The 71,588-nt window shown below is 47.7% G+C and overlaps 3 protein-coding genes, 1 long non-coding RNA gene and 1 pseudogene across 4 annotated transcripts; 3 read left to right on the top strand and 2 right to left on the bottom strand.

Moving 5' to 3' along the window:
* The first annotated feature begins 7,324 nt into the window (after positions 1-7,324).
* On the top strand, positions 7,325-8,996 carry LOC127304193 (aspartyl protease family protein 2-like; annotated as a pseudogene).
* An 11,499-nt stretch (positions 8,997-20,495) lies between these two features.
* On the top strand, positions 20,496-21,821 carry LOC127298281 (aspartic proteinase nepenthesin-2-like). Its single transcript, XM_071820646.1, has 2 exons — positions 20,496-21,214; positions 21,554-21,821. Exons 1-2 carry the CDS (start codon positions 20,496-20,498, stop codon positions 21,819-21,821), a joined length of 987 nt encoding a protein of 328 aa, XP_071676747.1.
* A 264-nt stretch (positions 21,822-22,085) lies between these two features.
* LOC127298280 (uncharacterized) lies at positions 22,086-25,339 on the bottom strand. Its single transcript, XM_051328177.2, has 4 exons — positions 24,907-25,339; positions 24,490-24,734; positions 23,356-23,587; positions 22,086-22,899 (listed from the first exon to the last, which is right to left on the bottom strand). Exons 3-4 carry the CDS (start codon positions 23,575-23,577, stop codon positions 22,333-22,335), a joined length of 789 nt encoding a protein of 262 aa, XP_051184137.1. The 5' UTR covers positions 23,578-23,587; positions 24,490-24,734; positions 24,907-25,339; the 3' UTR covers positions 22,086-22,332.
* A 15,492-nt stretch (positions 25,340-40,831) lies between these two features.
* Positions 40,832-42,144, bottom strand: LOC127304192 (uncharacterized). Its single transcript, XR_011745679.1, has 2 exons — positions 41,560-42,144; positions 40,832-41,239 (listed from the first exon to the last, which is right to left on the bottom strand). It is a non-coding gene; the product is annotated as an uncharacterized lncRNA (long non-coding RNA).
* Positions 42,145-43,480: 1,336 nt separating this feature from the next.
* On the top strand, positions 43,481-46,973 carry LOC127302273 (protein FAR1-RELATED SEQUENCE 5). Its single transcript, XM_051332678.2, has 4 exons — positions 43,481-43,960; positions 44,167-44,300; positions 44,526-46,249; positions 46,318-46,973. The coding sequence occupies exons 1-4, from the start codon at positions 43,882-43,884 to the stop codon at positions 46,772-46,774; spliced, it is 2,394 nt and encodes a 797-aa protein (XP_051188638.1). The 5' UTR covers positions 43,481-43,881; the 3' UTR covers positions 46,775-46,973.
* Positions 46,974-71,588: the final 24,615 nt, after the last annotated feature.

Genomic DNA, 71,588 nt, shown 5'->3' with positions numbered 1-71,588 from the left:
GTCTTACAACCATAGATCACATGATCCAATATTACACAAATATATTGTTCAACATCACAAATAGTAGCGGAAGCGAAGTAGTAGTGGACGATCTATTCCACAGGCAACGCTTGACGTTAGAAGACGATCCTAGTTATCGTAGACGTCCTGTTGTCCGTCATCCTGATACTGGTGCTCTCCTTCATAGTCTGGCATTTGAATAGCCAGGGCAAAGCCATGAGTACTTTTAAAGTACTCGCAAACTAACTCTAGGATAAATACTCATTAAGTGTAAGAGGGTGCTAAGCTCTAGGTTTATTTGCATAAAGCCAAGTTTTAGTTTCATAAATCTTTGGTAAAAGCCTAATTCATGTGCTAGACTAACTCAAGTGGGAACATTAGTGTCATTCCCACAACTCATTATGGATCACCATAATGTCACCTTTCAAACCACCATTCATTTCTTGAATCAAAACATTCTAATGATAACGGAGATAGTATGGCCTTTCCAATCGTCCGTAACCGTGGACACGGCTATTCGAATAGGTTTAACACTCTGCAGAGGTTGTACTCTTGTGCCACAACTTTTGATTACATCCGTCGAGGGTAACCTCGAATCATCGTAACACAGTACGCGGATCATCAATCGAAACCTTTCACTTATATATGCTAGTATGAGCACCTCTCCCCATGAGCTTGGCCTCCCGGTGGAAACCGCAGTTAACCCGGGAACTGCACAGGGCTTGGGCCGTACATTCACCTCATTTCAACATCAATCCACAAGTAACGGAGGCAGCCGCAGCGTAACCCCTATGATGTTTGTTCAGAGGGAACCCATACTAAAATACACAAGCTTCTAGTTAAGCCCTACCCATAATCAGGTATTGTGGGGGTACTTGTATAATTGGAAGGGTATCGCATTCAAACTCAATCATCTATTTTATCAAAAATCACCATCTCCTCAAGGTCATATTCACCTTCAAAATCTTTCACTTTAGTTCATTTCACAAATGTTCCCATCTAGAGTAGTCAATTTTAGTTCTTAGCAATAGCAACTAGTCATGAGGGGGTGCTATCTAGCTTTATTTGCTTAGGCTAACTTTGATGCTCTTGTTCTATTCCGGACAAGGGAATCATAAATCAAAAAGTACTTTAAAAATAAATAAGCAAAAGCAAGAGTAAGTAAAAACATGGGATAGATAATACTTAAAAGTAAAGTGTGAAGATGCCTTTGCTCTTGTAGAGCTAAGCACTTGTTTTCAGCAAGGGTTAGCTTGCCTTGAGCTGGGTAGTTATCGAAGTTCTCTTCTTCTTCCTGAGAGTAGCCCTCCTCCTCTTGGTATTCCTCGTTACTAGCGTCTATATACGAATACGAGGTATAAATACTAAACCAAGCTCACATACTAAACTAGAAACACTCAAAGAGTTCACACACTAGTCCTAGTATCAATCAAACATGGCATGGTGGATTATTGGATTTGTCTTTATTAGAAAGAAAAAAATAATTTCCTCTCATTATTCTCATTTCCTAAATTTGATATGTAGGTCTTTAAAGAATTTCAATTCTTTGCATTACCTAATATTAAGATTTAATCTCTCCATATAATAATAAGGTATGAAATATAGGTTGACCCCAAAGTCAACATTTCATATCTATTATAGGTGAGTTCAATTTAATTGAAGTGCTATACTTCACATAGTTTTAAAACTTAACATTTAAATGAATTAAAATCTCTAAGTAATAATTCTCAAGGGTTCATTAGCCTAAGTCATTCCCCCTGGTTATTAGTACTTAGGATCAAAATTTAAATGAGAGGTAACTCTCATATTAGGGTTGAGTTTGGATTCCACTTTAAAATGCTCTAGAAATGACTACATAGCCATTTTATTTGATCTAGTCCATGATCATACAAACAACGGGGCTATGTTATTGCATAATCAATTAGAGGACATCATTTGTGATTTATTAGAATTGGAATTACTTCAAAAACTATTCTGGTTGAATTTTAAATAAAGTTTGAAAGTGCAAAAGTCCCTGTCTTGTCTTTTTTGTCAAATTAAATCTACAAAGAAAATGGAGATGGGGCCAGTGGCATTGGATAGGTAAATTCATGGGCTTTCCAAAGGTATAAAGTTTGCTAGATTTGGTTTGGTAGAATTCAAATTATTCAAATTTTACTAAACATTCAGCAGAGCAATTTGAATAAAGAATAAACGGGATTTGAATTTGTGGGCTTAGGCGGGAAGTGTTATTGGGCCGAAACGAATTTAAACAGCGCTTCGCAGCCCAACACGCGTCTGGCGCGCTCGGGCCGCGCTGACAGGGTGGGGGCCACCTGTCGGCGCCTCTTCAAACGCCGAAGCGGTATTTCCTATCTCGACCGTAGGATTAGAAAGAGGATCGACGGCGGTTGAGCGTCGTCGTCACCGACGGGATTCCGACGAGGTCACGGCGGCAGTAGGGGGGTCGGAGAGCCTACCAGGCCGATGCAGGACTCAGGCAGTATGCGCGGTGAAGGTGTAGTAGATGGGGAAGAGCTTGGGAGCAGCGGCGGCGCTTGGGGTGGCGCCAATCGTCGACGGTGAGCTGCGTCCCCCGGCGGCTCCGATCTTGAAATTGCTTCTCCTCCGGCGGCAATCGATCAAGCTAAGGTGGTGAGGAAGATCAGGGGCGAGAGGGGAGTCGATTGGTGTGAGGAGAGCTTGCTGGGAGGGCCTCTATTTATAGTGGCGAGGGGTGCCGCGGGGTGCTGCAAGGGCGCGGCCATGGCGTGGCGTTTCCAGCGAGCGAAAGGGCAAGCGAAGGACGGCTACGGCTAGCCGGTGTACTGGAGATGCTCAACCTGTATCGAGACAGAGAAAAGAGTGATGGGAGAGCTCGAGCGCTGGCAATGTCTATTACTGGGCGCGCGGCATCATTTTGGTTTAGGGCAACGGCGACGGTGCAGGGCAGGCACGGGCGTTCGTCTAGCGTGTAGAGGGTGCAGAGGCGATGCTCGACGCGGTGATAGGGATGCAGGGCGAGGACGGTAGCGGTCGAGTGCGTGGCGTCCTTGCGCGTCCTGGGGCGTGATCACCACGCCGGCTGGCACGTCCTGGCACGTTTTGGACGCGGGCGTTCTGGGCAGTGCCGTGCAATGGCGATCGAGTGAGGGGTACAGGCTTGGTCCTTATGCATCAGAGATGCTCGCAGACATGGAGAAACGACGAGGGAGAGGCCAGGGAGAGGAGTGCCAAAGGTGGCCGGCATGGCATTGTTTGGCATGTTTTAGGGTTTCTCCTCGACTTTAATCGACCATGCAAGTACTGGGCTAGAGGCAGGGGTGTAGGGGAGGCTGATGATCACAAACCAAAAGTGGTTTAGGCTCAAATCTGCTGGACAATAGCATGTAACACAAATCCCAGATGCTGCCTGCCACCTGTTCGACAGAATGCCCGCATGAAAGTTTCTTTTGAAATTTGAAAATCTCTTTGGTGATTCTCATTTATATAATTATTGTGATGTATTGGTGGTGGTGGCACTCAATTTGGAAGTGATTTGCAACTTTGCAAATTTGAGGTGATCTTCTTCTCTCTCTCGGGTTCCCTCTTTGCCCTCTTATTCTGGTCAACCTAGTCAACTTTAGGGAGGGTGGTCAACATCAAAGTTACTCACCTTGACATGGTCTTGGATGACCTGGCTTTAGGTGACCTTGCTTAGTTCAAGATTTGAGAAATACAGAAGGGTAAAGTGGTGAAGAAAATAATTTTGGGTTAAGTGACCATTATCACATGTGTGATGAAATCTTGATTTCTTTTGATTTGATTCTTGATCCAAGGATGCAAAAGGGTTAGTTTATCACATTGAAGCATTTTAGAAGCAAGGGGGCAAGCAAACTTGGCCTTGGTTGAAGATTTGCTAAAATGCATATTGTGTATGTGAGTGAGAAATGAGTTTTTCTCATTTTCTCTATTTCCCCTCAAATTAGGGTTTGGTGATCTTGCTTAGGGTTCACATAACAATATTTAATCATACTAACACTCATCATGGCAATTGCACAAAAGAAAATCACTCAAATGCATATATCTATATGTGGCACTATATGCATAGAAAAAGTTTTTGTTAATTGCAAATTTTGGGTTTGGGGAATTTCTCTTTCTTGTTTATTATTGTTGAAACTTGGGATGTTACAGGGGGAGCCCAGCTTATATAGGCGCTGGCATTTACATAGAAGTCCCTATAGTCTAGTGGCCGGCTTGGCCGGCTCCGGCTTCCGCTCCTTCCCGAGGCGTTGACGTCATGGAGCCGTTGAGGCCTCATGGCCTTTCCCATCCGCCTGCCGGAGTCAGCGGTATGGTGAGGAGGTGTCCCTGTCGCCATCATGCCCTGTAGCCGGTACGGACCGACGTACGCCATGATGGCCTGTCCGCCGCGCAGCACTGTAGCTCCACAGTGCCCCGCGCTTTACGGGAGATGAGGTCAGCGTGGACCTTTGAACCCGGACCACCTACCCAGTTCCTTCTCGTGCACGACTCGCCAGCCTCGAGTCGGTCTAGGGTATAAACCCCAGTCGGATATGGCTTGTAGAAGCCGGCCCAGCTACAGCGTTGAAGGCCGCAGCCAGGCCGACTAGGACTTAGGGCCAGCCGGCTCCTGGGTCAGCCGGCCACGGCTCCAGCCGGCTGCTCCTCAGCCGGCCTTTGCCGCCAGCCGGCCAACCCAAGCCGGCTGCTCCGCGTCCATTGCCATACCCGGGGTCTTCCCCCCGACAGGGGTACACATGGACTTTGACGAGCCACCCTCCGCTTCTGGCGACGTGGCTCCTGAGTTGTTCCTAGAGGGTCCGTCTAGTGGGGAGGTGGAGATGGAGACGGAGTCTACACACGAGTTGGACTCTAGGGCTGAGTTGGAGGTGATGGAGGGTGGGGGTGCGCCGAAGCCCTTGAAGATTCGTGGAGAAGCTAGAGTCCCCGATGCGAGGAAGGAGCCGAAGACGCATGATGACAAGATCCTTATCATTCCTTCGAGCGATGAGTAAGTGTACTACTTCAGAAATTTCGAACATGTATTTTTCATCTTGGTCATAATAATCAATTTGGCATTTGTACTAATGTGTGATTTATTTGCAGCAACTGGACATGGGAGGTCAAGCCCGCCCGCCAGCCTAACACCTTGCTTGGGGCTCTGATTAAGAAGTTCTGGCCGGGCAGATACACTCCCCTTAGCATGGTCCCCGCTGGCGAGACGAGGCTAGCCACTACTTGGGCGGACTATGAGGATGCCCCTGCCGTAGGCTTCGCGACAGCTGCTGAGGCTGTGACCACCAAGTTCTGGGTAAGGCATATATTTCTCGAGCACCGTTCATAGTTGATGACCCTAATGTGCTAACTTATGATTTTCACAACTGATTTATGCATGATTGAAGTGCTTCTATCGTGTGGACCCGGAGCATGAGACGCAGGCGCGTCTCACTTTGCGTGGCGCTTGCGAGAGGTTGACACCGCAGCAGTGGTACAACCAAAAGGTCACCTGCGCTAGTGCCTTCTGGGCTAACAAGGGTAAGAGGGTCAAGAAGGAGTACTATGTTGGTAACCAGCCTACGGAGGAATGGGCAATGACCATTGAGGAGTACATGTCGGTGAGTAAAATGTCAATGAGATTCTACATTGCTGCTAAGTTTTCATTGGATTATCTTGAGTTGAGTATTGCGTTTTCAGGTTTGTCCCGAGTGGGCCGAGCAGCATAGGGAGGCATGGGAGGAGCAGATTAGGGCGAGGTGGCTCAGGTTGGACGAGGAGTTTGCAGCCGTGTCGAGGCGTAACATGGAGAACCGAGGCACCGGTGGCACACACTGCGCGGGAGGCCGCGACTAGACCCGCTTCAAGGGGAAAAAGGTATGTATATACATGGAACGATCTTCTTTCATTTCCCGTCATGTCTCATTTGTGATACGCATAACTTTTCTTTTTGCGATGCAGGTGGTCGAGGCACCACCTGGGGTGGTGCTTCATGATGCCCAGATATATGACATGATGCGGCAGAAGCAGAAGCCCAATCCCACATTGCCTCAGCCACAGTACTACGGCAATGCCAAGGCCGCCAAGGAGGACTACTGCGACATGGTGTTGTCTCGTCACCCGGAGGTGGATGACCCCTTAAGCATTCCGATCGACGAGGAGTCGTTGGTCCTGTCGGGGCATGGGCGTCAGCATGGCCGTTTCCCCTTTCTGAATAAGGCGGTCAAGCCTACCCCAGCCACGAGCTACACGCGTCTCAAGCATACCCTCACCGCCGACAGCCCCCAGCCTCGTCCACGGCCTGCTCGTCCACCCGCCTACGATGTAAGTTTTCCTCATTTTCATCCTCTTTCCGGTTTTCCTTCCTACATGGCTAAGTGTTGACGAGATTCATTGTTTCTGAAATTGTAGCCTGAGTTCGAGGCGGCCTTCGAAGCCTGCAATGAAGCGTATCAGCAGGCCGCTGCCCAGTGGAATAGGCAGAATACGGCCTACATGGCGTATATAGGAGTAAGTCTGAATCTTTCTTCTCGCAAGTAGATGACAAGTCTCAGTTTGATGCTTTATTTCTGCAAAGCCTAACTTGTAACCTATCTTGCAGGAAATGATGATTTGTATGTCTACTGGTACACCGCCACCGGCTCGAGTTACCGTGGCGGGGGACATGCCTATCATGCCATCGAGGGCAGCTTTCGCTGCGACTTACTACGGATCCACACCGGAGGTAAGTTCTTTGCCAAACCGGTAGTTACCACTTCCCTTTGCATCGCAAGTTGCTAACATGTAGGGAACACGTAGGGAACGGGATGCTCCGGGAACCAGGCCTCGCCGGGTGGGCGCGAGGTCACACCGGTTCATGAAGCTGGTCGGTCTGCTGGTGCCTCTCCTTCGACTACTCCTGGGACTACTCCCGGTGCCTCTCCGTCGACTTCTCCTGGGCGTAGCACCGGTCCTTCTCCAGGTGGTTCTTCTGCAGCTTCTACCGGAGCGCAACCCCGGGCTGCTCGTTTCGCCAACGATAAGGGCGGACACACCCCGCCCGGGTCCTTCCTCCGCTAGTCAGCTTAGAACTAGGGTTTGCTTGCTACTACTATGCATTTGGATGACATGGCACTCTCCTCTTGTATGCTATTATGTGCACCATGTATGCTACTATGTGGATTTCATGCTATTTATGTGAATTATGGTGAATTTGGATGAATTTCGATGAATTTGGATGAATTTGGATGAATTTCGATGTATGAACTGCTGTACTGTCATAACTGAGCTGGTAAACAGTGGATTGTGAAAAGCTGGCGAAAAAAATAGCGCAAGCCTACGCCGAGGGCAATGCCGTCGGCATAGAGGCATGGAGCGACCATATGGTCACGTCTATGCCGACGGCATTGCCGTCGGCATAGAGGCCTGCTGCGACCCTCGGCGTAGCCCTTCTCCACATTGCCCAGCCGCGCGCCACGTAGCCTGCATGGCCCATGCATATGCCGAGGGTGGTGCCGTCGGCGTAGAGGGGCAGCTGGCGTCGCCACGAAGCGCCACGTCGCGCACGGACGAGCAGGCCGCCTGCCCTATGCCGAGGGCAGTGCCGTCGGCGTATACTGGCGCCCCGTTAATGGCGACGGCGCCACGGCACGAGACGCCGAGGGCAGCGATGCCGAGGGTACAAGCGCGCCGTCGGCATAGGCGGCGTACGCCGACGGCAGGGACTACGCCGACGGCGCCATGCCGTGTGCCGAGGGACCTAGAAGCCGAGGGGCTACGCCGAGGGCTGCCGTCGGCGTAGCCTACGCCGAGGGCCAGGCGCGGCTACGCCGAGGGCAGCTGGCCGTCGGCAGCGAGCTCCATTCCTGTAGTGGCATCAGAGCCGCCTCCGAGCAGCGACGATGCTATCGGGTTATTCCACCACCTCTTCCAACTCGACCTCCCGGCCAAGGCTGCAGTCGGGCCAAGCCGAGTACCTGATGAACCTCGCCATCGGGACGCCGCCGGTTCCGTTCGTCGCCCTTGCGGACACCGGCAGCGACCTCATCTGGACGCAGTGCCAGCCATGCAAGCTCTGCTTCCCGCAGGACACGCCCATCTACAACACCTCCGCCTCGACCAGCTTCTCCCCGGAGCCTTGCTCCAGCGCCATGTGCTAGAGCCTGCAGAGCGACAACAATTGCACCCTCAACTCGCAGTGCATGTACTACTACGATTACGCCGACGACGCCTACTCCGCGGGCGTCTTGGGGAGGGAGACCCTCACGTTGGGCACTACTGCGTCGGCCATCTCTATCAGCGACGTCGCGTTCGGTTGCGGCAGCGACAATGGCGGCGACTCGTTCAACTCCACGGGGACGGTCGGGCTCAGCCGCGGGCCGCTGTCGCTTGTGGCGCAACTAGGGTTCGGGAAGTTCTCATACTGCCTCACCGACTTCTTCCTGCCCAGCCTGAGCAGTCCAGTCCTGTTTGGCTCCCTCGCCGAGCTGGAACCTAGAGGAGGCGACACCATGCAGACGACACCACTGGTGCAGAACATGGCGTACCCGTCATGGTACTATATCTCCCTCGAGGGCATATCTCTCGGCGACACTCACCTGCCGATTCCAGAGCAGGCTTTCCAGCTGCGCAACGACGGCACTGGAGGGATGGTCGTGGACTCAGGCACCACCTTCACTATCCTGGAGGGAAGCGCTTTCATGGTGGTCTTGGATCATGTGGCCGAGGTGCTCGGTCACCCGGCAGTGAACTCTTCCAGCTTTGAAATCCCTTGCTTCCCGGCTCCAAGCGGCCAGCGGCAGCTTCCACCCATGCCGGACATGGTGATGCACTTCGCCGGGGGCGCGGATATGAGGCTACACAGAGATAACTACATGTCATTTGACGAAGAGGGGTCGTCGTTCTGTCTAAACATGCTCGGTGATGATGCGACATTGTCGGGTTCAGTCCTCGGTAATTTCCAGCAGCAGAATATACAAATGCTGTTTGATATCACCGTTGGGCAATTATCATTTGCGCCAGCTGATTGCAGCATACTCTAAAGCTCGTAATACTGTACTTGATGTTTTGCAATTTGAGACAGTGGTAAGACTAGTTAAGCAAAAAGGAAAAGCAATTCCTAAGTGAATGCATGAGTACTAGGAAATCTCGATTAACATACCAACTTTTAGCATTTCATTTTGGACTCAAGGTCAAGTAAGAAGTGGGTTGTTCACTTGTTCTGATGCCAACCACAATTTTCTGAAACTCTGATTTTCTTGTTTGTGTGTCACATCTTTTTTTTTCGCGGGCACGCGAATGGCGTGCCATATCTTTATAGAATAGAGCAACAAAAATACAAGAAGCCAAAGGGGATGCGAACATCTATCCTCGGCCAACCCACGCACACCACCAAAACCTAAAGACCTACTCTCGCAACATGACTCGCCACTCCTCTCCCCTCGCTGCCCACCAAAGGCTAAACTCCTCTAGAATTCTATTTATGATCTGCTCCGTGGACCACTGCCTCTCTAAGTTCCTGAAGACATGGGCGTTCCTTTGCTTTCAAAGCGTCCCTATCAACAAGACCAATGTGTCAAAGCCTCTCCTAGCCTCCCTCCGCAGCCTCTTCCTCGCCTCCGTCCACCACCTCTCCAAATTTGTGTTCTCCTGCGGTTCCTGTAGCTACGACCCCAGCTTTCTCAAGCAGTCAAACCAGACCATCTTGGCATACAGACACTGCGAAAGAATATGGTCAACATTATCCTCTTCCTGAAGGCAAGTGCCGCAGGGGTCTAGGTGATCCTGCAGGCCATGCTGAGCCCTCCTATCCGAAGTCCAGAGCCTACGTCTTATCGCCAGCCAGCCGAAGATTTTGCACTTTAGGGGTGCAAAGGATCTCCATATCGGCTTAGTCATACTCCATGTGATCCTTCCCTGGGCAGAGCATGTTGTAGGTCACACTGGTAGTATACATACTAGACGCCGACCCTTTCCAAGTGATCTAATCCGGCCTATTGCCGTCGCGAGGCACTCTCTCAAATTCTTCCCAAAGCAGGGTGCATTGCATCCACCCGTCGACGGACAGCTCTGCAGATACATCCGAAAGCCAAGAATCCTTATTCAAGGCATCACTAACCTTTCTTCTGTTCTTCCTTCTCGTTGGGACCAAAGCCGCAACCTCTGGCGCAATCTCATCCGTATTTCTTCGATTGATCCATCTGTCTCTCCAAAAGAGAATACTCTCCTACTCGAAACTGCGCCAAGCTCTGGAACACTTCATTGGCTTCAGGGTCGTTGATAGCAGGCAACCCTTGCCATGGCCTTGAAGGATCCGTACGACGCAGCCAACACCACCTCACTCTAAGAGCCAAACCTTGCAACCTCAGGTCCTTTACTCTCCAAGCCCTCCAAACTGAGTCGGCTTGCATATAGTGTCCCACGCCACCAGGCATTGTTCTCCATTGACCTCCTTTCTTGCCCAAAAAAAGGCTCTCATCCACTTGACCAACTCCTCAAGCACCCAAGTTGGCGCCTCTGCGACCATCAATTGATGTATAGGCCACACACTTATCACTGATTTTATGAGTATAAGCCTCCCTGATTTCTGAATCATTCCCCCCCCCCCCCCGCCAAGCCGGAACACAGTATATGACCTGGTCAATCAGCGGTTGCCACTCCGCTTTTGTCAAAGGCCTCAGCGCTAGTTGCATGCTAAGGTATTTGATGGGAAACCCCACTACCTCGCAGACCAACATCTCCGCAACTCTCTCGGCATCTCCCTCATGCTCTCTAATCAGCGTGGCTGAGGTCTTTCTATAGTTTACGCACAGCCCAGAGGCCTCACCAAACACTTGTAGAATGGCCTTTACCGCTTCCAATTCTATGGCCAGCGGCTTAAAGAAAATAACCAGATCATCAGCGTAAACCGAGATTCTCTGGAGCTCCGTGATCCCCGCTAGCCTGGAGAAGAGTTGTCCCTCCACGACCTTCTTAATTGCCGCAGTCAGCACCTCCACAGCCGCGATGTGGGATCACCTTGTCTAAGGCCTCTCACATGCACAATTCTTCCTCCAGGCACTCCATTAACCAGCACTCTAGTGTTCGACGTGTTAAGCAACAAGGAAACCCACTTTAGGAACCGCTCTCCAAAACGCATGCGCCGTAGTACCTCAAACAGAAAGCTCTAAGAGATCGAGTTGAAAGCCCTTGTGAGATCCAATTTGAGGAGCACTCCCGACTGCCTCTATTGGTTAATCTTCCTTGCCACTTGTCTTACCAGGATGAAGTTGTCATGTAGGGACCGTCCTCTTACAAACGCCGATTGGTTGGTGCTTACAACATCACCCAACCTTCTCCGGAGCCTGTTGGCCATAGTTTTGGAGAATATTTTGGCAAAACTATGCACCAAGCTAATGGGGCGATAGTCCTTGACCTCCGTGGCATCCGGCTTCTTAGGGATCAATGTGATCAGGGCTCGGTTTAGTCGGGAAAAACCACGACCGTCTCCCACACTAAGTTTAACCAGCCCAGCAAGAATGTCCCTCTTGATAATCGGCCACACTCTCTGATAAAAAGCTCCTGTAAAACCATCCGGCCTCGGCGCCCAGACCGGATGCAGGTCCTTGACCCCCCATATCCCCTCTTCAGTAAACATGGCATCCAAGTCCCGCAACTCAGCTGTGGGGATTTCAAGCTCTTCCAGATCAATAGAGTGCTCTCTGGGCTGCACCCGCCCCAACAGCTGGGAGTATGCCTCTGTGAAAGCCTCCACTTTCATCTCCTAGTCCGTCACGAGCACCTCTCCGATTTTGACGGAGGCAATGTGATTTTTCGCCCTTCTTCCATTAGCAACTACATGGAAAAGCGCCATGTTGGCATCTCCCTCTCTCAACCAGCGAATCCTCGATCTTTGTCTTGCCATAGTTCACTCAAGAGAAGCAAGCCCGAGCACGGATTGCTTGACCATTCTCCTTAGCCAAATCTCCGTGGGGGTCAACATGCGTCTCTCTTGGGCCACATCTAGGTGTAGGATCAGGGTGTTGGCAATCTCAATATTCAGCTTAATATTCCCTACTCTTTTTTGCCCCCAGGACTGCATGTGTTCGGCAACATTCCTGAAGAGCGCATCCAGCCTCCGGAAGGGATCTACAATAGCGGGGTTACATACCCAAGCATCCTTAACTGCCTCATCAAACCTCTCCAACTTAAGCCAAAATCTCTCAAACTTAAACCTTCTCCTAGGCCGAAACGCCGCATTAAGGGCAAGGTGGAGCGGCGCATGATCCGAGACTGACGATGATAGACCTTGCAGAACCGAGTCAAAGTGCTGCAAGTCCCAATCCACCGAGACCACCACCCTATCTATGCGTGTAAGGGTAGCTCTCTACTTCTCATTACTCCATGTATAGGTCCTCCCATGCATAAAAAGGTCATTTAGCTCATACTCATGCACGAAAGCCCTGAATCGCTGCATCATGTTTCTGTCCAGATTTTCATTATTCTTCTCCGAAGCATTGAGGATCATGTTGAAATCTCCAGCCACCACCCACGGCCCATGGCAAAGGGACCTTCTCTCCGTCAGCTCCTCTAGAAACATGATTTTACCCTCGGCCACTTGGGGCTCATAAACAGTGGTAAGCCACCATTTAGACTCATCTCTAGCCGTGACCTCGCCGGTTATAGCACAAGTATCATAACTCACATGATTGATTTGGACCACCGAGGTGTCCCAAGCCATCACCACATCTCCTCTCGTCTCATCCGCCAGCAAGAACACAAATCCATCAAAGGACGGTCTCAAACACTGTGAGATATAAAACTCATCAACCTCCGCAACCTTAGTCTCCAAAATACACACAATACGCACATGCAAACTATCAAGGAAATCCCGAATATCACTCCTTTTAGCTGGATCATTCGTACCACGAACGTTCCAGAACAACATCTCTAAATTACAATCCATAAAAACTACAAAAACAAACTCCACTCCATCAGCTGCCAAGTGCGCCGCTACCACTACTCTGCAGCCCTCCTGCTGGTCAAAACTCTAGGGCACCATCTTTCCAAAGATGGACGCCATGACCCTCACGTGTCGATCACCAAGCGGCGAGTCGAAGATCTCGTTGAAGCTGGCAAGGTGCTCCTCATCCACGGACAGCTCCTCAGGGCAAATACCCAGCGCCTTGAGTAACACCGTCTCTGTCGCCGAGGCCTTAGACACATTCTTTCCCCTCTCTTGCACCGCCATCGATGCACTCCTAGTCAGACGCCTGGGTGTAAACGTCTGCGCCTCATCACGCAGTCTGGACGAGCTCTCCACTTCTTGGAGCAGTGGTGGCACCAACTTCTTGAGGATGGAGGAGCAGAACATCTTGATGCGACATAACACGAGCCTCTCCTGCTGCAGCTCCAACTCTGTTGTGGTGTCCTCTCTACCTTCCTCCGGCGCAACCTCCTCCAGGACTAGCCCCTCTCGGGCTCGACGCGGAACCAGCTGCATGTCGCTGTTTGGCCCCGTGTAGGACGTGCATGGGGAGCCCATGGGATCACTCTCCAAACTCTCCAACCGGTCACGACTTGACCTCACACTCGAACCACCATCTTCTCCCATGAACAGACCATGCTCAGAAACTGACACCTGGATGAAACCTCCCTCCGAACTCCCAGCGTATGATACACTCGAGGATGTGGCGGAGTGGGATACCAGTGGCATGTGCTAGTGAGATAACAATGGCGTACTGCCAGACGTCATCGATCCGTCCTCCAAAACCACCACTCCCGCACAGGAATCAACTACTTCTGTGGTCCTCACCTTGGACCCACCAGCTCCTCCAAAGGTGGCAGCCAACGCCTCCTCAGCACGGCCTGGACAGACCACAGGTTCCATGCCCACACGGGTCCCACCGAGAGCAGCAACGGAAACCTCCTTTGGTGGCCCGACACAATCCACCTCGGGATCCGCCGCAGCAGTTGGCAGCGAGTCTAGAGCGTCCTGCCAAAGGACTGCATGCGCCGCATGACCCATCTCCATCGATGGACCCACCGCAGGTATATCCTCCGCATCTTCCTCAACCACTTTAACCCCTCCTTCAAGATCCAACAGCCGCATGCGCTGCAGCATCTGCCCCTTGACCTGCACTTTCCTTCTGGACTCCGACAAAGTGGACAGGGGTGACTGCTGGCCCACCGACCACCGCAGGGCTTGACTCGACCTCGTTTGCTGTTTGAACCATCCAAGGCTCAGGAGACTCCAAGGGAGGTAGGCCCCACGAAGCCCCCTCCGCCATTGGCAAGCTGCCACCTGCCCCACTTCGCCTCTGGGAGGAAAAGCCTCCTGGCCCTCCATGAAGATCCGGAGCCCCACGTGTCCATACAAGCGTTCTTCTCCGGTGACGGCCGGCCTCTCCGTCATCGTCTCCGCCCAGCGTCCCTGGCCTCGGCGCCGGCTCCTCGGGCACCACCTCCTCCACTTCCATGACATGGATCAGCACGCGATATTGCAGTGTTTTGATCTCCGAAACTCCTGTCACGGTCGACGATGGTGAGGCCACTGCCTGGATTACCTATGCCTCGGGGGCTCCCTCACCGGCGGCAATGGCCTCTCATCCTCCCTCAACGGCTCAGGACCGCAAGTGTGCGCGCCACCGGGATGGCATCCAAATCCGAGGTCCAAGCCGAGAGCTTGAAGAGGGAAAGATCCGCCCTAGATCTCGTCTCCGGCGCCACCTCTTCCACTGCACATGCATTTCCGAGCAAATCTTCCACGACCTCCACATCCCAGGCATGTGGCGGAATTTCTTCCAGCACCAAGAAGACCTTGGACCGCAGCGGCACTTGCTTCGCCTGCGCCTGGAGGTTCCATGGTCGGAGCACGAGCGGCGCACCCGCAACGAGCACCGACGGCAAGGCTGTGATGTAGCGTCTCAGCTCCGCAGACTCGAGCACGGTCAAGAAATCCTCAGGCGCGTGAGTGTGTACCGAGAACGCTGTCGCCGGAATCCCCCGCCACCTCAGGGCCGCCGACACCTGCTCGGCCGAGACCACTGACCTCCGTCCTCCGACAGAGGCCACCATGGCAAAGAGGAGCCTCCGCTCTAAATCACACATGGCTGCAGTCCTCCTTATGATGCACAGCGCAGGGCCTCATGCACCCACAGGCTTCTCGGTGCGCCCTCCGGCTCCACGCACAACAGCGGCCACGCACCCATGGGAGGGAGACTCGGGGGGAGAGGGGCGACGGGGGCGGCCGGTGGTGGTGGTGGCGGCAGCGGAGGTGGGGGTGGAGTAGGCGCAGGTGGCGGCGTGGGCGGACGCGGAGGAGGCGCAGGAGCGGCCGCACGACTAGGTTCTCTACGAGGACCCCTCAGGGCCCTAGCAGGCTCACCCCTGACAGGCGAACGGTGGCACACCATCTTGGCCAGCGCAAGATTCTGGAGCTCTTCCTCAGACGAAGGACTCCGAGGCCGCTTTCACCCTCTGGCCGGGTGCCCCCTGAGCCAACATCGGACGCAAACCTCCTCGTTGGTGCAGTCCCACTTCCGGTGGCCAGGCTCGTAGCAGCAGAAGCAGAGGCCATCCATCTCCGGCGCGACCGCGCCACGGCCTGCCGCCACATCGTCTTCTTCGAGGGCCTCGGCTTCTCCTAGACGAGCCGATCTTGAACTCGACCCCGGTCCGCCGCCAGGGCCTGCACCATCACCTCCGCACGCGGCGCGTCGACGCTGTTCCCAGACGAGGCGGAGGAGATCCCCAGGCCGGAGACGTGGTCGTTCCTGCCGAGGACACCGAGTCGGAGCTCTCAGCACCCTGCCACCGCTGCGAGAACCCCGGAGGGTGCGAGGCTGAGGACTCCATGGCGACGCAAGGGAGGGAAGGGAAGGGAGAGAGGGAGGTTGGGGGCCGGGGAAGGGGAAGGGGTCGCCAGCGAGGAACCGCCGCGGCGGCTGGCGACGCTCTCACCTACCTGCGGAGGACGCTCTCACCTACCTGCGGAGCATAGTTTTTTTTCTATCTTGCTCTACGGTGTGTCACATCTCACATGTGGGCATAGTTAGTGAGAAGAAATAGGAAAATTAAGTAGGGGATCCAATATAGCATACCGTCAAAATGCGTCCCTAAAAAATTAGAAGTCCCCTACCTGGCCTTTTGCGAGAATGCTAAGCGTACGTTTTCTTTCCAGCAATACCAAAGTTCGAATAAAAGTTGAACAAATGCCAATTCCATGTTTTTACATCGGACCTTCAAAACCAAAAGTAGGGTGCATCTCTGTCTTTGTTCGTTTAAAATTAATCCTTGACATCTCAGTGACAGAAGCTGCCTGAAACGGAACAACTTAAACATAATTTTTTTTAAATGGGGAACTTAGCCCCGGCCGGCTTACTTAAACATAAAACGTACACACAAAAGATGCAACAAAACATCGATAGTCACAAACTCACATCCCAACTGATGTGAACCTTTTAAATACAAAAATTCCCTGGAATAAAAAAACATGATTTTTCGTGCCACTGTGAGAAATGTTAATTTGGCAATGATGTTTCAATGAACGGATGATAAATAAGATGAGCAGCTTCTAGAACATTCTAGGTGATTATGCAGGCACAGTTCTGGAACATTCCAGTGAGTCAGAAATAAAGCCACTAGCAAATGCACCATTGCTTTTGTAACTAATTGCCATCTTATTATACAAAATTACGGTCAATGTAACTATGTAAGGGTTAGGTTTGTTGTTTATATGTGCACTTTCGGTGTCCTTGCCAAGATTCAAAATATCAGATATCGGGTTTATATGGGTGCAGCTTTGAAATGTCGGAGTTCGGATATCATGTGATATATCGCACAATCAGTAGTTATTATTGGAGAAAATATCCATTTTTTTCCGTAGTTCTTGTTCAAGACATGCCATGTCATTTTTTTTCTCCAAACGGGGCAGGAGCTAGCTCTACCTTTTCATCGATTAAGAAGGGGAAAATACAGTTCAAGGCTGGCCTAAGCCACAAACACATTACATTTTTTCGATAAAGAGAATATATTAATATCAAGAAGATACCAATTACACACAGTCTCTGCAACAACGCACCACCCTAATAGCACTACGGATGCACACAGCCAAAAAAAGGAAAAAGAAAACTAAGAAACAAAAGTCCCGCTACAGTATCTCGGGCCTAACAACAGCAATACATCCACCGCCAAGACAACACTTGAATTACAGACTCTCCAAAAAACGACGCCTCCAAGAAGGGAACAGTGTTCAAACACCGTCGTCGCCCGATCAAAGATCTTAGGTTTTCACCCTGAAGATAGTCTCCACTCTCAAAACAATGCCTCCACCAAGGCCATTGCCAGGCACAACCAGTTAAGCCCAGACCTTGGATTTTCACCCTGAAAGGTAGGACTCTGCACTTCACCTGTGTTGTCGCCCCCACTTTCATACCGCTGCTGTGAAATCCGGAACACAAAGCAAGTCTCTCAACAGCGCGGAGACTTGAACCTCCCTTAGCTAGTCCTCCCCTCTGGCCTTCATGAAATTCTCTTCTTCCGACTTTCATCATTGATCCATAGTCACTTGACGTCAACACAGAAAAAGAGCTTCGCGCCGCTCCCTCCAGAACCAATCGATCGGAATAAAAGCATGGGTGCGCACGACCGAATACCTCTGATCCAGCAAAATCCAGGCAAAGCACTGTTACGTTCACCGGCAGAGCCTTCCGGAACTCAACCCACCGGCCAGATCACGAGTCCAGGCCTCCGGCAGGTCCTCGTCTTCACGCAAGAGAGGCTCTAGGACCGCCGCCTTTATACAGGTCGGACCCCCACGTTGGCGACCATCTCGGGCTGGCCAATCCAACCCTCCACCGGCGACACCAACGCCGGCTTCCATGCTCCTCCATCTCGCCGCCGGATCGCGGTGATAGATCAAAAGATCCACCACCACCAACCGCAGGCCGACCCTCTCCGGCGTAGAAGAGAGCCACCTCCTCCGTTGAACCCAAGGTTGCTGCCCAGGGTGCCCTCGTGACGCGGAAGAAGCCTGCGATCGCCTCCACGCACCGACGAGAGGCGGGGGGAGGGCATGGCGCAGACCGAGGGCCTGGCCGCCGCCCACCACCAGCCCCTGCCGGTGTGCTGCGGGTGGAAGCCTACGGGAGGGGAGGGGCGACCGCAGTGCAAGAGCCGCCGCCGCCCATCACCATCCGCGCCGGCCGCCGCCGCGTGCGTCGAGGAGGGGAGAGCCCGTCCGCCGTCCCCCACGTCGGCGAGGAAAGGCCCCCGCCGCCGCCACGCCCCGTGGGTCGTTGCCCCGGCGGCGCTACCGGCGGCGGCGGTTAGGGTTGAGGAGGGGTTCGGGAGAGGAGGGGGTCGGGAGGGGGTTGGGAGGCGGTTAATGTTTGAAGTTTGGGAAGACCGGTGAGGGACTCGTAGGCTATGTGGATTCAGATTTTGCTGCCGATTTGGATAAGAGAAGATCCCTCACAGGTTATGTGTTCACTGTTAGTGGATGTGCTGTGAGTTGGAAGGCAACGTTACAATCTGTTGTTGCCCAATCTACGACCGAAGCAGAATATAAATATTTGCTTTTATAACAAACAAATTACATGACAAAGCAAGGCCACCAGAAAAATAGCAACGTGAAAATACCACCCTAAGCGACAATCTATGCGTAGTGCTTAGTCCCGGTTGCAATCCAGGCTAGACCTACCTCCTTAATCCCTAAGATTAGAATGGAGGGCATAGAGGACTTGTTGAAAATCCTAGCGTTACGGACCGAAGACCTTTATGCCGAGCAAAGTGGCCCCAAAGGGTGTCGATGCCTATGATGGAAGGTGGGGCACATAAGAGGTCAGTGTAAGTCTCTGGCGCAACTCTGCAAAGCTGGCAGAGTGGCTCATGCGGCCAACCCCTCTTTGTAAGGTGGTCAACAGTTCAAAGCCGTTATGAGAGGCAAGTCGGGCAAAAGCTTTGCACTTCGGGGGCACCCAGTTGTCCCACACGAAGGCTGTGGGATCCACAAACGGAAGACCGAAAGAATTTAGTCTTATAGGCAGCTGCAGTTTTTATGGGACTGATGAATTTCAATGAGACCTTACCAAGAATGGTGTTTTCTCGGTTAATTTAATGTATAGGGCGCTGACCATTCCCATTCAACCGATTCTCAATAATAAATTTATTTGGAAGATGAAGATACCACTGAAAACGAAAGTTTTTGCGTGGTACCTTCGTCGAGGTGTGATTTTAACCAAAGATAACCTTGTTAAACGTAACTGGCACGGTTGTAAGAGATGTGTTTTCTATCATAAGATGAGACAATAAAACATCTTTTTTCAACTGTAGATTTGCTAGATCTATATGGTGAGCAGATGGGTTCTACCTTATACCCGCCTCATAGCGTTGCAAATATATTTGGCAATTGGCTAAATGGGGTAGATACTATGTATAAACGCTTATCAGAGTGGGCACGATTGCAGTTGTATGGTCGTTGTGGCTATGTAGAAATGACAAAGTTTTCAATGACAAATTATTCTCTCATGCAGGCAATTTACCGATGTATGGCCTTGCTCCATTCATGTTCGCCACTTCAGCGCTCGGAGGACCGAGACCTATTTATTGAGGTGTCTACACGGTTGGAGAACACGGTCAAAGAGTTTATTTTCTAACATGGGTGGCTGCATATTAGGCGGATTGAAGTCAACAAAGCGTAGTCTATTTTAGTTCCTTTTTATCCATCTTTTATTTGTTTTTCAGACTCGATACTCGAACAGCTGTGTACATCTTAGTTATGTGAGGCTGGATGTAATGCTTGAATTTTTAAGTAATAAAATGCCCTTTGTCGAAAAAAGGCAGCTGCAGTTGTGTAGATGCCACTGGGTCTGGGCATTCAGGTTCCAAGAAATGCCATCAGGAATCTCCGGTTCTAGGGTAATGATTTTGTAGCTTTGTTCTAGGGATGAAAAGTTCACCCGGAAGACCCAAAGAATTGGCCTATCATATTTATCGCAGTTCTCATCACCAAAGCATGAAAATGTCACATCCTGCACAAATAATTTATTTTGTAAAAAAATTCATAGAAATTCGGTTTTTATGGTAAAGCCTCAACTTGTTATCTTGCATTCATCACCACTGAAGGCTCTAAATCCCAAGGGCCTGTTCCTTGCCGGTTCGTTTACTTCTTCCCCGGTGTTTCTAGTACCGGCAAGTGGCAGCACCGAGCAGGTCCGATGTACTAGGGGTAGATCGTTGGCGCCAACATCAAATCCAAGCAACCGTTCCACTCCGCTATATGTATTCTTCTCTATATCTATATCCCAGAGAACCATACAAGGATCAATATTATGCCCATCGCTGTCGACAAAAGATGTTAACCATCTTCTTCCTGTTGTCATGTATTCTCTTTGATTACGACCTTGTCAAGAGGGGCAGTCTTGAAAAGATGCATACAGACCTGAGCTTCTACAAATAAGCTCGCAAGTTTCAGCATGACACTTCAAGCTCAGGCGCCCAGCTAGCAGCTCTTATCTTGCTCCTACTTGGAAGCTTTGCATCGATCATCCATGGTTAGATGCATGGGTCCCTTGCAGGCTCTCATCTTGCTCCTACTTGCCTCACTGGCCAGTTCGAGTTTGGCGCAGTCAGGCTACCGCGCTGCGCTCACCCACGTCGACTCCAAAGGCGGCTTCACCAAGGCCGAGCTGATACGCCGAGCCGCTCATAGGAATCGCCTCCGAGCGACGTCGGGTTATTCCATAACCTCTTCCAGCTCGGACAGCAGCGCTAGGCTTTACTCGGGCCAAGCCGAGTACCTCATGGAGCTCGCCATCGGGACGCCGCCGGTGGCATTCATCGCGCTGGCCGACACCGGCAGCGACCTCACCTGGACGCAGTGCCAGCCGTGCAAGCTGTGCTTCCCACAGGACACGCCCATCTACGACACCTCCGCCTCATCCAGCTTCTCCCCGGTGGCCTGCTCCAGCGCCACCTGCCTGCCCATATGGAGCCGCAACTGCTCCTCCTCGCCAGTCTGCAGGTACCGCTACGCCTACGGCGACGGTGCCTACTCGACGGGGATCTTGGGGACGGAGACGATCACCTTCGGATCTAGTTCGACCTCTAGCGCGGCTCATGGCGTCGCGTTCGGCTGCGGCGCCGACAACGGGGGCGCCTCGTACAACTCCACGGGGACGGTCGGCCTCGGCCGAGGGACGCTCTCCCTGGTGGCGCAGCTAGGGGCCGGCAAGTTCTCCTACTGCCTCACCGACTTCTTCAACTCTAGCCTAGGCAGCCCCTTCATGTTCGGGTCTCTAGCGGACATTGCCGAGGGCGATGCCGTTCTGGTGCAGTCGACGCCGCTGTTGCAGAACCCGCGGATACCGTCGCGCTACTACGTCTCCCTGGAGGGCATATCGCTCGGCGACGCCCGCCTGCCGATCCCGAACGACACCTTCGCGCTGCGTGCCGACGGCACCGGGGGCATGATCGTGGACTCCGGCACCATCTTCACAGCCCTTGATGAAAGCGCTTTCAGGGTCGTCGTCCACCATGTGGCTGCCGTGCTCGGGCAGCCGGTGGCGAACGCGTCTAGCCTGGACAGCCCTTGCTTTCCCGCGCCAAATGGTGAGCGGCAACTTCCAATCATGCCGGACATGGTGCTGCACTTCGCCGGCGATGGGGATACGAGGCTGGACTTTACCGGCGGTGCGGATATGAGGCTGCACAGGGACAACTACATGTACTTCAACGAGGAGGACTCGTCCTTCTGCCTGAGCATTGAAGGAACAACGTCAGGGTCGACTTCGGTGTTTGGCAATTTCCAGCAGCAGAATATACAGATGCTGTTTGATATGACTGTCGGGCAAATGTCATTCCGGTACACCGACTGCAGTAAGCTCTGATGTCGGAAGCGTATAAGTAATCGCTAGGGAGAACCTTGGTCCAACGTTTAAATTCCCTTGTTCCTGCTTTAATTACTTAGTTGGACAATTTAAATTTAAATGATGCAGTGCTTTCTGATGGATGCAAGAGAAAGTTCACAAGGAAGTCAAGTGAATGTGTCATGTGCATCATCCTGATTCAGTAGGTTTGTTAGAGTTGACCAGTTGGTCAATGAACTCATGATTCATGAGCATCCATTCAGTCAGAAACTGGAGTCCGTCAGGTACATCATCCGCTCTCATTTTCCCAGGTCTCATCCGCCAAAGTTGAGTGAATGTGTACGGTGTACTCACCTGGAAAATTCCTCCATGTTTTTAATCTAACCCCTGGAACTACATTAATGGAGAGAAGACACAAAATGTGAAACAACTATACTATCTAAGTTCGTCACAAGTCCATGAATCTAGACTACCTAGGTTTTTAGTCTCTTGGCCTGCTCATCATACATACACAAGTATGTCCGGACAAACCTTAAGCAGGAAAGCCACAAGGCAAGGTTGACCAAGTTACCTTTACTGAGATCAAAGCCAAATCAATCTTTATCTCTTGAGTATCATGCCCGTGGGTTTTGGCATTGAATGAACAACAATGTTGGTTTGGACCGGATGACACAGCTTCCACCTTGAATTTCAAATCTATCAAAGAGTCCTTCACTGCGGCAACCACAAACCTCCTTAAGACACGTGACTCAGTGATGGAATCATCGAAGATCCGGATATCCTCATCTATCCCACTAGTTAGACATCCAAGAGACAAATTAAAATTGCTCCGCACTTCCAATATGATAATCTCTATAGTCGCCTCAACTGCCCTGCAAAGACGTGATAAACTCATGTTAACTGCGCCATCTCCGCCACGGATGTCAAGCATGAATGGCTGATTCCATAGGCCTCCATCTCCTATGAGTGATGCACCATCGATCAGTTGTAGGTCATCATTTTCGTGATCGCCTATCTTGATCCTCATATCATATTCAATTAGAGTAAAGTCACTCATCTCTATGCCTCGCTTTGGGCCATCCATGTTGATGAGAGAACCCTACACAATTATTACAGTATTGTATTTAGTAGCTCTTCGTATAAAAGTAAGAAATATATATAGATAAATACCCATGTTGTGATATTTAACTTGTAACAATGTTTGCCAATATTTTGCAACTGATAACCAAGATCTTTGTCACATGTCAAACAAAATGGTTAAAAAAGCATAGCGGTGATTGGGAATATTTGACCCCTGAAATGTCAAACTCCATCTAAATCTAGTGTCTAGATGATTATTCATGGAAGTTTTGCCCACATGGCACCGTCCACCTAACGACCTGCATAGGCAAACCTCCTTCAAAACTACCTCAAGATGTGATTTAGACAGCAGTGGATACATTAACGAGCAAACGCCTGGTTTTATAGCTAAGGGAGTTAAGCAGAAAAAATGATACGAGGGAGTGTTAGGGTAGACTTTTTTTTTTAATAATTGCAGATGGGTATGGATGTGTACCTGCTGCACAGTGATGGGATAGTCTCTGCTAATATTGACAACATAATTAAGTAATGGATCAAGATCATCCCGTATTGCTACATATCCATACAGCTCTACTGAACCACCATCCATAGGAATTTTAGCAAGCTCCAATGAGAAAACTTGCAGCATGCCGCGGGAATAATGCTTCATGCAAGTTCCATCGTGAATGATGCAATCTGTGGGATTTGAAAACGTCATTGCCTCCAACCTAGCTTCACAAAAAGTAAAGTTACATTGTAAGTTTGTAACAGAAATTAATGCAGTAAAAAACACATGCCATTCAAAAAACTTTAAATGTTATTTGAGAACTACGTTGCTTCCTTTAATCTAATAAGTACATGCGAATCTAGATGAATCTGCGACACTTATTTCCGAATGGAGAACATAAACTATCTATGTTCTTTTCAGTAGGAATTTTGCTCCCTCAAAATGTTCTTTAGTAACACCAAATGAAGCATTGCCTCGAAAAGCTTATCGGATCCTTCCACAGAAAGTATTGATATAGGGCTAGTGAGGATTAAAGATAATATGAACACAAATTGATGTTCTCTTTTGTACCAAAGAATACAAAAAAAATTCACCTATAAATGAGATTGGTGTACTAGGAGGGCTTGTCTGGATGATTTCCAGTCCATTAGTTCTACAACTCAATACCAACTAGTTCACCGCAGAAGAAAGAGGCAGGAGAGCAACCTCCATCCTTCGAGATTCGAACGGGAAGAGACTCTTAGTATAACTACAATCATATCACAATAGGGTTGCTCCATGTAGTAATATATTCGAGTGAATGGGATAAGATTGGTGGGCCTTCCGTAAGTTCGCCATTGTATTACAAAAAAAAAAGCAGGTTGGCAATGTTTCATGCAAAAAAATGAGATACCAATGTTCAACGAAACAAATCATGTGTTAGATACATGTATTTGCATTTGTACAATACATACCCATATATATGATAAGAGCCGCACCACGTTTGGTGTCCAGCTAGTACCCATTTCCCAACCGTATTTTCTAATAAATCACATATCTCTAACAATAACAGATAAAAAAATAGGATTGCTCAAAAAGAGAGATGAAAAATACTAGAAAAAAGAGATGGTATGTATCACTTACTCTCGTCACGGTCTACAATTCGAAAGTCTTCTTTCCACCAAAGCCAATCCATATCCCAGTACATAGAACCATCGCGGTGACTGCTTGCCGGAAGTTCATTAGGCACAGTATAACCTCCTTCCTCACTGACAACGGATTCAGCCGTGTGATCCTCAGTTTCGCTCCTTGGATCTTCCTCAGGACCAGTGGCGTCCACCTTTGGGGCCCCTGTAGCACCCTTGCCATCTATCGCCTCCATTGTTGTCCTACACAACATTTTTATCATCAGGGCAAGAAAACATATTTTTTGTTTCAGAAATCATCATGAGAAGTGTAAATAGAAACCGAAATCTGGCTATATATAACAATCCATATCCAAAACTATACTAGCAAACAGGTAAAGGCGCAACAAGTGGAACCAAGAAAACACGAACACACCGGGAGCCAATACGGCGGACAGGTGGACTGGGATCCGGCAGGAGTGGGAGGGCTCGCCGCGCGAGCGTTGGTGGAAACCGCCGGCGATATGCCATGAGGGAGAGGAGAGATCGCGAGGGTGATGAGAGGCGGTGCATCGGGGCAGGAGAACGAGGTGGGCGATGTAGAAGAACGGGAGCTAGGGATTGGCGTCAGAGCGCGTGACGTTGAACGGGCCGTGGGCGATCGCGCCTTGCAGGCTCTCTGGCTCTGCCCTTCAGGCCTTCACACGTCTCAGGGGAAATAGATTTCAGCGATGGGCTGTCGAGCTCTGAATTTCCATGAAGCAATAATATAGCGAGGTGAATGGGAACCAATTATTCGGGCGCGCTTAGCCCACAGAATTGGCCTTCGGCGTGCTCGGCCCGCTCAGGAATTCCACATCCACTTTACAAAAACTCTACACATAAAAAAAAAAACTTTACACAAATTCTAAAATACTACGATCCAATTTGTAATTAAAAAACCAGGCACTTATAATGAATCACACAGTAAATATTATACTAGGAAAATTTTACATTTATTATGGATCAGAGAAAGTATATAGGCTTCGTACCTAAATAACCTACGAGATAGAAACCTGTGGAAAACAAAGGGATATTAAAGTGATGTCTTCCAACGATTTTGTACCATATATATGATTTTTTTATAGCGCGAACCTCTTTTTTAGTTACAACTCTCGTTATGTTTACCAAACCTAGTAAAAAGACAAATACTCATAAATAAGCACATAGACTCACCCCTATAAACATTCTGTAGGAGTTCATAGAGAACACTCTCCTGTCATTAGATTATTTTGGTCTCTAATTTGTACATGAGGATTTGGGGACGGGAGAGTTCTTCTCTATCTTCCACCCCCATCTAGAGACTTCTCAGCTATTCTATAGGAACATCACACTTTCCAATTTAGACCCTACATTTTTACTGTTCTACATTTTAGTACTCACTCCAACACTCCCCCTCAAGATGGGTCAAATATATCATATAGACCCATCTTGCTACAAAATACAGAGAACACTTTTTCAGGTAATCCTTTAGTAAGGATGTCAGCTATCTGACTGGCTAAGGTTACATATGGTAAGCAAACAATTCCTCTGTCAAGCTTCTCTTTGATAAAATGGCGATCTATCTCAATATGTTTGGTTCTATCATGTTGGACCGGATTGTTTGCAATATCGGTAGCCGCTTTATTGTCACAGTAGAGCATTAATGGACCAAGATTATACAGCCTTAGCTCTACTAGAAGAATTTGCAGCCACAATAGCTCACATATGCCATGAGCCATAGACCTAAATTCTGCCTCCGCTGTTGATCTTGCTACTACAGACTGTTTTTTGCTTCTCCATGACACGAGATTTCCCAACAAACGCACAATAGCCTGAGGTGGACCGGCGATCATCTAGTGAGCCGGCCCAATCAGCATCTGTGTAGCATTCAACTAATAAATTCCCTTGCTTAGTGTATAGAAGACCCTTTCCTGGGCACCCTTTGAGGTACCTTAAGATTCTATTGACAACATTCACGTGAGATATTTTTGGTTCATGCATGAATTGACTAACGACGCTCACAGCAAATGCTATGTCAGGACGGGTATGAGAGAGGTATATTAGTTTTCCAACAAGTCTCTGATAGCGCTCAGATCAATAGGTGTGCTAGCATCACAACTTAAACGGTGATTCTGTTCTATGGGAGTGGATGCAGGACGTGCCCCAAGCATACCCGTCTCTTTGAGCAGATCCAATGTATATTTTCGTTGTGATAGAAAAATACCTTTTGAACCCCGTGAGACTGATACGTCTCCGACGTATCGATAATTTCTTATGTTCCATGCCACATTATTGATGATATCTACATGTTTTATGCACACTTTATGTCATATTCGTGCATTTTCTGGAACTAACCTATTAACAAGATGCCGAAGTGCCGCTTTGTTTTCTGCTGTTTTTGGTTTCAGAAATCCTAGTAACGAAATATTCTCGGAATTGGACGAAATCAACGCCCAGGGTCCTATTTTGCCACGAAGCTTCCAGAAGACCGAAGAGGAGACGAAGTGGGGCCACGAGGTGGCCAAACCCTAGGGCGGCGCGGCCTGGCCCTTGGACGCGCCGACCTGTGGTGTGGGGCCCTCGTGTGGCCCCCTGACCTGTCCTTCCGCCTACTTAAAGCCTCCGTCGCGAAACCCCCAGTACCGAGAGCCACGATACGGAAAACCTTACTGAGACGCCGCCGCCGCCAATCCCATCTCGGGGGATTCAGGAGATCGCCTCCGGCACCCTGCCGGAGAGGGGATTCATCTCCCGGAGGACTCTACGCCGCCATGGTCGCCTCCGGAGTGATGTGTGAGTAGTCTACCCCTAGACTATGGGTCCATAGCAATAGCTAGATGGTTGTCTTCTCCCCATTGTGCTTAATTGTCGCATCTTGTGAGCTGCCTAACATGATCAAGATCATCTATCTGTAATTCTATATGTTGCGTTTGTTGGGATCCGATGAATAGAGAATACTTGTTATGTTGATTATCAAAGTTATGTCTATGTGTTGTTTATGATCTTGCATGCTCTCCGTTACTAGTAGATGCTCTGGCCAAGTAGATGCTTGTAACTCCAAGAGGGAGTATTTATGCTCGATAGTGGGTTCATGTCTCCGTGAATCTGGGGAAGTGTCAGAAATCTCTAAGATTATGGATGTACTGTTGCCACTAGGGATAAAACATTGGTGCTATGTTCAAGGATGTAGTCACTGATTACATTACGCGCAATACTTAATGCAATTGTCTGTTGTTAGCAACTTAATACTGGAGGGGGTTCGGATGATAACCTGAAGGTGGACTTTTTAGGCATAGATGCATGCTGGATAGCGGTCTATGTACTTTGTCGTAATGCCCAATTAAATCTCACAATACTCATCATAATATGTATGTGCATGGTCATGCCCTCTTTATTTGTCAATTGCCCAACTGTAATTTGTTCACCCAACATGTTGTTTATCTTATGGGAGAGACACCTCTAGTGAACTGTGGACCCCGGTCCAATTCTCTATACTGAAATACAATCTACTGCAATACTGTTTTACTGTTTTCTGCAAACAATCATCATCCACACTATACATCTAATCCTTTGTTACAGCAAGCCGGTGAGATTGACAACCTCACTGTTTCGTTGGGGCAAAGTACTTTGGTTGTGTTGTGCAGGTTCCACGTTGGCGCCGGAATCTCTGGTGTTGCGTCGCACTACATCCCGCCGCCATCAACCTTCAACGTGCTTCTTGGCTCCTACTGGTTCGATAAACCTTGGTTTCATACTGAGGGAAAACTTGCCGCTGTACGCATCACACCTTCCTCTTGGGGTTCTGTTATCACCAGATTTTGGTCAAATCAGGAGGTGGGCCGAAAGAGAGATGGGCTTGGAAGATTACACGTGGAAGATCTCTGAAGCGGCCTTGCACGAGGAGTTTGGGCTGGATTGCCCGTGTATCTTTAATTATGGTAGATTGTATCTTAGATTAAAAGTTAGAGTTTGTATCGTTCACGGTGGGGATTATTCCCACGTTAGAAAGTCCCCTGGACTATAAATATGTATCTAAGGTTTATGGAATAAACAACAACCAACGTTCAACCAACAAATCAATCTCGGCGCATCGCCAACTCCTTCGTCTCGAGGGTTTCTACCGGTAAGCAACATGCTGCCTAGATCGCATCTTGCGATCTAGGCAGCATAAGCTCCACATTGTTCATGCGTTGCTCGTACTGAAGCCTTGTTGATGGCGAGCAGCGTAGTTATCATAGATGTGTTAGGGTTAGCATAGTTCTTCGCGTAACATGCTATCGTAGTGCAACCCTTGCATGTCTAGCCGCCCTCACACCTATCTTAGGTGTGGGGGCGGCACCCCGCTTGATCGTTATTTAGTAGATCTGATCCGTTACGATTGCTCCTTGTTCTACAAGGATTAGTTTAATATCTGCAATAGTTAGGCCTTACAAAGGGGTGGAGGATCCAGCGGCACGTAGGGTGTCGTTCGCTGGCCCTAAACAGGATGTTCCGGGGATCAACCTTGTGTTGGTTTTTAGGCCTTGTTTAGGATCGGCTTACGATCACCGTGCGTGGCCGCGAGGCCCAACCGTGAGTAGGATGATCCGATTATGCGGTGAAAACCCTAAATCGTCGTAGATCTCATTAGCTTTATCTTGATCAAGCAGGACCACCATATATTCGTGCACCTCGTACGAATCATGGGTGGATCGGCTCCCTCAGCCGATTCACAGGATAACCTGAGAGCCGATCGAGGCTCGTATTTAATGTTTACGTTTATGCCATGCAGGAAACTAAGCGAGGCATCTCCATCACCTTCCTGACCAGGTATAGGTCAGGTGGCACGCCCTTGCAGCAGCATCGGACGTGTGACCAGAAGGCTTTGCGGGCCGTCGCTCGGAGGGACCTCAGCCAGCCGCAGCTCTAGGTTGTTCCCGGCTCTACGGTGTTGCCCGTCGCTGCCCGCCGGTGGGTTTCTGACGACAACGGGTGGAAGGGGTTCTCGCCTAATGGTGCACTAGATGGGATAGACCTCTCTGCCCCGTCGGAAGAACGCACAAGGTCCCTGCGGCAGGAGATCAACTACTTGGTGGCTCACTCGCTACACCGCCACTCTGAGAACCTGGTCAACACGTTGGAGCGTGTCGCTCTTCGCGTGATCCAGGAGATCATGAGGCACCGGTACTCGCCGTCAGGACCAGCTCTTGGGACGCATCAAGGAGAGTTGCCACTCCAGTCCCGTCCACCGCTGCCATATGCGTTGGCAGCACCAGAAGTGCCGGCTACACCGGCATTCGTCGTCTACAAGATCGGTGGTGACCCAAGTGACTACCAGTTCTTGCCCGAGGCGCCTAAGGAGATCCCTCACGGGTACACGTGCACGTATGTGCGATCGTGGCAACCGGGCACTCACAAACCAGGCCACAACATCGTGGACTTCGGGAAAACAGAGGGACGTCGGCGACGTAGCTTGAGAAGCGCACGTGGCTAACTAAGTACGCCACCCCGACGAACCTCCAGCGCCGAGCTCCTGCAGTTGGCGCAGAGCTGGAAAAGCAAACATGGCTGGCTAAGTACGCCACCCCGGCGAATCTTCAGAATTCAACTCCTGCAGCCAGCACAGAGGATCAGATCAGTACCATACTGAGAGACCAGTTCGGCATGGTGCCGAAAAGAAGGGCCATCGGCTATTCCAAGCCGTACCCCGACGACTACGAGATGATCCCGCTACCACCTAAATATCGGCTCCCTGACTTCTCCAAATTCAGTGGATCAGATGGTTCCAGCTCCATCGAGCACGTGGGCCGATATTTGGCGCAACTAGGACCGGCTTCAGTGTCGGATCAACTGCGCGTGAGGCTCTTCTCACAGTCCCTCACGGGATCGGCTTTCGGATGGTACACCTCTTTGCCACCAGACTCCATCCGGACTTGGAAGCAGTTGGAAGAGCAGTTCCATATGCAGTACCATTCGGAGGCTTTCGAGTCTGGCATTGCCGATCTAGCACAACTACGTCAGAAGCGCGGAGAAACTGTGACAGAATACATCCAGCGCTTCAGGAATCTTAGGAACCGATGTTATTCGGTTCGTATAACTGAAAAAGAAGCAGTCGAGTTGGCGATGGCAGGCCTTGCAACACAGCTCAAGGACATGGCCTCCCAAGCGTATTATCCCTCACTGGCGCACATGGTTCAGAAACTATCGGCATATGAACAGCGCCACCCGGACCTGTACCAAGACGAGTTCAAGCGTGCAGTAGTCCTGGTCGATGCAGAGGAAGACGAAGTTCCTGCGGGAGACCAAGAGGTAGCAGTGGCTGAATGGACTCGGGGAGGAACCCCCGTATCCTGCAAATGGGTAAAGCCACCAGGCCCGCCTGTGGGATTTGATTTTGACGTGACCAAGACTGAGCAAATCTTCGACCTCCTGCTCAAGGAGAAGCAGCTGACGATTCCTCGAAGGTCTCAAATTCCCCACGGTGCAAGAGCTGAACGGAAAGCCATACTGCAAATGGCATAACTCGCTCTCCCATGCCACCAACGACTGCAGGGTATGGCGTCAGCACATCCAAGCGGCGATAGAAAAAGGGCGTCTAATTTTCAACCAGTACGCTATGAAGGTCGACACCCAGCCCTTCCCCGCCGTTAACATGGTAGAATGCACTTACCCTGAAGGTTGCCAGCCAGGATTCTCGTTCAGCATCAACATGGTAGGACCTGGGAACAACTCTGGCAAAGATGGAGACGAGGGCAGCTGCTCTCATAGCAAGGACACAGAAGAGGCCGCTCCACGCGATCGGCTCCGTCATGATGGCAAGCGCTACGTCACGTAGGAGAAGTGAAGAACATGAGATATCAAAGACCCTCTCTGATCACCTCCTCAACAAGTATGTGAGTCAGTATGACCAACGCCGACGATCCAGCGATGATGATGAGAGAAATCGTCTGGCTAGAGAAGCCAGAAGACATCGTCGGCACGATCGCGATGAGGAGGAGCACGAGCGCCGTGCCACGGAAAAATCAAGGGAGCAAGACGACAATGACAGGCACTGGGACTGCCCCTTCTTCAGACACTGCTGGGATTCAGGAATGAGCCGATTGCCCACAATCGGCAATTGCCCAGAATGCAACCAGAAGAAGAAGGAGGCAGCCAACGTGTCTGTGTTCAAGCGCCTAGGGCCTCTCCCGCCACAAAGCAAACATGCTGAGTCCCCTCGGTGGGCAGATCTCGAGGAGTCCGAAGACGAGGGACAAGAAGAAGAAGAAGACAGGTACCACCGGCCAAGGTGGTGCCCTGATGGACTCAGCCGTTCACAAAAGCGCAGGGTTCAGCGATTGCGCGGCCTGGAGGAAGCCGAAAGGTTATACTTGCATACGTTAAGGAAGGCACGACCCGATCTGGCTGCGAAAGTTCAGCGAACCCTGGACGAAGAGGGTCGTCCACGGAAAATGGAGTGGCGCCCCAAGCAAAGGAAAGCCGATGATGAAACATCGGCTGGCACAAACATGGTGCTCGTCCTTCCGACGGAGCTTAGTGCTCCACGATTCTACGATGCACTCAAGGTGGACGACAGCAGGCGCATCAAGTCAGAGATTGGGCTGGTTTTATCCACCAGCCTGACCGAGTAGCAAGATTAAACCGATGAGCAAACGGGGCGAGGCTGATCCTTGTGATCGGCCCCAAAAATTATGAAGGAGCATTACAGAACCTTCAGTCAGCACTTCAATGGATATGGAGGCCGATTCCAGCAATCGGCCAAAAATTATCTTCACCACATGTTCTGCTTGTGTTCAGCATCGATCTACTGGGCAGCGGCCACGTCGGCAGATGAAAGTCAGCACGAATCCTTGCAGAGCCGACGTGCAAGTGCAGTGCCCTGGCTAACCATAAAAGCCGATATCTGCAGTCACCTGGCAGATTCGGCTCGGGGGGCATATAGTCAGATGAACATGTACATGTGCAGATAAACATGTGCAGATAAACATTAAGGGCCGATTAGGGAAAATCGGCCAGTAAAAAAATTTTTACAGCCGATGCAAGGGCATCGACTTTAGAATTAAGACCTACTGTGATGGAGGCCTAAGGTGATGGTCGACCCTACGTGTGAATAACCAACGTTGGAAGCCGATGCGTAGCCATCGACCCTAGTACGGTTACACAAGACCAAGACCTACTGGCTATATGCTCAAAGTTCACGTCGACATCGACGTTCAGTGGAAGAAAGCTGATCAACGATCTGTGCATCCTCGCCGGTATTCTCGCCTTGATTAAGGCTCGGGGGGCAGCTCGCCCTAAATTATCTTTAGAGAGCCGATTTTGTTGGAATCGGTTGTTTCTGCATTACAACGTGGAAACCAATGGCGATGCAGTTGGCTCGCTTTGGATGGGGCTCGGAGGGCGACTCGCCCGAGAGGTTCTTGGCTTTGGGAGCCGATTTTGTTGGAATCAGCTGGTTCTACGTTGCAGCTGTTCTGAAGAATGATGTTTGGTTACAGAGTCATCAGTTTCAGCATCCAAGCTGATTCAGCAACAGTTCCGGGACTCTCTTGGGAACGTCCGCTCAGAATCAAAGGAAGCCGGTCTGCTGCGATCGGCTACACCCAGTGCTATCGTCATCGGCGGGGCTAGTTAACTTGGAAGTTAACTTGGAAGGATGACTGAATTAGCTTGTCTCGCTGGTCATTAAGCATTGGTTAGCAACCGTCAAGGTCAGATGAGGAAAATCGGCTGAGTCGGCATAAAGAACATCGGCAAAATCAAAAGAAATTTTTCATTGATAATAAGATTTCTTACAAAGAGGAGCCGATTGTTCAGCAAAAGGGACAGATTGCTACTGCTAATCTTATGCTAGTAGGTCCCTATTCTAAGGACTGTTGCCGTCTTCGCCGTCGCTGAGGTAGCTGCCCTCATTGCTGCTGTGGACGAATCCCTCGGTGCTGCTACTGTGACCTTCAGCGGAGGCTTCTTCCTCGTCATCATCATCGTCCTCGTCTGACCAAGCCAGCCCCCGGATGCGTTTCGCGGCGGTTCGTCGGAGGAGGTGTCGTCCTCCTGTTCCTTCTTCATGTCGGAGGAGATGTCTTCGTCTTCGACATCCTCTTCTTCTCTTTTGGTGACGGATGTGAATTTACCCCGGAAGGGAGGGTCGTCGTCGCCGCTCTCCGCCTTCAGTGCTCCGTCAACCAGGTACCGGAGGTCATCTTCCCCGTCGATTAGGGGCATGGCCCCATCTGACCAGACGAGGTCCTCACCCTCCGGCACGAAGTCGAAGTCCCACTCCTGCTTGTCCCAATGTTTGGGAGCCCGGCGGTTGTACGCCTCCATCTTGTCGTGCTCTGGGACCAACTCGCTTGAGGAAGAGGATTGGAGAGAGACGGAAGACGAGGAAGAAGACGACATGGCTGAGGGAGAAGAGGGTTTTTTGGTGCCGATGGACGGAACAGAGGAAGGGGATGAAGAGAGCTAATCAATCGGCACAGTTAAATAATGAGAAGCCTGGTGGAAATTTAATGCCATTGCAGTTTTCGAGGAAATGATGCCAAGGTTATCAAATTTTGCAGAGAAGCTGGAAAGACAAGGCATCATGATGAGGAATACTGCGACAGGTCTGCTCTGCCATGACATGACCCTTCGAAGGAAAAACAGAGTGGTTTTGAAATTATCATTGCCAAAACCAGGGGGGCATGTGTTATCACCAGATTTTGGTCAAATCAGGAGGTGGGCCGAAAGAGAGATGGGCTTGGAAGATTACACGTGGAAGATCTCTGAAGCGGCCTTGCACGAGGAGTTTGGGCTGGATTGCCCGTGTATCTTTAATTATGGTAGATTGTATCTTAGATTAAAAGTTAGAGTTTGTATCGTTCACGGTGGGGATTATTCCCACGTTAGAAAGTCCCCTGGACTATAAATATGTATCTAGGGTTTATGGAATAAACAACAACCAACGTTCAACCAACAAATCAATCTCGGCGCATCGCCAACTCCTTCGTCTCGAGGGTTTCTACCGGTAAGCAACATGCTGCCTAGATCGCATCTTGCGATCTAGGCAGCATAAGCTCCACGTTGTTCATGCGTTGCTCGTACTGAAGCCTTGTTGATGGCGAGCAGCGTAGTTATCATAGATGTGTTAGGGTTAGCATAGTTCTTCGCGTAACATGCTATCGTAGTGCAACCCTTGCATGTCTAGCCGCCCTCACACCTATCTTAGGTGTGGGGGCGGCACCCCGCTTGATCGTTATTTAGTAGATCTGATCCGTTACGATTGCTCCTTGTTCTATAAGGATTAGTTTAATATCTGCAATAGTTAGGCCTTACAAAGGGGTGGAGGATCCAGCGGCACGTAGGGTGTCGTTCGCTGGCCCTAAACAGGATGTTCCGGGGATCAACCTTGTGTTGGTTTTTAGGCCTTGTTTAGGATCGGCTTACGATCACCGTGCGTGGCCGCGAGGCCCAACCGTGAGTAGGATGATCCGATTATGCAGTGAAAACCCTAAATCGTCGTAGATCTCATTAGCTTTATCTTGATCAAGCAGGACCACCATATATTCGTGCACCTCGTACGAATCATGGGTGGATCGGCTCCCTCAGCCGATTCACAGGATAACCTGAGAGCCGATCGAGGCTCGTATTTAATGTTTACGTGTATGCCATGCAGGAAACTAAGCGAGGCATCTCCATCACCTTCCTGACCAGGTATAGGTCAGGTGGCACGCCCTTGCATCAGCATCGGACGTGTGACCAGAAGGCTTTGCGGGCCGTCGCTCGGAGGGACCTCAGCCAGCCGCAGCTCTAGGTTGTTCCCGGCTCTACGGTGTTGCCCGTCGCTGCCCGCCGGTGGGTTTCTGACGACAACAGGTTCCCAACGGACGCGTGCTGTACGCGTATCAGAGACCTCTATTCCGAGAAAATACTGCAGAGCTCCAAGGTCCTTCACTTCAAATTCTTTTGCTAAATGATGCTTCAAATCACTGATTTCCTCGAAGTCATTGCCTGTTATCACAATATCATCAACATACACTATTAACACAGCAACGTTATCATCATCATCATGTTTGTAGAATAATGTATGGTCAGCGTTGCTCTGCTGGTAACCTCTTTTCCGCATGGCTTGCCTAAACCGATCAAACCACATCCTTGGTGATTGTTTCATACCATACAATGATCGACACAGCCGTAAGACCTTTCCAGAATTTTGCTTTAGTTCAAAACCAGGTGGAATGTCCATATACACTTCCTCGCGGAGATCACCATGAAGGAAGGCATTTTTAACATCCATCTGATAGATATTCCAATCAAGATTTGCAGCACAAGAAATGAGTGTCCTTATAGAATTCATCTTTGCTACAGGCGCAAATGTCTCCTCATAATCGATTCCGTAAGTTTGTGTGTAACCTTTTGCTACAAGCCTGGCCTTATATCTCTCAACCTTACCTTCAAGGTTATATTTAATGGTGAAGACCCATTTGCATCCTACAGTTCGCTTACCTTGTGGTAGATCCACGAGCTCCCAAGTTTGATTTTTTTCCAAGGCTCTCATCTCATCCAGCATTGCTCTCCTCCACTTTGGGTCCTCTATGGCTTGTTTCCAATCGTATGGTATCGAACCAGAGTCTAAAGAGGCAATAAAGTTTTGGAAGGAAGGGCTACAATATTTATAGGAGACGAAATTTGCTATGTCATGTTTTTGTGTAACAAAATCTTTGAGGTGTGCTGGGGCACTACGAGTTCTGCTTTGCTTTCTAAAGGCAATAGGCAAATTTTCTTCGAGGTTAACAACAGAGAGTTGGTTATCACTCTGCCCTGCAGTATCATCAGTAATTGTAGGATTAAGAGAATTGTTGTCTGTACCTGGATTCTCATGCAATGGAGGCTCTGCTCCTTGAGATGGATGTGGTGAATTTGTTGTTGTATCCTCTACATCTCCATGACAACAATTATTGCCGTCATCGCCATTTGGCTCCCCCTGGCTAGAAATGTGATCAGAAGTTAGACTGTCACCTGGAGTGGAAACAAGAACAGGGGTACCCAAAGGACCTCTAGTTCCACTATCCCCCTCTTGTTCCACTTCAGGTGGTAATAAAGTAATACTAGCATGGTTTTAAAAGGCGTCCAGGCATCCCAAGGCGAGGGGGGGCGCCTCAACGCCTAGGCGTTCAAGGCGCGTTGCAAGGCGACGCCTTTGAGGCTTGCCAAGGCGAGGAGGGGGAAGCAGGCACCAGCTAGGTAGGGATGGGCAGATGAACTAACCTGGAATTTGCTGGCCACATAGCATCCATATTTTCCATCCTTTTCCCCATTTCTTCTTTCCACAACAGAAATCTGCATAAAACATGCAATCTATGGTTAGAACTTGTCTTAACAGACCACCATATGTAAAAGAACAGAGAGTAAATGAGCATCCAAATGCAAAAAAAGATAACAAACAGGCAAACAGTGCATTACATATTACATGACAAATGGTCCAGAACATAAATAGGTCTAGTGGTAGTGTAGTACACAACCAGAGAACACAATAAATTAGGTTCACAACAACATAAAATAGGTTCTACTTCCACATAACACAATAAAATCATAAGCAAGGCTGGCACTCTCAATCCCAAGTCTCAAAAGTGATCATCGAAGTCATCCATGGTAGCATTTTGGTTCTCATCATCTTGGTCAGCACTAGTTGGGTCTTCATCATCATCGGTCACATCCACATCATCTTCAACATAGTCGGAATCATCATCCTCTCCATTGGGCTCACTTGAGCGTTGTACCTGGTCATCTTCTTGATCATCTGACTCATATGATGGTGTTGGAGCAGGCCTTTTGCGCTGCCTTTGGTACTGGATGTTGGCATTTGAGGGACCCCTTCCCATGGTTGCACTTGCACCTCTAGGAAAATTGCGGCCTTGCAGCGATGAACTGGCACCAACAGCCTCATCAACAAGCTCCCATGAAATGTCATCGGGACACCCTCTAGCACCTTGGGGTGGAGACATTGTTGGGTCAACCCACTCATTGCCCCAATCAAAATCATCAATGATTAGAGGGTCATAGCTTTTGTCACCAATCTTCTCACGCCTCTTTTGAAACCTATCCATGTTCTTCCAGTTGTATGAAACAAAAACATTGTCATTCAAGATTCGGTGTTGGAACCGATTCCTTTTCTTGGTATGGATCTACAAATAGCAAATAGAGCAATAGAATGAATAAATAAATTGCTGCAATTACTTGCTCATGCTGAAATAAAGACAAAGAAGTTACTCACAAATTCAAATGCACTCCAATTCCTCTCAGAACCGGATGATGATGCACAAAGACTAACAATCCTCTTTGCAAACCTTTGTAGGTCAATGGCTCGACCACCATATGAACTCCACCAATCAACTACAATAGGGAAAACACACTTGCATTAGGAGTTTGTACATAGAATAACATGCAAAAATTAACTTGCTTGTTGCTGAAATTAGCTTGAGTTCACTTACGAGGGTTTCTTTTGCCCATGTTTTCGATGACCATCACATTAGAAAAACCTTGTCGCTTGTCCTCATAGAGAACGACTTGTGCATCAATCTTGTTTCGAGTGGGCACATCAGCTACCATTTTTGCAAGGACATCATTGAAACAACTTCTAAGCTCACCAACAAGTTCATCATCACCACTCTCTTTAATAGAGAAGTATTTTCCAGGGTTCAAAAACAAAGCAGCCCCATACAATGGATGATCCATTTGAGTCTCCCAACGTTTGTCTATAATTCACAAGATCCTCGTTGCCGGTTGCCTTCCTCATTAGAGCAAGAAGTCTTCCATGCCTATATATGAAAGTAGTGACTCGTCTACCACATGCAATTGGCTTCTTAAATGCTTTTAGCTTCCCTATATCTTCCAACATTAGGTCCAGGCAATGGCATGCACATGGACTCCAATAAAGTGTAGGAATCCTCTCCATTAGAATCTTGCCCGCTGCCTTGTAGTTAGCACCATTATCGGTGACAACTTGGACAACATTCTCTTTTCCAACACCTTCAATTCTCTTCTCAAGCAAATCTGCTATCATCCGAGCATCTTGGCATTCAATTGATGCATCAACCGACTCCAAGAAGTAAGTTCCCGCTGGGCTGTTTACAAGAAAGTTGATTAAGTGGCGTCCCCTTCTATCCGACCATCCATCTGACATTAGTGTGCAGCCATATTGCTTCCATGCTGCCTCGTGCTCCGCTCTCAAGAGTTTTGTTTCATTCACACAATCCCTAAGCAATGGCTCCCGCAGCTTGTAAGGGGAAGGAGGCTTGTAACCCGAGCCACATTGACAAGATGCTTCTATTGCAATTTGAAATTGTCTAGAACTTGCAACATTGAAAGGTATGCCACACTCATAGAAGAACAATGCCCACTGCATATCCACATAGTGCAACTCTGCCTCCGTTTTTGTGCTTGACTCCATGGTGCTTTGAGAACGCCCGGAGCGTCTTTCATCAACAATATCCTCAGGTTTTCTCCTAAGCATTGAAGCAACTGACTTGGTTGCAACAGATTGAACCTTCTTGCTGCTGATTTTCACAGCAAAGGCTCTCTTGTTTCTTTTGGCAGCTGTCCCTGAACTTTCTCTTGTAGTGGAGGCTGTTGTTGTTGCTGTCCCTGCTGCATCTACCTCCACAACATCATCATCTGGCAGTGGTTGGTTTCTCCTGTTCTTCTCCAAATACTCATACATCTCTCTCTTGAGTTGTGTGCTAGCCCTTGGACAGCCTAATGCATCCTCCACCAGTGCCAGCATGATGTTCCTTATGCCTTTTGATCCCTCCCTGAGTTACCTTGCCACAGAGATTGCACTTAACAATATTGCTATTGCTAGGTGTCACCATATAGCCATGGTTCCAGCCCGGATCAGTTGTCCTCCGTGGCCTGCGTTCTGGATCTTTCATTGGATCGTATTCCCCATCAGCCATTGTGACACTACAATCAAGGAGTCAAGGACAAACAACACTTAAATTAATGATAAAGAGCATCCACTGATGAAATACTCTACTTTAATCACAACATCCAGCAGCTAACAAGGACAAGTGGACAACAAAAGCTACTAATTTAATCAGCAATTCAGCATCCACTACTATAATCACAGCAGCAGCTACCAAGGACAAGAGGCACTAAATTATTCAGAGGCAGGCAGGCAGCTAACTACTACTACTATATCACAGGCAAAGCAGGCAGCAGAAGTGCAGCACATAGCCAGGGGGAGGAGAAGCTGTACACTACCAAGGCACCAACAACAGAACATGCAGAATAGAGCAAAGCAAGCTGCTGCACAGGGGGAGGAGAAGCTGTACCAGTGGGAGGAGTTGCCAGAAGCTTGGCCACAAGCTTGGCCGGAGTTGGGGAGGCCGGCAGACGGGGGAGCAGCAGCAGATCTGGCCGGAGCTGGGGAGGACATGTGAGAGGAGCTCACTCCTCTCTCTCTTCTCTCCAGATAGTTTTTCCTGGTCAGTTCCCCTCTCTTTTCCCTCTCTTTCCCCTTTAGATGGCATCTTTCCCTCCCAGCCAGCCAGATTCCAGTTTTCCCTCCCGCCAAAAATTTCGTTTCCCGCCCAAATGACATAGGCGTCCAGATTCTTGCAAAGCGGTCACTTTTGCGCCTTTGGACGCCTTTGGACGCCTCAGAGACGCCTCTGGACGCCTTGGACAGAAAACAAAGGCGAGGTCGATGCCTTGCCCTCCTGGAGCGCCCTGACGCTTAAGCGTCGCTTAGGCGACGCCTAGGCGACGCCTTTAAAACCATGAATACTAGTATCATTAATTGTCTGATAGAAAGGTTCATGTTCACGAAATGTCACATCCATACTCACAAAAAAACGATGTTCAGAAGGACACCAACATCTGTAACCCTTTTTTAGAAGGAGGATAACCCATAAAAACACACTTTAAAGCTCGTGGATCTAGTTTCCCAACAGAATTACGATAATCATGCACAAAATAAACACATCCAAATATCTTTGGAGGAACAACAAATTCATTTGAATTCAAAAGACATTCTGCGGGAGTTTTATAACAAAGTGTGCCAAGAGGCATACGATTTATCAGATAGGTTGCAGTTTTAATAGCCTCTCCCCAAAGAAATTTTGGTACATTCATAGCTAGTAAACATAAGTGAGCGAGCAACTTCAAGGAGATGCCTATTTTTGCGCTCTGCAACCCCTTTTTGTTCTGGGGTGTTAACACAAGTAGTCTGATGTTCAATACCATTTTGAGAAAGAAATTTTCCAAAGTCCTGATTGACATATTCGGTGCCATTATCAGAACGCAAAACTTTAATAGTTGTTCCATGTTGATTTTTAATGAGAGCACACAAATCTCTAAAGACAGATAGAACATCACTCTTTCGCTTCAAAAGGTAGAGCCAAGTATATCGACTAAAACAGTCAATGAAAGTTACAAACCATCGATGTCCAGAGATTGAATGGACCTCACAGGGTCCCCATACATCCGAGTGGATGACATCAAAAGGTTGCTTACTTCTTAGACCCATGCTGGGATAAGATCCTCTAGTATGTTTACCTAGTTCACATGCATCACAAACTAAGGACTCTCTAGTACATAATTTAAAAAGCGTCGGACAAATGCGAGACATAACAGCAAAAGAGAGGTGTCCAAGCCTGCGATGATGCAACAATAACTTGGCTTGGAGACAAAGAGGATGCAAGCACAGCTTCATCACTTCCTTCATCAAGATAGTAGAGCCCCTCATGCTCCGTCCCAGTCCCCAACAATCTCCCTGTTCCCAACTCCTGAAATACACAGCGAGCAGGATCAAACCAACTTCCACAATCGAGAGACTTGTTCATAGAACTAACTGACAAGAGATTAACTGGAAACTTTGGAACATGCAACACTGGTGATAAGGACAAGGTTTTAGTGCAGTTGATGGTTCCACGTCCTACAATAGGTGCCATGGATCCATCGGCTACGCGCACTTTGTCTATACCCGAGCAGGGTGTATAGGAGGTGAATAAGTTTGAGGCTCCTGTCATATGATTGGTAGCCCCTGTGTCGATAATCCATGGGTTACGGAAATTTGTAGAAGTGTAAACTTGAGGACATTTCATACCTTGGTGACAAGCGGCAATGTGGCTGGAATCTGGTTTAGAGGAACCCTGGGAGGATGAAGATCCTTCCGAGAGTCGAATCCTGGAGCTGAACTGGTAGTACTGCACAACTGTGCCAAATCCAAATCGTATGGAACAAGCACTAGTAGATGATTTGCTAGATACACGTACCAATATGAATCAATCAGCCTTGCAGACCAACCGGACCTCCAACTAATCGGCCGGCCGGCTGAATCCTTGTACACGGGCAACACGATGGAGATGCAGAGGTAGGAGCACGCGCAGCTGCACAGATCGGCAATGATAGCAGACACAAAATCGAGGTCCCGTGTAGCAGCCCGACGGACAACACAAAGGGTCGAGGAAGATGGAGCTCCCCTTGCGGACGATTCGGCAGCGGCGGCTCTACCGCTCGCAGCAGACCACTCGTGGTTGACGGCGTCACAGCGCCATGCTCAATCGAATCGCGGTAGTTCACACCGGATTGACCTGCTCTGATACCATGTAGGAGTTCATACAGAACACTCTCCTGTCATTAGATTATTTTGGTCTCTAATTTGTACATGAGGATTTGGGGACGGAAGAGTTCTTCTCTATCTTCCACCCCCATCTAGAGACTTCTCAGCTATTCTATAGGAACATCACACTTTACAATTTAGACCCTACACTTTTACTGTTCTACATTTTAGTACTCACTCCAACACATTCGTATGCACAACCTAGCTATCCCTATGAGCACATCCGAAAGACTGAATCTAAAAATTGACCCGGCGAGCCTGGAGATTGACGAATTCAACACAGAGGGCCCACTATCGACGTAAACGTCGTGTCCCACCGAAAAATATTTCGCCTTTGTGAGACACCAAAATGTCGAACATGGGGTTTGATCCTTGGTATACCTGGGCATTCTTCGGGCCGGGCCGGGCTTCGGGCCGGGCCTAACAAAGCCCGACGCAAAAGACCAGGCCCAGGCCCGGCCCGGCCCAACCATCAGGCCTCACTTTTAGGCCCAAGCCCGGCCCATCACTGCAAAAGCCCATCGGGCCTCGGGCCGGGCCTCTTCCTTATTTCATGCATTTATCAAGCCCAGGCCCGGCCCATCATAGTCATCGGGCCTAATTTTTCGGCCCAGGCCCGGCCCACCAGCACGCTCGGGCTGGCCCAAGCCATGGCCAGGTATAATCCTTGGTGACCCGGAGGTGCCACCGCCCTCCCAGCAAAAGTTTTTTCTCTAATTTAGAACTCACTTGCAGCTTTAGAGTTGTACTTAGATTTAGTTGCAACATAAAAAAAATATCAGTGGAGCTCACTTGCAATTAATTTATTATTATTTATAATCTGACTTGCAACTGTAATTTATAGTTGCAACCCCCACCTACAGAAATATCTTGCAGGAAAAATGATGCAAGTCCGATGGTTCTCAAGTTGAACTAGCTCTGGCATGCATGCAACACCGACACTGCCGTCCCTTCAGACTTTTCACTCGTACGCACGTATAATATATTAGTATGGACAAACGCCCTGACAGCATACGGACGCCCTGTACACACACGCACATGCAGCGCCCCGGGATAGACAGGTACGTGCTAACATGTCGCTTTGTATCGTGCTACGTACGTACGTATGTCGTCGTTCTTGATCGGCCGGGTTCACGTCAAAGGAGAAGAGAAGATCGGAGGGCCGGTGCTGTCATGGAATGACGCCAAATTAATTAGGGGTGAATGGGGGATGCACGTTGACGCCTCAACCACCAAGTCCACAGGAGAGACTACTCACTACTACTAGTAGTACCTGCAGTATTGCGGGGGCATATGCTGTGAACTAGGCCCAACAGGTGTACTAGTGGACTAAGCAACTTGGACCATCGGATGTAAAATATACAGTCTCCTGATCGGCAAGTGCTACCCACATGTAAATTTTAGACGAAGGCCCTTGTAAATTCCTGGAAAACTGCAACAGGTCACGCACGCACTCGATCTCAATCTCCTGTCCCTTCTAGGAGGCGGCAGCCCTAATCCTAATAAGCTCCACCGCTCAAGTCCCCAACGGCGGCCGCGCCGCCGCCGCCGCCGCCGCCACCGCCGAACATCCCAACCCATATCCCTACAGATCAAGGCCGAGCTGTCATCAGTGGCGCCCTTCCGAGGGCTGCAGGTGGTCGCCTTCGTGCCCTCGATTGTCTGCTGCTAGCTGACCGTGGCGCTCATGGAAGGTGCAGATCGTGGCCAAGCCGTCCTCGGTGGCACGGTGGCGCGGTCGTGAAAGTACAGCTCGGGGGAATCACTTGATGTGCTCTCATTCCGGCGACATTCGAGGACCAGTGAATGGAAGGCAGTAGCTGCCCACCACCGTCAGCTGCTGCCTCTGTTCCTACGAGTAAACCAAAAGTACCAGCTTTACCAGGTAAGAGATTAGGTGCAAATTAGTAGAGCTAAAAATATCAGATACGTGTTGGAAACTGCAGCTATTGCACTTGCATTTTTCCTGATGCGGATAATTTGATAGTGCACTTGTTTTCTACAGTTTACTTGTTACCTTTGCGATTTAATTTACTGTCATGTTTTTTTAGAATGTATTAGTGATTGAGCTTCTTCAAATTTTTCTTGTAGCAATGGAATCAGTTAATAGTTTGGTAATGCCAGATTATTTGAGCGATGCAAACTCTGTTGCTGAGATCAACTCCCCAATGCTGAATATTGACACTTCTAGCACACCCAAAAAGAGGAAAACCTTCTCTCGAGATGTGAGTATTCCTTTCTTTGATAGTCTTTTTTTCTAAAGAGTATACTGCAAAGCTTCTCTCTTCTTCACAAAGCAACAATCACTTGGCGCAAATTGTTCTTTGTTCTTCATAAATAGTTCTATGATTTTCACAACATTCATTTTCAGTTTTTATTGAAATTTCAATTTCGAGTATTGATGTTGGGAGGTCTGGATACTAACTATGATAGTTTTGGGTTTCCTGCAGGGTTTTTTGTTTATCCCTGAATGTACTGAGGAAATGAAGCCAAAAATAGGAATGTTGTTTGAAGAGATTTCGTCCGCGGAGAAGTTTTACAAGCAATATGCTCACCATGTTGGATTTTCTGTCCGCCGTGCGCAACAATTGATAGTGAAGGAAGTACTTCAGTGGAAGCGCTTCAAATGCGCAAGGGAAGGTTACCGGTCAAGCAAAGGTACGGTTACTGCTAGCCCTCACAACAAAAAACGCAAGGTCATCAAATTGACTAGGTGTGGATGTGATGCTCAGATGTACGTCAAACGAGATTCTGATGGAAAATATAAGATAGTCTCATTTATTGAGCAGCACAACCATGAACTAGTGTCACCTAGCAAGCAACACTTGATCAGATCAAACCGACAAGTCAATGAAAAGGCAAAGAGAGTATTATATGATTGCCACAAAGCTAGCATAGGCCCTTGCAAAGCATATCGGTTGCTCCATGTTAGTGGTGGAGGGTTTGATGGCGTGGGCTGCACAAAGAGAGACTTTCAAAATTATTATAATGACTTCAAAAATAAAATCAAGGACTGCGATGCACAAATGCTAGTGGACCAACTTGGCAGGATGAAGAAACTCAATGCTGCATTCTTCTTTGAATATGAAGTCGATGAACATGGTAAGATGGTGCGCTTGTTCTGGGCGGATGCCACGAGCAGGAAAAACTACCAACATTTTCCTGATGTCCTGTCCTTTGATTCTACATACAGTACTAACCAGTACGACATGATTTTTGCACCCTTTACTGGCATCAACCATCACATGCAAAGTGTTTTCTTTGCCGCTGGATTTCTAGCTGATGAGACAATTGAAGAGTACACTTGGATGTTTCAGGCCTTTCTAAGAGCCATGGGAGGGATAGCACCGCGATTAATCATAACAGATGAGTGTGCTCGTATTGGGGGTGCCATTAGAGCCGTTCTCCCAAAAAGTATTCATAGGTTGTGCATGTGGCACATTCTTCAAAAAGTTCGTGACAAGGTGGAACCTTCTATTGCAGGTGATGAAAAATTCTGGGAGAGGCTTAATAGGTGTGTGTGGCAATCTGAAACACCTGCCAAATTTGAGGAGAGGTGGCATGCTCTCATATCTGATTTCAAGTTAGAGGGCAATGTTTGGTTAGCTAAACGGTTTGATCTCCGAAAGTCGTGGATACCAGCGTATTTCATGGACATTCCTTTGGCAGGTATTCTTCGAACCACTTCGAGGTCAGAGAGCGAAAATGCCTTTTTCAAGAGTTTTGTCGGCCGCAAGTTGGCTTATGTTGAGTTTTGGCTGCGGTTTGACACGGCTTTGCAATGTCAAAGGCAGGAAGAGTTGATAGCCGACAACTCAAGTATACACACAACACCTACTCTGCTCACAACATGGGAAATAGAAAGGCAAGGTAGTGAGATATTCACGCATGAGGTATTCGCTTTATTTCAGAAACAGGTGAATGCAGCCAGAGAGGATTGTGATATCCAGACCACAACAATTATGGATGGGACAAAAGTATTTGAGGTTAGCGATGCTTGGGGAGTTAGGGAAGTCCGTTTTGACAGCACAACCATGATTGCCAAATGTTCCTGTAAGCTTTTTGAGTCTAAAGGTATTCTTTGTCGGCATATTATACGTGTCTTCAGGGCTTCAAAGATTAATGAGTTGCCAAGCATTTATGTTCTAAGAAGATGGGAGAAAAAGTGCAAAAGGTATTTTTCCATACACCTGGTATTATTTCTTAGTCTTCTATCTCATTTTTTTCTTATTCTTTTCATAGAGACGCTGTGTATGATGGAGAAGGAAACCTACTCGAAGAAAATGCCACTGGCTCTGCTGAAAGGGCGATAAGGAAGAAGATATCAATCGCCCGAAACATACTGGAAGAAATCATAAGGGATGCTAGAGCATCTGAAGAAGTAGTTGACTTTATTAACACTAGTTTGAGCAACCTTCAGTCATCTCTATTACAGAAATTTCAAACTGTACCACCAACTCGCCATGAAGAACAAGAGACTTTTATTGGGACAAGCATTCCAACTCAAGTTGCCGTCTTGACAGCTAGTGATACCTGTTCAAGAGGCACATGCTCGAGAATAAGGGGACATAGAGATGATGCAAAAAGCGGAGGAGGGAAAAAGAAGAAAAAAGATCCCAACCTGAAAGTCCCACGCCAGTGTGGCCTATGCAAAGAAGTGGGGTTCCATGACGCACGGAAATGTCCCAAAAAAACATAAACGTGTATGTGTCGGTGACTGTTACATCCTTCAGGACTTTTATGTAGCATATTATTGTGTGCTTGTCTGTATGTTCTTGTAATCTGCAACTGCAAGGCATGTAATGTGAAGTAAGATGATGTTGCAGCGTGTTGATACGTGTGGCCCAGAATTCTTTATGTTCTGGTTTGGTGTTTGAGGAATCTTTGTTGGATTTTAATTGAGTTTCACAAAATTCTCACATATATTTCATTGAGTTGCACACGAATTCATCCGGAACATGACCTGGTACATAATCTCATGTGTACGTTTGTACTTTTGTCCAGCCGCATGGAGCACCCATCAGAATTTTAGAATCAAGATTAACAGGGATTGTGGACAACGCCAATGACATGAATAAGTCAGGGTTCCTTTTTGAGGGATCGGGAGATAGGAAGACAAAGATGGGTGGTTTTCAGAAAAGTTGCATGATTATTTCAGAAACAGGGTAACAAGCGGGGGCGTTTTCGCAAATTTGACAGGGTTGATACTTCCGCTTCAATCAAGACCCTTGGTACAGAATCGGACGATCAGCAGGTTGCCTAGTCCACTAGTACACCTGTTGGGGCTAGTTCACAGCATATGCCCCCCAGTATTGCCCAAATCAGTCCACGGGGCTTGGATCCCTTTTCCGGCGCTGCCAGCCTTCTTCTGATCCGCGCCAACAGCTCCTATAAAATGACGGCCATGTACGAGTGTTGCCAAGCAGTATAGTACTGGTACCAGTGGTGGAAGCTTCCTTTCAAACATAAACAGTGGTGGAAACTTTGGAGCGACCAGGCACATGACATGACATTGTGGCACCCGTATATGCAGGGAGTCCTTCTATCAAAAAGTTAAAGGCAGTGATTTTTCCTAAGATGTAGATGCTCACAAATAAATACATACACTCAATTCTATGAATGTACATGTGCACATCCTACTTTTATAAGCACTTTCGAGAGGCTGAGTTTAAAAAGAAACTAATCCATCGGCTCTTGAGATTGACAAAGTTAGAGCATCCCAGCCGTTGGGGCACCCCGGGCCGAAATCCGGCGCTATTTAGCGCCGGATTGGATGAAACTTTGGCCCGGGGAGCGCCGAAGTTCCAGTCGTCTCCCAGGTAGACACCCGGGGTTCGCCGTTTTTTAGAGAAAAACGTCCCTGGATGACAAATTTCATGCATAATTCGGCGAATTTGACCAGTTTTGCCAACATTTGGCTTAATTTTACAAATAAACGTTACAGTTTAACAAAATAAGACAAGTTTTCAAACAAATCAAATGGAAACTAGTTGGTGTTGCCTCGAAGCGTGCATAAGTGCTCCACCAGATCATCCTGCAGTTGTTGATGCATTGTGGAGTCTCGAATCTCCTGACGCATAGCGATGAACGCAGCCCACGATGCCGGCACCTGGTGGTTAGGCTGTGCAAGAGGACCCTCTCTGTCATATGGTGCAGCTTGTTCGCTCAGAGGGATCGGATGCTTCCGCTCATCCTCGATAATCATGTTGTGTAAGCACACACACAACAGCTCATCACTTCCCACAGCTGATCTTTCGACCAAGTCAAAGCGGGGCACCGCACTACAACAAATCTCTGCTGGAGGACACCACATGCACGCTCGACATCCTTTCGGCAAGCTTCTTGTTCCTTGGCAAACTGCTGCTCCTTCGGAAGGCCGGGGCTTGATGCGTGCAATTAACACACGTCCGTTGGGAACCCCAAGAGGAAGGTGTGATGTTGTTGCGGTCAAAACCCACTGGCGGGCAGCGACGGGCAACACAGTAGAGCCAGGAACAACTTAGGGCTGCGGCTGGCCCTGGTCCCTCCGAGCGACGGCCCGCAAAGCCTTCTGGTCACACGTCCGATGCTGGTGCAAGGGCGTGCCACCTGACCTATACCTGGTCAGGAAGGTGATGGAGATGCCTCGCTTAGTTTCCTGCATGTCATACACGTAAACATTAAATACGAGCCTCGATCGGCTCTCAGGTTATCCTGTGAATCGGCTCAAGGAGCCGATCCACCCATGATTCGTACGAGGTGCACGAATATATGGTGGTCCTGCTTGATCAAGATAAAGCTAATGAGATCTACGACGATTTAGGTTTTTCACCGCATAATCGGATCATCCTACTCACGATTGGGCCTCGCGGCCACGCACGGTGATCGTAAGCCGATCCTAGATAGGGCCTAAAAACCAACACGAGGTTGATCCCCGGAACATCCTGTCTAGGACTAGCGAACGACACCCTACGTGCCGCTGGATCCTCCAACCCTTTGTAAGGCCTAACTATTGCAGATATTAAACTAATCCTTGTAGAACAAGGAGCAACCGTAACGAATCGGATCTACTAAATAATGATCAAGCGGGGTGCCGCCCCTACACCTAAGATAGGTGTAAGGGCGGCTAGATATGCAAGGGCTGCACTACGATAGCATGTTATACGAAGAACTATGCTAACCCTAACACATCTATGATAACTACGTTGCTCGCCATCAAAAAGGCTTCAGTACGAGCAACGCATGAACAACATAAAGCTTGTGCTGCCTAGATCGTAAGATGCGATCTAGGCAGCATGTTGCTTACCGGTAGAAACCCTCGAGACGAAGGAGTTGGCGATGCGCCGAGATTGATTTGTTGGTTGAACGTTGGTTGTTGTTTATTTCATAAACCCTAGATACATATTTATAGTCCAGGGGACTTTCTAACGTGGGAATAATCCCAACCGTGTACGAGGCCAACTCTAACTAAAACGACACGTAATCTACTATGTTACAGATACACGGGCCAACTAGCCCATATTTTGTATATAAAGGCCGATTCACATATTTCTTCTATGTATATTCTTCAAATCCATCTTGATCGCGGCCCACCTCTGACTCGGTCAAATTCTGGTGATAACACATGCCCCCCTGGTTTTGGAATTGGTAATTCCAAAATCACTCTGCTTTTCCTTCGTTGGGTCATGTCGTGGCAGAACCGTTGCAGTATCCGTCATCATGATGCCTTGCCTTCTCAACTTCTCCGCGTGACCTGGCAGTTTTTTTTTCTTTTTCTTTTAGGCACCACTTCCTCGGAAACTGCTGTGGCATTGAATTTCCACTATATCCCCTTTTATTTAACCGCTCCGCACAGTTTATTTCCGCATCTTCTTCGCATTAGCACTCCAAAAGCCCTCCTGCGCCACCATGTCTTCTTCCTCCTCTGCTTCATCGGATCTTTCCACCCAGTCCTCTTCCTCCCGCGAGCCGACGCCGGAGCCGAACCCGGCGGAGGTCCACGCAGCCAACACCCGCCGCGCCATTGAGGCCGGGGAGGAGTCTAGCCATGACTTCTCCATCTGGTCGGAGGACGACAAGTCCCTGACCGACGGGGAAAGCGACCTCCGCTTCCTCGCCGACGGGGAAACAGAGAAGGAAAGCGACGACGATCGCTTCTCCTGTGACTTCACCTCTCCCGAGGAGGAGGAGGAAGAAGAGGAGGAGGAGGAGGACGACACCTCCTCCGACGAGCCGCCGGCCAAGCGGTTCTGCCCCTGGCCGGGGAACCTCAGCGACTTCGACAGCGACGACGATGACGCTGACGAAGAGGACGAGGACAATGAGGGCCCGGTCGGCGGCCATTGGAGCGACGACGAGCCCGCCGGGAGCAGCGCCGACAGCGGCGACGACGGCGACGACGAGGGCAGTGACGGCCCGTAGATAGGACCTCTAGTATAGGACCAGTAGCAGTAGATGGGGCAATGTATCCCCTAGTACTTCCTTTTGAGAGCAATCAGCTCTTTATGTAAGAAATCTATCAATGAAGAACCTTTCCCAATTTGATTTTGCCGATTTCCTTTGAGCTTAATTTAGCCGATTTCCTCTCATACTGATCTTGCCGATTTGTCCCCTTTGCCAATGCGTAATGAGCCGATAACAACGCATCGGTCCTTTAAAATTCACCCTTCCATTCTTCAACTGATGATTTTGAAATCTGGTGGATAATGTAGAATCTTCAAGGAAGCCTTTGAATTCTTCCAACCAAACCTAATGGTCTTCTTTAAACACTCATCATTTTGTGAAGAAGGTTGCGACGAAAGATCAGCCGATGGTACCCCAACCGGCTCCTGAACAGAGCATCCACCAAGCCTGCTGCCCCCCGAGCCTTACTCGGGGCGAGAATGTCAGAGAGGATGCACCAAAGCCGATCACCTTTATTCCTTAGAAAGCCGATATACCCCCTCTGTCAATACTGCTAAACTAGTACCAAGGGTTGAAAATCCTCGACAAGAAGGTTCAGGAACCCGGATCGGCTCAAAGCAGCTGAAGAAGTTCTCATTGTTTTACTCCCGCGAAGAAGCAGAGGGCCCCACAGCTGAACTGGATTTGGTAGAGATCCGGTAAACCTCGTATAATTGCACTAGAGTCGATGGCTGCGCATCGGCTTCGTCTCTTAGTTCTAAAGTCGATGCCCTTGCATCGGCTGTATAATTTTTTTTTACTGGCCGATTTTTTCTAATCGGCCCATAATGTTTCACTGCACACATGTTTACACATGTTTATCTGCACATGTTCATCTGACTATATGCCCCCCGAGCCGAATCTGCCAGGTGACTGCAGATATCGGCTTTGTGGTTAGCCAGGGCACTGTACTTGCACGTCGGCTCCGCAAGGATTCGTGTTGACTTTCATCCGCCGACGTGACCGCTGCCCAGTAGATCGATGTTGAACACAAGCAGAACATGTGGTGAAGATAATTTTGGCCGATTGCTGGAATCGGCCTCCATATCGATTGAAGCGCTGACTGAAGGTTCTGTAATGTCCCTTCATAGATTTTTGGGGCCGATCACAAGGGTCAGCCTCGCCACGTTTGCTCATCGCTTTGCTTCAGCTACATGGTCAGGCCAGTGGATAAAACCAGCTTAACCTTTCCCTTCGTCACGTCGATGCGCTCGCAGTCGTCCAAATTGATACCTGAGAGGGGTTCTTGGCCTGCTGCTTCCCATGCGTTCATGCCAGCCGTTGAAATTTCGGCTGAGTCATCGGCCTGGACGACCTCTACCTCATCTCCGTCCCACTGTATTATGCATTGGTGCATAGTGGAGGGAATGCAGCAGTTGGCGTGGATCCAATCTCTTCCTAGCAGAACAGCATAAGTGCTCTTGCTATCGACGATGAAGAACGTTGTAGGGATAGTTTTCCTTCCTACGGTCAGATCTACGTTCAGAACACCTTGTGCGTCAGACGCTTGGCCGTTGAAATCGCTCAATGTCACGTTGGTCTTGATTAGATCTGAGCTAGAGCGTCCCAACCGACGTAGCATAGAGTATGGCATGATGTTGATTGCCGCTCCGGTGTCCACCAGCATCTTATTTACAGGCCTCCCATCGATATAACCTCGCAAGTACAAGGCCTTCAGATGTCTGTAGCTTCTTTCTCGTGGCTTCTCAAAGATAACCGGCCGTGGGCCGCAGTCAAGTTGTGCCACAGGTGCCTCGTCTAATCCTGGAGCACTGAACTCCGAAGGGAGGATGAACACCATGTTTGTGCCAGCCGATGTTTCATCGTCGGCTTTCCTTTGCTTGGGACGCCACTCCATTTTCCGTGGACGACCCTCTTCGTCCAGGGTTCGCTGAACTTTCACAGCCAGATCAGGTCGTGCCTTCCTTAGCGTATGCAAGTATAACCTTTCGGCTTCCTCCAGGCCGCGCAATCGCTGAACCCTGCGCTTTTGGGAACGGCTGAGTCCATCAGGGCACCACCTTGGCCGGTGGTACCTGTCTTCTTCTTCTTCTTGTCCCTCGTCTTCTGAATCCTCGAGATCTTCCCATCGAGGGGACTCAGCGCGTTTGCTTTGTGGCGGGAGAGGCCCTAAGCGCTTGAACACGGACACGTTGGCCGCCTCCTTCTTCTTCTGGTTGCATTCTGGGCAATTGCCGATTGTGGGCAATCGGCTCATTCCTGAATCCCAGCAATGTCTGAAGAAGGGACAGTCCCAGTGCCTGTCCTCGTTGTCTCGCTCCCCTGACTTTCCTTTGGCACGGCGCTCGTGCTCCTCCTCATCGCGATCATGCCGACGATATCTTCTGGCTTCTCTAGTCAGACGATCTCTTTCATCATCATCGCTGGATCGTCGGCGTTGGTCATACTGACTCACATACTTGTTGAGGAGGTGATCAGAGAGGGGTCGCTGATATCTTATATTCTTCACTTCTCCCTCTGTGACGTAGCGCTTGCCATCATGACGGAGCCGATCGTGTGGAGCGGCCTCCTCTGTGTCCTTGCTACGAGAGCAGCTGCCCTCATCTCCATCTTTGCCAGAGTGGTGCCCAGGTCCCACCATGTGGATGCTGAACGAGGATCCTGGCTGGCAACCTTCAGGGTAAGTGCATCCCACCATGTTAACGGCGGGGAAGGGTTGGGTGTCGACCTTCATGGCGTACTGGTTGAAAATCAGACGTCCTTTTTCTATCGCCATTTGGATCTGCTGACGCCACACCCTGCAGTCGTTGGTGGCATGGGAGAGCGAGTTATGCCATTTGCAGTATGGCTTTCCGTTCAGCTCTTGTACCGTGGGGAATTTGAGACCTTCGGGAATCGTCAACTGCTTCTCCTTGAGCAGGAGGTCGAAGATTTGCTCAGTTTTGGTCACGTCAAAGTCAAACCCCCTGGGCGGGCCTGGTGGCTTTACCCATTTGCAGGACACGGGGTTTGCCCCCCGAGTTCATTCAGCCACTGCTATTTCTTGATCTCCCGCAGAAACTTCGTCTTCCTCTGCCTCGACCAGGACTACTGCACGCTTGAATTTGTCCTGGTACAGGTCCAGGTGGCGCTGTTCATATGCCGACAGTTTCTGAACCATGTGCGCCAGTGAGGGGTAGTCTGCTTGGGAGGCCATGTCCTTGAGTTGTGTTGCAAGGCCCGCTACTGCCAACTCGACTGCTTCCTTTTCAGTCACACGAACCGAATAACATCGGTTCCTAAGATTCCTGAAGCGCTGGATGTATTCTGTCACAGTTTCTCCACGCTTCTGACGTATTTGTGCTAGATTGGCAAGGCCAGACTCGGAAGCCTCTGAGTGATACTGCATATGAAACTGTTCTTCCAACTGCTTCCAAGTCCGGATCGAGTCTGGTGGCAACGAGGTGTACCACCCGAAAGCCGATCCCGTGAGGGACTGTGAGAAGAACCTCACGCGTAGTTGATCCGACACTGAGGCCGGTCCTAGCTGTGCCAAATATCGGCCCACATGCTCGATGGAGCTGGAACCATCTGATCCGCTGAATTTGGAGAAATCAGGGAGCCGATATTTAGGTGGTAGCGGGATCAATTCGTACTCGTCGGGGTACGGCTTGGAATAGCCGATTGCCCTCCTTTTCGGCACCATGCCGAACTGGTGTCTCAGTATGGTACTGATCTGATCCGCTGTGCTGGCTGCAGGAGTTGAACTCTGAAGATTCGCCGGGGTGGCGTACTTAGCCAGCCATGTTTGCTTTTCCAGCTCTAAGCCAACTGCAGGAGCTGAGCTCTGGAGGTTCGTCGGGGTGGCGTACTTAGTTAGCCACATCTGCTTCTCAAGATCTGTCGCTGACGTCCCTCCTGTTTTCCCAGGAGTCCCTGATGTTGTGGCCTGGTTGGTGAGCGTCCAGTTACCGCAATCTGGCACATACGTGCACGTGTACCCGTGAGGGATCTCCTTAGGCGCCTCATGTAAGAACTGGTAGTCACTAGGATCACCACCGGTCTTGTAGACGACGAATGCCGGTGAAGTCGGCACTTCTGGTGCTGCCAACGCAAATGGCAGCGGTGGACGGGACTGGAGTGGCAACTCTCCTTGATGCGTCCCGAGAGCTGGTCCTGACGGCGAGTATTGGTGCCTCATGATCTCCTGGATTACGCGAAGAGCGACACGCTCCAACGTGTTTACCAGGTTCTCAGAGTGGCGGTGTAGCGAGTGAGCCACCAAGTAGTTGATCTCCTGCCGCAGGGACCTGGTGCGTTCTTCCGACGGGGCAGAGAGGTCTATCCCATCGAGTGCACCATTAGGCGAGAACCCCTTCCACCTGATGCCATGTGAACGGGTTCTGTGAAAAGAGCCGATGAGGTCGGCTTCGAGGATGACTTTGATTTCGTCATACTTCTTCTTGAGCTCGTCGGTCAGATCCTCGTACGTGACTGGCGTGCTGTCCGCCATCTCAGATGTAGATGGCGATGTGGTTGATGTCGAAGCTTGTCCCACTGGGCGTGCCAGAATGTGTTGCGGTCAAAACCCACCGGCGGGCAGCGACGGGCAACACAGTAGAGCCGGGAACAACTTAGGGCTGCGGCTGGCCCTGGTCCCACCGAGCGTGCCAGAATGTGTTGCGGTCAAAACCCACCGGCGGGCAGCGACGGGAAACACAGTAGAGCCGGGAACAACTTAGGGCTGCGGCTGGCCCTGGTCCCTCCGAGCGACGGCCCGCAAAGCCTTCTGGTCACACGTCCGATGCTGGTGCAAGGGCGTGCCACCTGACCTATACCTGGTCAGGAAGGTGATGGAGATGCCTCGCTTAGTTTCCTGCATGGCATACACGTAAACATTAAATACGAGCCTCGATCGGCTCTCAGGTTATCCTGTGAATCGGCTCAAGGAGCCGATCCACCCATGATTCGTACGAGGTGCACGAATATATGGTGGTCCTGCTTGATCAAGATAAAGCTAATGAGATCTACGACGATTTAGGGTTTTCACCGCATAATCGGATCATCCTACTCACGATTGGGCCTCGCGGCCACGCACGGTGATCGTAAGCCGATCCTAGATAGGGCCTAAAAACCAACACGAGGTTGATCCCCGGAACATCCTGTCTAGGACTAGCGAACGACACCCTACGTGCCGCTGGATCCTCCAACCCTTTGTAAGGCCTAACTATTGCAGATATTAAACTAATCCTTGTAGAACAAGGAGCAACCGTAACGGATCGGATCTACTAAATAATGATCAAGCGGGGTGCCGCCCCTACACCTAAGATAGGTGTAAGGGCGGCTAGATATGCAAGGGCTGCACTACGATAGCATGTTATACGAAGAACTATGCTAACCCTAACACATCTATGATAACTACGTTGCTCGCCATCAAAAAGGCTTCAGTACGAGCAACGCATGAACAACATAAAGCTTGTGCTGCCTAGATCGCAAGATGCGATCTAGGCAGCATGTTGCTTACCGGTAGAAACCCTCGAAACGAAGGAGTTGGCGATGCGCCGAGATTGATTTGTTGGTTGAACGTTGGTTGTTGTTTATTTCATAAACCCTAGATACATATTTATAGTCCAGGGGACTTTCTAACGTGGGAATAATCCCAACCGTGTACGAGGCCAACTCTAACTAAAACGACACGTAATCTACTATGTTACAGATACACGGGCCAACTAGCCCATATTTTGTATATAAAGGCCGATTCACATATTTCTTCTATGTATATTCTTCAAATCCATCTTGATCGCGGCCCACCTCTGACTCGGTCAAATTCTGGTGATAACAGATGCAGACAGTAGCAAGTTTTCCCTCAGAAAGAAACCAAGGTTTATCGAACCAGGAGGAGCCAAGAAGCACGTTGAAGGTTGATGGCGGCGAAGTATAGTGCGGCGCAACACCAGGGATTCCGGCGCCAACGTGGAACCTGCACAATACAACCAAAGTACTTTGCCCCAACGTAACAGTGAGGTTGTCAATCTCACTGGCTTGCTGTGAACAAAGGATTAACCGTATTGTGTGGAAGATGATTGTTTGCGAAGAACAGTAAAGAACAAGTATTGCAGTAGATTGTATTTCAGATGTAAAGAATAGACCGGGGTCCACAGTTCACTAGCGGTGTCTCTCCCATAAGATAAATAGCATGTTGGGTGAACAAATTACAGTTGGGCAATTGACAAATAAAGAAGGCATAACAATGCACATACATATATCATGATGAGTACTATGAGATTTAATCAGGGCATTACGACAAAGTACATAGACCGCCATCCAGCATGCATCTATGCCTAAAAAGTCCACTTTCAGGTTATCATCCGAACCCCTTCCGGTATTAAGTTGCAAGCAACAGACAATTGCATTAAGTATGGTGCGTAATGTAACCAACACAAATATCCTTAGACAAAGCATCGATGTTTTATCCCTAGTGGCAACAGCACATCCACAACCTTAGAACTTTCTGTCACTGTCCCGGATTTAATGGAGGCATGAACCCACTATCGAGCATAAATACTCCCTCTTGGAGTCACAAGTATCAACTTGGCCAGAGTCTCTACTAGCAACGGAGAGCATGCAAAAACATAAACAACACATATGATAGATTGATAATCAACTTGACATAGTATTCAATATCCATCGGATCCCAACAAACACAACATGTAGGATTACAAAGAAACGATCTTGATCATGATAGGCAGCTCACAAGATCGAGCATGATAGCACAATTAGGAGAAGACGACCATCTAGCTACTGCTATGGACCCATGGTCCAGGGGTGAACTACTCACACATCAATCCGGAGGCGATCATGGCGATGAAGAGTCCTCCGGGAGATGATTGCCCTCTTCGGCAGGGTGCCGGAGGCGATCTCCTGAATCCCCCGAGATGGGATTGGCGGCGGCTGCGTCTCTGAAAGGTTTTCCGTATCGTGGCTCTCGGTACTGGGGGTTTCGCGACGGAGGCTTTAAGTAGGCGGAAGGGCAGGTCAGGGGGCGTCACGAGGGGCCCACACGCTAGGGCCGCACGACCAGCACCTGGGCCGCGCCGCCCTGTTGTGTGGCCACCTCGTGGCCCCACTTTTTATCCTCTTCGGTCTTCTGGAAGCTTCGTGCAAAAATAGGACCCTGGGCGTTGATTTCGTCCAATTCCGAGAATATTTCCTTACTAGGATTTCTGAAACCAAAGACAGCAGAAAACAGCAACTGGCTCTTCGGCATCTCGTCAATAGGTTAGTGCCGGAAAATGCATAATAATGACATATAATGTATATAAAACATGTGAGTATCATCATAAAAGTAGCATGGAATATAAGAAATTATAGATACGTTTGGGACGTATCAAGCATCCCCAAACTTAGTTCCTACTCGCCCTCGAGTAGGTAAACGATAACAAAGATAATTTCTGAAGTGACATGCTATCATAATCTTGATCATACTATTGTAAAGCACATGAGATGAATGCAATGATTCGAAGCAATGATGAAGATAATGAGTAAACAAATGAATCATATAGCAAAGACTTTTCATGAATAGTACTTTCAAGACAAGCATCAATAAGTCTTGCATAAGAGTTAACTCATAAGCAATAAGTTCTTAGTAGAAAGCTTTGAAACAACACAAAGGAAGATATAAGTTTCAGCGGTTGCTTTCAACTTTAACATGTATATCTCATGGATAGATGTCAACACAAAGTAATATAACAAGTGCAATAGGTAAACATGTAAGAATCAATGCACACAGTTTACACAAGTGTTTGCTTCTAAGATAGAAAGAATAGGTAAACTGACTCAACAATAAAGTAGAAGAAAGGCCCTTCGCAGAGGGAAGCATTGATTACTATTTTTGTGCTAGAGCTTTTTATTTTGAAAACAAGAAACAATTTTGTCAACGGTAGTAATAAATCATATGAGTTATGTATAAGATATCTTATAAGTTGCAAGCCTCATGCATAGTATACTAATAGTGCTCGCACCTTGTCCTAATTAGCTTGGGTTAACACGGATTATCATTGCATAACATATGTTTCAACCAAGTGTCACAAAGGGGTACCTCTATGCCGCCTGTACAAGGGTCTAAGGAGAAGGTTCGCATTGGATTTCTCGCTTTTGATCATTCTCAACTTAGACACCCATACCGGGACAACATAGACAACAAATAATGGACTCCTCTTTTAATGCTTAAGCATTCAACAATAGTTAATATTCTCATAAGAGATTGAGGTTTTATGTCCAAACTGAAACTTCCACCATGATTCATGGCTTTAGTTAGCGGCCCAATGTTCTTCTCTAACAGTATGCATACTCAAACCATTTGATTGTGAAAACCGCCCTTACTTCAGACAAGACGAACATGCATAGCAACTCACATGATATTCAACAAAGGTAAAAAGTTGATGGCGTCCCCAGAAAACATGGTTACCGCTCAACAAGCAACTTACTAAGAAATAAGACACATAAGTACATATTCTTCACCACAATAGTTTTTAAGCTATTTTGTCCCATGAGCTATATATTGTAAAGGTAAAGAATGGAATTTTAAAGGTAGCACTCAAATAATGTACTTTGGAATGGCGGGGAGATACCATGTGGTAGGTAGGTATGGTGGACACAAATGGCATGGTTATTGGCTCAAGGATTTGGATGCACGAGAAGAATTCCTCTCAATACAAGGCTAGGCTAGCAAGGTTGTTTGAAGCAAACTCAAGTATGAAATGGTGCAGCAAGACTCACATATAAACATATTGTAAGCATTATAAGACTTTACATTGTCTCCTTGTTGTTCAAACACCTCAACCAGAAAATATCTAGACTTAGAGAGAACAGTCATGCAAACCAAATTTTGACAAGCTCTATGTATTTATTCATTAATAGGTGCAAAGTACATGATGCAAGAGCTTAAACATGATCTATATGAGCACAACAATTGCCAAGTATCACGTTATTCAAGACATTATACCAATTACCACATGCGGCATTTTCCGTTTTCCAACCATATATCAATGAATGAGGTAGTTCAACTTTCGCAATGAACATTAAAGATAAAGCTAAGAATACATGTGTTCATACGAAACAGCGGAGCGTAATATCTCCAATATAAAGGATTGTGGGATCCGACTTTATTCAAACAAAACAAAAACTAAAGCAAACAGACGCTCCAAGCAAAGCACATAAGATGTGACTGAATAAAAATATAGTTTCATTAGAGGAACCTGATAATATTGTCGATGAAGAAGGGGATGCCTTGGGCATCCCCAAGCTTAGATGCTTGAGTCTTCTTGAAATATGCAGGGATGAACCACGGGGGCATCCCCAAGCTTAGACTTTTCACTCTTCTTGATCATATTGTATCATACTCCTCTCTTGACCCTTGAAAACTTCCTCCACACCAAACTCGAAACAAACTCATTAGAGGGTCAGTGCATAATTCATATATTTAGAGGTGACATAATCATTCTTAATACTTCTGGACATTGCACAAAGCTACTTAAAGTTAATGGAACAAAGAAATCCATCAAACATAGCAAAACAGGCAATGCGAAATAAAAGGCAGAATCTGTCAAAACAGAACAGTCCGTAAAGACGAATTTTAAAATGGCACCAGACTTGCTCAGATGAAAATGCCCAAATTGAATGAAAGTTGCATACATATCTGAGGATCACGCATGTAAATTGGCAGATTTTTCTGAGGTACCTACAGAGAATTCTGCCCAGATTCGTGACAACAAGAAATCTGTTTCTGCGCAGTAATCCAAATCTAGTATTGACTTTACTATCAAAGACTTTACTTGGCACAACAATGCAATAAAATAAAGATAAGGAGAGGTTGCTACAGTAGTAACAACTTCCAAGACTCAAATATAAAAAAAAAAGTACTGTAGTAAAAACATGGGTTGTCTCCCATAAGCGCTTTTCTTTAACGCCTTTCAGCTAGGCGCAGAAAGTGTGTATCAAGTAACATCAAGAGACGAAGCATCAACAACATAACTTGTTCTAATAATAGAATCATAAGTTAACTTCATTCTCTTTCTAGGGAAGCGTTCCATACCTTTTTTGAGAGGAAATTGATATTTAATATTACCTTCCTTCATATCAATGGTGGCACCAACTGTTCGAAGAAAAGGTCTTCCCAATATAATGGGACAAGATGCATTGCATTCAATATCCAAGACAACAAAATCAACGGGGACAAGGTTATTGTTAACCATAATACGAACATTATCAATCCTCCCCAAAGGTTTCTTCATAGCATTATCAGCAAGATTAACATCTAAATAACAATTTTTCAATGGTGGCAAGTCAAGCATATCATAAATTTTCTTGGGCATAACAGAAATACTTGCACCAAGATCACATAGAGCATTACAATCAAAATCATTGACCCTCATCTTAATGATGGGCTCCCAACCATCTTCTAACTTCCTAGGAATAGAAGTTTCAAGTTTTAGTTTATCTTCTCTAGCTTTTATGAGAGCATTTGTAATATGTTTTGTAAAGGCCAAATTTATAGCACTAGCATTGGGACTTCTAGCAAGTTTTTGTAAGAACTTTATAACTTCAGAGATGTTACAATCATCAAAATCTAAACCATTATGAGCTACAGCAATGGGATCATTGTCCCCAATGTTGGAAAAAATTTCAGCAGTTTTATCACAAGCAGTTCAAATAGCTTTAGCAATTTCAGGTAATTTTGCACGCTTTGCACTAGGAGTAGAAACATTGCCAATACCAATTATTTTACCATTGATAGTAGGAGGTGTAGCAACATGTGAATCATTATCATTACTAGTGGTGGTAATAGTCCAAACTTTAGCTACATTATTCTCTTTAGGTAGTTTTTCATTTTCTTCTCTATCCCACCTAGCACGCAATTCATCCATTAATCTTATATTCTCATTAATTCTAACTTGGATGGAATTTGCTGTAGTAGCAATCTTATTATCAATGTCCTTATTAGGCATAACTTTCAGTTTTAAAAGATCAACATCAGAGGCAAGTCTATCAACCTTAGAAGCAAGAATATCAATTTTATCAAGCTTTTCCTCAACAGATTTGTTAAAAGCAGTTTGTGTACTAATAAATTATTTAAGCATGGATTCAAGACAGGGGGTACACTCCTATTATTGTTGTAAGAATTCCCATAAGAATTACCATAACAATTACCATTAGCAGAAGGATATGGCCTATAGTTGTTGCCAGAATTGTTCCTATAAGCATTGTTGTTGAAATTATTATTTTTAATGAAATTCACATCAACATTTTCTTCTTGAGCAACCAATGAAGCTAAAGGAACATTATTTGGATCAACATTAGATCTACCATTCACAAGCATAGACATAATCACATCAATCTTATCACTCAAGGAGGAGGTTTCTTCGACAGAATTTACCTTCTTACCTTGTGGAGCTCTTTCCGTGTGCCATTCAGGGTAATTTATCATCATATCATCAAGAAGCTTTGTAGCCGCCCCCAAAGTGATGGACATAAAGGTACCTCCAGCAGCTGAATCCAATAGGTTCCGTGAAGAAAAATTCAGTCCTGCATAGAAAGTTTGGATGATCATCCAAGTAGTCAGTCCATGGGTTGGGCAATTCTTTACCAAAGATTTCATTCTCTCCCATGCTTGAGCAACATGTTCATTATCCAATTGCTTAAAATTCATTATGCTACTTCTCAAAGATATAATTTTAGCGGGAGGATAATATCTACCAATAAAAGCATCCTTACATTTAGTCCATGAATCAATACTATTCTTAGGCAAAGATAGCAACCAATCTTTAGCTCTTCCTCTTAACGAGAAAGGAAACAATTTTAATTTTATAATGTCTCCATCTACATCCTTATACTTTTGCATTTCACAAAGTTCAACAAAATTATTAAGATGGGCAGCAGCATCATCAGAACTAACACCAGAAAATTGCTCTCTCATGACAAGATTCAGTAAAGCAGGTTTAATTTCAAAGAATTCTGCTGTAGTAGCAGGTGGAGCAATAGGTGTGCATAGGAAATCATTATTATTAGTGTTTGTGAAGTCACACAACTTAGTATTTTCAGGGGTATTCATTTTAGCAGCAGTAAATAAAGCAAACTAGATAAACTAAATGCAAGTAACTAATTTTTTTGTGTTTTTGATATAGAGAACAAGACAGTAAATAAAGTAAAACTAGCAACTAATTTTTTTGTGTTTTGTTTTAGTGCAGCAAACAAAGTAGTAAATAAAATAAAGCAAGACAAAAACAAAGTAAAGAGATTGGAAGTGGAGACTCCCCTTGCAGCGTGTCTTGATCTCCCCGGCAACGGCGCCAGAAAAAGAGCTTGATGCGTGCAATTAACACACGTCCGTTGGGAACCTCAAGAGGAAGGTGTGATGCAGACAGTAGCAAGTTTTCCCTCAAAAAGAAACCAAGGTTTATCGAACCAGGAGGAGCCAAGAAGCACGTTGAAGGTTGATGGTGGCGAAGTATAGTGCAGCGCAACACCATGGATTCCGGCGCCAACGTGGAACCTGCACAACACAACCAAAGTACTTTGCCCCAACATAACAGTGAGGTTGTCAATCTCACCGGCTTGCTGTGAACAAAGGATTAACCGCATTGTGTGGAAGATGATTGTTTGCGAAGAACAGTAAAGAACAAGTATTGCAGTAGATTGTATTTCAGATGTAAAGAATAGACCGGGGTCCACAGTTCACTAGCTGTGTCTCTCCCATAAGATAAATAGCCTGTTGGGTGAACAAATTACAGTTGGGCAATTGACAAATAAAGAAGGCATAACAATGCACATACATATATCATGATGAGTACTATGAGATTTAATCAAGGCATTACGACAAAGTACATAGACCGCCTTCCAGCATGCATCTATGCCTAAAAAGTCCACTTTCAGGTTATCATCCGAACCCCTTCCGGTATTAAGTTGCAAGCAACAAACAATTGCATTAAGTATGGTGCGTAATGTAATCAACACAAATATCCTTAGACAAAGCATCGATGTTTTATCCCTAGTGGCAACAGCACATCCACAACCTTAGAACTTTCTCACACGTCCTGCATTTAATGGAGGCATGAACCCACTATCGAGCATAAATACTCCCTCTTGGAGTCACAAGTATCAACTTGGCCAGAGCCTCTACTAGCAACGGAGAGCATGCAAGAACATAAACAACACATATGATAGATTGATAATCAACTTGACATAGTATTCAATATCCATCGGATCCCAACAAACACAACATGTAGGATTACAAAGAAACGATCTTGATCATGATAGGCAGCTCACAAGATCGAGCATGATAGCACAATTAGGAGAAGACGACCATCTAGTTACTGCTATGGACCCATGGTCCAGGGGTGAACTACTCACACATCAATCCGGAGGCAATCATGGCGATGAAGAGTCCTCCGGGAGATGATTCCCCTCTCCGGCAGGGTGCCGGAGGCGATCTCCTGAATCCCCCGAGATGGGATTGGCGGCGGCTGCGTCTCTGAAAGGTTTTCCGTATCGTGGCTCTCGGTACTGGGGGTTTCGCGACGGAGGCTTTAAGTAGGCGGAAGGGCAGGTCAGGGGGCGTCACGAGGGGCCCACACGCTAGGGCCGCGCGACCAGCACCTGGGCCGCGCCGCCCTGTTGTGTGGCCACCTCGTGGCCCCACTTCTTATCCTCTTCGGTCTTCTAGAAGCTTCGTGCAAAAATAGGACCCTGGGCGTTGATTTCGTCCAATTCCGAGAATATTTCCTTACTAGGATTTCTGAAACCAAAAACAGCAGAAAACAACAACTGGCTCTTCGGCATCTCGTCAATAGGTTAGTGCCGGAAAATGCATAATAATGACATATAATGTATATAAAACATGTGAGTATCATCATAAAAGTAGCATGGAACATAAGAAATTATAGATACATTTGGGACGTATCAGGGCTTGAGATAGTCTTCACAAATGTTGCCCACTTTGGATAGATACCGTCTACAAGATAGTATCCCTTGTTGTACTGACGGCCATTGATCACAAAATTAACCGGGGGAGCATGACCCTCAACAATCTTGGAGAAGACCGGCGAGCACTGCAAAACGTTGATGTCGTTGTTGGATCCCGGCATACCAAAAAAGGAGTACCAAATCCAGAGATCATGGGTAGCCACTGCCTCAAGTATCATAGTGCAGTCTTTTTTGTGACCCTTGTACATTCCCTGCCAGGCAAACGGACAGTTCTTCCATTTCCAATTCATGCAGTCAATTCTTCCAAGCATCCCTGGAAATCCTCGAGCTTTATTGACAGCGAGGATCTTAGCAGTGTCTTCGATAGTCGGTGATCTCAAGTAGAAATCCCCGAACACTGCTGTTGTGGGTATACTTCATGGGTGTACCATCGACAGTGCCTAGATCCGGCAAGCCCGGGTGGCGCACAGATGGTGATGAGGCATGTGGCCCATCGGGCGGCCCAGTTGCTGTTGATCCTGACGGAAGATGTCCAGCCCAGGAGCAGGGAGCCGGATCCGACCGACCTTTGGAGGAACCCGGATCTATGAAGGCCCAGTAGGGACCCGGATCCGGTACGACATAGATGGAAGGGTGGATCCTTGACGTACACGGCAAGACATTGTACCGTAGTTAGGAAACCTGTATCCGGGTAGGACTCTCTATGTAAACCCTAGATCCGTGCGCCTTTATAAGCCGGATCCTGGGAGCCCTAGAGGCACAACCACAACTCATTGTAACATCGCGAAAGCGCCCAGATAATTCCAGACAAGCAGCAGTAGGCCCTGTCATCGTGCAGATGTTTCGAAGCTGGGTAAATCGTGTACCACCATCCCGAGTGCACTCCGCCCTATGGCCCCCACTTCTTCTCCCCCTCGTGAGGATCCCTCCTCCGAGGTACCGTCGATTAGGCAATGACAACTGCTATCACCGTCCCGTAGAACCGGTAGAAACAATCAAGCGCGGTGGACTCCGCCATCCGTAGATAGTCATCTGTAGAATCACCAGGAGCTCCATATGCCAGCATCCGCATAGCCACCGTGCACTTTTGGAGGGCGGAAAACCCTGCCATGCCGGTGCAATCCAACTTGCATCTGAAATAGGAGTCGTAGTCTCGAAGGGCATACACAATTTTTAGGAAGAGCTTCCAGCTCATCCTGAAACGACGCCTGAAAACAACCTCACCGTGCAATGGATCGTCGGTGAAGTAGTCGGCATAGAGCATGCAGTACCCCTTCATTCGCTGCCTCAGCTTGCACTTCCGGTGACCTGGTGCCGACCCACCACGGCAACCAATGACAGACTCGGCGTACAAGCCGGACATGCAAGCGAGGATGAGCAGGTGCTCCTCGTCTTGGGCAGCAGCAGCCGTTTCTTCTTCAAGAAGCTCGGCGAACATCTGCTCCTCCTCCTCGTCGGAGTCCATGTCTGGCCAGGCAGTTGGACGAACACCCGTCGGGCGTGTCGACGAGGAGCGACGCGAGGGAGCTACCCGGCGCCGGAAAATAGGCAGAGGGTACGACGGGCGACGGAATATAGGCTACTGGGTGGAGGAACGACGGAGTTGGGGCAACCCGCTGGCGGATTGGCGAGGGGTGGTGCCGGCGGCGAGAGAGCAAAGGGAGGGGAGGAGGGATTTGTGTCGACAAAGTGGTGGGGTTCGTCTGTTCTCTCGCCGACAGAGCGGGCTCGTCTCTGCTTTTCTCTCGTCCGGAGTCCCCGAGCCGGGGGATGGCCTGGGCTCTCCGGATGGATGAAAGGCCTAATCCGGACGAAATCGAGGAGCCGGGGGCGCGACTGGGCCGTTTTCGTCTATCCGGATGAAATAAAGGCGTCCTGGGGGTGATGTCTACGGGTGCTTCTATTCTTGTAGACAGTGTTGGGCCTCCAAGAGCAGAGGTTTGTAGAACAGCAGCAAGTTTCCCTTAAGTGGATCACCCAAGGTTTATCGAACTCAGGGAGGAAGAGGTCAAAGATATCCCTCTCAAGCAACCCTGCAATCACGATACAAGAAGTCTCTTGTGTCCCCAACACACCTAATACACTTGTCAGATGTATAGGTGCACTAGTTCGGCGAAGAGATAGTGAAATACAAGTGGTATGAATGAATATGAGCAGTAGTAACGGCGCCAGAAAAGTGCTTGCTGGCGTGCAGTTGATGGTAATAATATTGCAGGAAGTAAACATGCAGTAGAACAGTAAACAAGCGATGATTGTAGTATTTGGAAACAAGGCCTAGGGATCATACTTTCACTAGTGGACACTCTCAACATTGATCACATAAATAAATAAGTTCTCTTCCTTTGTGCTACATATACTCTTGTTTGATAATGAACACCATTCGTTGTGTAGGGCTACAAGAGCACCTCAATGCCGGAGTTAACAAGCTCCACAACATTCGATATTCATGTTTAAGTAACCTTAGAGCATAATAGATCTTTGCAATCTAAACCGAGTACTAACATAGCATACACACTGTCACCTTTACACTATGAAGGGGGAATAAATCACATCAATACTATCATAGTAATAATTAACTCCATAACCTACAAGAGATTATGATCATAACCTACGCCAAGAACAACACGATGCACACACTGTCACCATTACACCGTGAAGGAGGAATAGACTACTTTAATAACATCACAAGAGTAGCACATAGACTAATAGTGATACAAAGCTCATCATATGAATCTCAATCGTGCAAAGAAATTCATGAGATCATTGTATTGGGGTACAGAGAGAGAGATTAACCACATAGCTACCGGTACAGCCCTTAGCCTCGATGGAGAACTACTCCCTCCTCATGGGAGACAGCAGCGTTGATGAAGATGGCGGTGGTGTCGATGGAGGAGCCTTCCGGGGCACTTCCCCGTCCCGGTGGCATGCCGGAACAGAGACTCCTGTCCCCCAGATCTTGGCTTCACGATGGCGGTGGCTCTGGAAGGTTTCTCGTACCGTGGCTTTTCCGTATCGAAGATTTAGGTCAGGGACCTTTAAATAGGCGGAGTCGGAAGGCTGACGGGGCCACCACACAGTAGGGCGGCGCGCCTGGCTTCTTGGCCGCGCCGCCTTGGTGTGTGGGCCCCCCAGGGCTCTCCTCTGGTGGCTCTCGGGTGTTCTGGAAGCTTCGTGGAAAAATAGGATGTTGGGCATTGATTTCGTCCGATTCCGAGTTCCTTACTAGGATTTCTGAAACCAAAAACAGCAGAAAACAGCAACTGGCCCTTCGGCATCTCGTCAATAGGTTAGTTCCGGAAAACGCATCAAAACGATATAAAGTGTGAACAAAACATGTAGGTAATGTCATAAAATTAGCATGGAACATAAGAAATTATAGATACGTTTGAGACGTATCAAGCATCCCCAAGCTTAGTTCCTACTCGTCCTCGAGTAGGTAAACGATAACAATGATAATTTCTTAAGTGACATGCTGCCAACATAATCTTGATCAACATTATTGTAAAGCATATGAGATGAATGCAGCGATTCAAAGCAATGATGAAGACAATGAGTAAACAACTGAATCATATAGCAAAGACTTTTCATGAATAATACTTTCAAGACAAGCATCAATAAGTCTTGCATAAGAGTTAACTCGTAAGCAATAAATTCTTAGTAGAAAGCTTTGAAACAACACAAAGGATGATTAAGTTTCAGCAATTGCTTTCAACTTGTAACATGTATATCTCATGGATAGTTGTCAACATAAAGCAATATAACAAGTGCAATAGGTAAACATGTAAGAATCAATGCACACAGTTGACACAAGTGTTTGCTTCTAAGATAGAAGGAATAGGTAAACTGACTCAACAATAAAGTAAAAGAATGGCCCTTCGCAGAGGGAAGCAGGGATTAAATCATGTGCTAGAGCTTTTCAAGTTTTGAAATCATATAGAGAGCATAAAAGTAAAGTTTTGAGAGGTGTTTGTTGTTGTCAACGAATGGTAGTGGGTACTCTAACTACCTCATCAACCAGACTTTCAAGAGCGGCTCCCATGAAGGACGTTATCTCTACCAGCAAGGTAGATCATCCCTCTTCTCTTTTGTTTACACATGTACTTTAGTTTAGTTTTATTTATTTATTTATGGATGACACTCCTCCCAACCTTTACTTTCTCAAGCCATGGCTAACCGAATCCTCGGGTGCCTTCCAGCAATCACATACCATGGAGGAGTGTCTATTTGCAAAATTAAGTTGATTACTGATGAATCAGAGCAAAACATGTGAAGAGAATTATTAATGAAAGTTAATTAATTGGGGCTGGGAACCCCATTGCCAGCTCTTTTTTTGCAAAGTTATTGGATAAGCGGATGAGCCACTAGTCCATTGTGAAAGTCTGTCAGAAGTAAATGACAAGATCGAAAGATAAAACACCACGTACTTCCTCATGAGCTATAAAACATTGACACAAATAAGAGGTAATAGCTTTTGAATTGTTTAAAGGTAGCACATGAAGTATTTGCTTGGAATGGCAGAGAAATACCATGTAGTAGGTAGGTATGGTGGACACAAATGGCATAGTTTTTGGCTCAAGGATTTGGATGCATGAGAAGAATTCCTCTCGATACATGGCTAGGCTAGCAAGGTTGTTTGAAGCAAACTCAAGTATAAAACGGTGCAGCAAGACTCACATATGAACATATTGTAAGCATTATAAGACTTTACATCGTCTCCTTGTTGTTCAAACACCTCAACCAGAAAATATCTAGACTTAGAGAGACCAATCATGCAAACCAAATTTTAACAAGCTCTATGTAGTTCTTCATTAATAGGTGCAAAGTACATGATGCAAGAGCTTAAACATGATCTATATGAGCACAACAATTGCCAAGTATCAAATTATTCAAGACATTATACCAATTACCACATGCAGCATTTTCTGTTTCCAACCAAATAGCAATGAACGAAGCAGTTTCAACCTTCACCATGAACATTAAAAGCTAAGAACACATGTGTTCATACGAACCAGCGGAGCGTGTCTCTCTCCCACACAAGGATGAACTTATTCAAACATAAACAAAAACAAAAGCAAACAGACGCTCCAAGTAAAGTACATAAGATGTGACCGAATAAAAATATAGTTTCAAGAGAAAAAACCTGATAAGTTGTCGATGAAGAAGGGGATGCCTTGGGCATCCCCAAGCTTAGACGCTTGGGTCTTCTTAAAATATGCAGGGATGAACCACGGGGGCATCCCCAAGCTTAGACTCTTCACTCTTCTTGATCATAGTATATCATCCTCCTCTCTTGACCCTTGAAAACTTCCTCCACACCAAACTCGAAACAAACTCATTAGAGGGTTAGTGCATAATCAAAAATTCACATGTTCAGAGGTGACACAATCATTCTTAACACTTTTGGACATTGCCCAAAGCTACTGGAAGTTAATGGAACAAAGAAATCCATCCAACACAGCAAAAGAGGCAATGCGAAATAAAAGGCAGAATCTGTCAAAACAGAACAGTCCGTAAAGACGAATTTTAAAGTGGCACCAGACTTGCTCATATGAAAATGCCCAAATTGAATGAAAGTTGCGTACATATCTGAGGATCACGCACGTAAATTGGCAGATTTTTCTGAGTTACCTACAGAGAACCCTGCCCAGATTCGTGACAGACAGAAATCTGTTTCTGCGCAGTAATCCAAATCTAGTATGAACCTTGCTATCAAAGACTTTACTTGGCACAACAATGCAATAAATAATATAAGGAGAGGTTGCTACAGTAGTAACAACTTCCAAGACTCAAATATAAAACAAAAGTACTGTAGCAAAATAAAAACATGGGTTATCTTCCAAGAAGTTCTTTCTTTATAGCCATTAAGATGGGCTCAGGAATTTTAATGATGCACTCGCAAGAAATAAGAATTGAAGCAAAAGAGAGCATCAAGAAGCAAATTCAAAACACATTTAAGTCTAACATGCTTCCTATGCATAGGAATCTTGTAAATAAACAAGTCCATGAAGAGCAAAGTAACAAGCATAGAAAGATAAAACCAGTGTAACTTCAAAAATTACAGCATATAGAGAGGTGTTTTAGTAACATGAAAATTTCTACAACCATATTTTCCTCTCTCATATTCAGAGGCATCATGAACAAACTCAACAATATAAGTATCACATAAAGCATTCTTATTCACATGCATAAAAGTGTCATTACTCTCCACATAAGCATAATCAATTTTACTAGTTGTAGTGGGAGCAAATTCAACAAAGTAGCTATCATTATTATTCTCATCAAGTGTAGGAGGCATAGTATAATCATCATAAAATTTACTCTCCATATTAGGCGGCACCAAAAGACCACTATCATTATAATCATCATATATGGGAGGCATATCATAATCAACATAAACTTTCTCCTCAATACCCGGAGGGCTAAAGAGATCATTTTCATCAAAACCGACCTCCCCAAGCTTAAATTCTTCCATAGCATTAGCAACAATGGTGTTCAAAGGATTCATACTAATAACATTCCCATTAGCATGCATAAGTTCCATGGGTTTTTTAATTTTCTCTTCAAACACACCATGTCCTAATTCAAGATAAAGTTCATAAAGATCTCTCATTTTGTTGTTGTCTTCCATTAAGCCTTACTAGTGTAAAACAAGAAACAAAAAGATGCAATTGCAGGATCTAAAGGAAATAGCTTCGAGCACACACACAACGGCAACAGAAAAGTACTTATTACCTGGGACCGGAGTATGAGTGCCTTTTACCTTTCCTCCCCGGCAACGGCGCCAGAAAAGTGCTTGATGTCTACGGGTGCTTCTATTCTTGTAGACAGTGTTGGGCCTCCAAGAGCAGAGGTTTGTAGAACAGCAGCAAGTTTCCCTTAAGTGGATCATCCAAGGTTTATCGAACTCAGGGAGGAAGAGGTCAAAGATATCCCTCTCAAGCAACCCTGCAATCACGATACAAGAAGTCTCTTGTGTCCCCAACACACCTAATACACTTGTCAGATGTATAGGTGCACTAGTTCGGCGAAGAGATAGTGAAATACAAGTGGTATGAATGAATATGAGCAGTAGTAACGGCGCCAGAAAAGTGCTTGCTGGCGTGCAGTTGATGGTAATAATATTGCAGGAAGTAAACATGCAGTAGAACAGTAAACAAGCGATGATTGTAGTA

Source organism: Lolium perenne, chromosome 5 (genome assembly GCF_019359855.2).
Source record: "Lolium perenne isolate Kyuss_39 chromosome 5, Kyuss_2.0, whole genome shotgun sequence".
NCBI lineage: Eukaryota > Viridiplantae > Streptophyta > Magnoliopsida > Poales > Poaceae > Lolium > Lolium perenne.
Note: the sequence above shows the minus strand (reverse complement) of the source record. Positions and strands in the feature narration are given on the sequence as shown.

Coding starts and splice junctions, on each gene's coding strand:
- LOC127302273 (XM_051332678.2), top strand. CDS start 43,882: ATGGAAGGCAGTAGCTGCCCACCACCGTCAGCTGCTGCCTCTGTTCCT. Junction 44,301..44,525: donor GGAAAACCTTCTCTCGAGAT/GTGAGTATTCCT, acceptor GGTTTCCTGCAG/GGTTTTTTGTTTATCCCTGA. Junction 46,250..46,317: donor TGGGAGAAAAAGTGCAAAAG/GTATTTTTCCAT, acceptor TTCTTTTCATAG/AGACGCTGTGTATGATGGAG.
- LOC127298280 (XM_051328177.2), bottom strand. CDS start 23,577: ATGACGTTTTCAAATCCCACAGATTGCATCATTCACGATGGAACTTGC. Junction 22,900..23,355: donor ATCCCATCACTGTGCAGCAG/GTACACATCCAT, acceptor ATAATTGTGTAG/GGTTCTCTCATCAACATGGA.
- LOC127298281 (XM_071820646.1), top strand. CDS start 20,496: ATGGGTCCCTTGCAGGCTCTCATCTTGCTCCTACTTGCCTCACTGGCC. Junction 21,215..21,553: donor AACTCTAGCCTAGGCAGCCC/CTTCATGTTCGG, acceptor TGGTGAGCGGCA/ACTTCCAATCATGCCGGACA.